This window comes from Thermobia domestica, chromosome 13, assembly GCF_964235325.1.
Source record: "Thermobia domestica chromosome 13, izTheDome1.hap1.1, whole genome shotgun sequence".
Taxonomy (NCBI): Eukaryota; Metazoa; Arthropoda; class Insecta; order Zygentoma; family Lepismatidae; genus Thermobia; species Thermobia domestica.
The window spans coordinates 58,584,242-58,656,330 of NC_137466.1; positions in this window are offsets into that span (position 1 = coordinate 58,584,242).

The window sequence follows — 72,089 nt, forward strand, 5'->3', positions numbered from 1 at the left end:
CTTAGAGAAAATAACTAAGAAAACAACTTGCTATTTGGATATTTAGTGATGGCTTTTTAATGAAAATCTCTCAAGCCGAATGATTAATGTACCTACGTGAAGTCAAAGCCAAGATTGTTGTCTATCATCTATAAGGTAGGCCTACATGTTAGAATATACGAGAGGCAGTCAAATGAAAACCATAAAAGTAGAAATAAAAATCCGCATATGGCGCCAGTGAGCTGTAAGTTGGCATGCCTGTTACGATAGTATGCCGGATGTCTCCTAGGTGGCAGCAGCCGGCAGATGCACAAACACCGGCGCAACAACAGTTCTAAAATGGCAGCCCCACTAGCCACATGCACCAGCGAGGAGCAGCGTTCTGTGATTCGGTTTTTGCGAAGTGAAGGTGTGAAACCGATTGACATTTTTCAGTACGGAGATGCGTGTTTGTCACAGCCACAAATCTATGAATGGTGCCGGAAATTTGCAAATGGTGTTATGTCTGTGGCCGATGCTCCACGCCCCGGCCAGGCTCGGCGCGTAGTGACTCCAGAGACCATTGCAGCCGTTGAAGCCACAGACGTAACACCATTTGCAAATTTCCGGCACCATTCATAGATTTGTGGCTGTGACAAACACGCATCTCCATACTGAAAAATGTCAATCGGTGTCACACCTTCACTTCGGAAAAACCGAATCACAGAACGCTGCTCCTCGCTGGTGCATGTGGCTAGTGGGGCTGCCATTTTGGAACTGTTGTTGCGCCGGTGTTTGTGCATCTGCCGGCTGCTGCCACCTAGGAGACATCCGGCATACTATCGTAAACAGGCATGCCAACTTACAGCTCACTGGCGCCATATGCGGATTTTTATTTCTACTTTTATGGTTTTCATTTGACTCCCCCTCATATTTGATGCTAAACTAACCTGCCTATTGAAGAGGAGGTTATGGTAAATAGGAAGGCACTCGAGCGACAGAATTAGTTAGGCTTGCCATGTTTGTTTTATTTTGTTGCTTGTATGTTTTCTGGAGAAAATTGAATATCGAGTTCCCTAGATTCTATTTTCGTTTTATTGAGAAGAAGCGATCACAGACTATTTTTCCTTTAAAGTCAGATTGCCTTTTATTCTTTTCAACCACCTGATTGTTTCACACATCCTACCATCACACTGATCTACCATGCACTATTGTTGATATTCATTTGATGCGACGCATATTAAATTATAAACTGAAAAAACAACTTTTGATATTTTGCTTAAGTTCGGTTATATTGAGTGCATTGATTATACATACATAATTTTGAGGTTGTTATTTTGGAGTCCTGTTGAGACTAGCTTTCAGCTATTTCTGAGCTACGCTCATGTATTCGTAATTTCGTTCGCCTTCCAGATATTGCCAATTCTCATTATCGCCCAATTCAAGGGCACCCATGTTGTTTCCAAGCGGGGAGGCAAGTATAAGCGACGTTTCAAATATAATTTCAAATTTTGCTGTAACTAATGTAAAAATTCTATTGGGTTTTCGATATTCTGAAGTACAATTTCTTCTAGGGGGGCGAGCGCCCCACCTTGCCCCCTTGATGGGCGCCCTTGGCCGAATTCCAATCTTCTCAAAGATTGTTCTCTTTAACCCGACCTGTTTTATCCTGGCCTAACATTTCCTGGCAACCAAACATTTCGTGTCTGTTATGGGCAATACCGGTAATAGAGATAAGTTCAGGCAAACTTGTAAGAAAGTAAGGGATTATCCATTAAGTACAAAGCGCTATTTTTAACAATTTTTTACCATCTTTGTTGAACAGTTACCTTCAGTGGCGGATTTACGCCAATGGGGAAGGAGCTGAGCTTCTCCAAAATTTTAGGATTTCTACAGAAAACGAATCAAATGTTACTCATGACCTTCAAACCTTTGGCAACTAAATGAGAAACTTACTCAATTATTTTCTAAACATGTAAGAAACCAAACAATGCAGAACATATTCAGATGTAGTGTGAAACTAATACCAGGAGTGTAACTATCAACTGGTATACCATGCTTTAAAGCACGTGAGAGACCAGTGTGAAACAGGTTCAGTTTTAAAAGTATGAAAATAATAGCAGAAGTATAACCATTAACAAATAGCCTAAAATGCTTTAATACAGATAATAACCCAAATAATATGGGACAGGTTAAAGTTTGAAGTGTGAAAATAATACTAGAAATTGACTAGTTACAAGTGAAATAACACTTTATAACAGGACAGAAACCAAACAATGTGAAACAAAATCAAGATTTAAAGTGTAAAAGCTATAACAGAACTGGAACCACTAACAAAAAGGCTTAAATGATATGATTTACCATTGATAAGATTTAAACCATAAAAATAAATTTTTGATTACATTGTTCCTTAAAAAAAAGTAATAAAGTACTGGTAGTAATATTTAGTAATGAATACGTATGTATATACGTGAAATGATTTCATTAGGGAAATGTTCAGTCAAAGTACACGTATTGTTATTTCCTTGTTGAGTAGTTTGTGTCTCGTATTGTGAGTTCTGTATCCTCTCCATCTGTACCAGTCGCGTTTCTTTGTCCTTGTCCTGTCTATACCTAACTTAAGAATATGGATATAAAAATAAATAAATAAATGAAGGAAAATATCCAATTACGATAGCACAGTATGGTTTTAAGTATTGGCCTGCCAGATCTGAGCAAAAATGTAAAAAGTCCGCTCCTGTATTGTTGAGGATGTATTAAATCGGAAATGAAACGCTTAGCAGAAGTCTTACAAATACGTCATTTTGTATGTCATTATTTCAGAAATGTACATTATGCAAAAATGTACTTTAAAATAAAAATCTATGCGTTTGAAATTTGCTACGTGTGTGAAGGGCCCTTTTGTGCCTGGATACCCAGTAACGATTTCTTAAAAAATGCACTGAAACTTAATCCTATTTTTCACTAAAAGTAGTATCTGTAATTCAACAAGGAAATAAGGAATTAATTGAAATTCATCATATAACAAACATTTTACCATTTTATGTCGTAAAGGTCAGATCCACTGGTATTGTAAAAGAGAGGTGCTTGAGCGATGAATAATACAGTGGTGCCCACCCCCCCTTATGTCTATGACGCACCCCCCCAATTGTCTATCCGTAGGTGTTCTTCCATGAAAAAAAAACTTCTTTTCGATTAATTTTACCCCCCTCATCAAACATATTTATATAGATTTTAACCCCCCCCAAGTATTTCAATGACGCAGTTTGCGTCATAGCCCCCCCTTGTGGGCACCCCTGAATAATAGAAATTCAAACTCCGATTAGTGAGAATTTTACAGCCTTGTTTTATTACAAGTGTAAACTCATTAATCAGTGGAGAGGAGGGCATGGATAATGGGTCAGAATTGATGACAGTGGGTTTTGGTAGGTCTGAGTATGACAAGGTAGTCTTGGGTCACGGTAGATGGTGGATCAGTGGATCGTGGGTAAAGTTTTCATTGACCCAAGCCATCTCTGAAACAAACATGCATATTTACTAATTTAGACTCATTTTACTTCAACACCTCCCCGATAAACACCTCCTTTACGAAGACACTTATGTGTCGGGTGGGGAGGACTGCGTGCTACAGTGAAATTTAGAGCTACGTCGGTGATAATTCACTACCAGAAGGGCCACCCCTAACGAATTGGTCTAAATGGAGTAGCCAGACGAAGAGTGTTCTGGGAGAAGGCAGCAGTTCTCCAGTAGCCATGTTGGCGGAAATCATAGTGATAGGTACGGCAACTTGGACATTAAAGTTCCAGGCGTGGTACGAGTGACTTTAACGGCTAGGATACTGCGAGGTGGAAGGCAACGGGAAACCACCACTCTATTTCCCCTAGTTTGCTGGCAGCAAAAAGAGAACATATGTACAATGGTCTTTCGCAAGACAAAATAAGTTCCGGAGGTAAAATATCCCCCCATTCGGATATCCGGGAGGGGGATGGCTTGAGAAGGACTATTGGACGAAAAAGTAATAATGGGGGGAAGAGAGACAGAGAAAGAAAGACAGGGAAGAGCAAAAGGTTTAGGATAGAGACATGGAACGTACATACTACGTTACAGGGAGGAAAATTAGAAAATCTTAAAGAAGAAATGAAACAAAATAACCTAGATTTGGTAGGAGTTTGTGAAGTTAGATGGGAAGGTAATGGGATGTTGAACAGCGAAGGGTATAGAATGTTTTACTCAGCTAATGAAAAGAGCGGTCATAATGGCGTAGGAATAATTCTTGGAAAGCGTTTAAAGGAGAAGGTAGTGCAAGTACAATTTATTGATGATAGAGTTATGATGTTAAGACTTAAAGAAAAAACGAAGGATCTAGTGGTGATCCAGACATATGCACCGACGACTTCGCATGTAACTGAAGAAGTAGACGAAAAATTATGAGAAAATAGAATAAATTATAGATAGGGAGAAAAGGGGAGCATGTGTAATTGTAATGGAAGATTTCAATGCAGTTGTGGGAGAAAAATAGAAAGGTAGTATCGTAGGCAAATATGGTTTAGGCGAAAGAAGTGAAAGGGAAGAGGGACTAGCGAATTTCTGTAGACAGCATTCACTAGTAATTGGGAACACTTGGTCCAATCAGCACAAGAGAAGAAGATATACATGGAAATCACCAATAGACGGCGGAAGATATCAAATAGACTATGCTATGATTCAGGACAGGTACCGGAATAGCTTAAAGAACGCAAAGACCCTTCCCGGGGCTGATATTTTCTCTGATCATAATCTTGTGCTGGCCGAAGTAGATATTCAACTGAAAAATGTAGAAAATGTAAACAGAAGAAAAGTAGGTAACAAAGTGTTGAATACTGAAAACTTGAAAAATGAGGAAATAAGAAAACTTTTCATTGAAAAATTCGAAGGAAAATATTCAAACCAGAAAAGAATAGGCGCAGATAGTAACGCACGGTGGGAATACATTAAACTTTGCTTAGAGCAGGCTGCAGAAGAAGCAATAGGTTATCGCGAACACAAAACGTTTAAGAAACCATGGGTTACAGAGCAGATGTTGCAGAAAATCAGGGAAAAGAAGACGTGGAAAACAGGTTGATACAGAAGAGGGCAGAAAGAAGTACAGAAAGTTGAATAATGAGTTACGGAGAGAAACAGACAGAGTGAGGGAAGAGTTTTACAAAAGAAAATGCGAGGACATAGAAGAATTAGAAAGAGTTGAAAAATATGAGGAAATGTATAAGGAGGTGAAATCTATGGAATTTCGGAGGAAACAAGGGTGTATTACGATGGCAGTAAAAAATAAAAATGGGAAGGTAGTCAGCGAGAGAAATGAGGTCATAGAAAGATGGAAAGAATACGTGGAAGACTTATATGAGAGCAGGGAGAGACCGTGTAGCCTAAAAGTTAAAGTAGAAAAAATGAAGTAGGCGAGGATGATAAAGCATTTAGTATTCTTCAGGATGAGATTGAAATGGCTATATCTGAGATTAGGAATGGAAAGGCAACCGGGATAGATAATATACCAATCGAATTCATTAAAAATATAGGAGACAAGGGAAAGAAAGAATTTTTCCGACTATGCAATGAAATACATGAGACATGGGAGTGGCCAAAAGACTTTCTGAAGACGATCATGATACCGATGGCTAAGAAATCGATCCCAAAGAGATGTAAGGATTATAGAACTATTATTCTCATATCTCATGCAGCTAAAATTTTGCTCCGAATACTGAACAGAAGGTTATATGAAAGAACAAATGAAGAAGTTGAGGAGGAGCAGTTCGGGTTCAGAAGAGGTAAGGGCACAAGATATGCTATTAGATTATTAAGGGCGATTGGTGAAAGATTTATAGAAAAAGGGAAAGAGGTGTATGTTGTATTTATCGATCTAGAAAAGGCTTTCGACCGCGTGAATTGGGAATTGTTGTTGGGAGTTCTAAATAAGATAGGGTTGGAATGGAAAGATCGAAGACTCATAAGAAACTTATACATGAATCAACAAGTAAGTGTTAGGATAGGGGAAGAACTGACGGAAGAGAGTGCAATTGGAAGGGGAGTTCGACAAGGATGCTGCCTCTCGCCAACACTATTTAATGCCATCTAGAAGAGATCGTGAAAAAGAGTTTACATGATGATGACGGCATTTCGTTAGGAAGAAGAATGATTAGATGCATAAGATTTGCAGACGATATGGCTCTTGTTGCAGAATCTGAAAAGGAAATCAATGAAATGTTAGAAAACCTGAGGTAGGGCTTTGAGGAATATGGGATGAAAATAAATGTTAGGAAGACAAAAACCATGGTGATTGGAACACAGAGGCCTGTGTCAAATATAAAAGTGGGAGGGGAGCAAATAGAAAAAGTGAATAGTTTTCGATATCTGGGTAGTATTCTTAGTAATGACATGAAGTGCGAACGTGAAATAAAAGCAAGGATAGGAATGGCGAAAGAAGCCTTTCGGAGGAAGAAAAGTCTGTTCTCTGGGACCTTGAATAAAGAGTTGAGAAAAAGACTAATAAAATGCTTCGTGTGGAGTGTTGTACTGTATCGGGCAGAAACGTGGACATTACGTAAAAGTGATGAAAAACGACTAGAAGCCTTCGAAATGTGGGTGTGGAGAAGAATGGAAATACTTAGTTGGGTCGAGCAAAAAACGAATGAGAGAGTGTTAGAAATGGTGGGTGAGAAAAGAACACTTTTAGATATTATTAGGAAGAGGAAAAGAAACTGGTTGGGACATTGCCTAAGAAGAAATTGTATCATGAGGGACGTCATAGATGGTATGGTGGTGGAAAGAGAGGGAGGGGGCGAGAGGAGACTACAATTAATAACTAACTAACTAACTAACTAACTCTATGGCCTATGGAACCCGGAGGTTCAGTGCCGCGTTCGCAAAAGCTCTCCACTGACTTCTATCCTTAGCTAATTGCATCCAGTTTCTACTTTGTATTCCTATCTCTGCGAGATCCATCTTAATATTCTCCTCCCATCTGCGCCTAGGTCTTCCTAATGGTCGTTTTCCTATGGGTCTACCAGTCAAGACTTTGAAAGCGTTTCTACTTTCTTCCATTCTAGCTACATGACCTGCCCACCTAAGCCTCCTAGACTTGACGACCCTAACAATGTTGGGTAAACCGTATAAACTATGTAGTTCCTCGTTATGAAGCTTCCGCCATTCCCCATTCTCGTTCCTCTTGGGTCCGAATATTCTTCTCAGGATCCTGTTCTCAAATACTTTCAGTCTATGTTCTTCCCTCAGAGTAAGCGACCATGTTTCACAACCATACAGAACAACAGGCATGATTATCGTTTTATATATTTTAAGCTTGACTACAATTAATGGATGATATAAAACAGAAAGATCATACGTGAAGACGAAGAGGTCAGCGGAGGACTGTGGAGCATGGAAGCTTATCAGCTGCTGCAAGTGACCTGCCAGTAAGGGCAGAATACCTATGATGATGATGATGATTACTTCAATAGTTTATTTTTGTGAAAGTGAATAATTTTAATTCACTTATTTTATATATAAACTTATTTTCATTTATTTATTTATGTTTTGATCGCCAGAACCGCCAATCTGTTTTCAATGCTTTTCCAAAGTTGTCCAAGAACAAAATGCAAGCTGTTTTTACATAAAATTTAATCATCTTCTTCATTGGCGGAATGTTGGCACTTCCCTGCATGTCTCTCATAATTACATGTACGCTATCTGATTGAAATGAGCCTTTCATAAGCTAAAAACTCTTTCAGACTTTTATATTATGATAAAAGAAAATAAATACAATGCTCTTAAGAATTTTAATTAATTTGAATGCATGTATCGCACAAGAAGAGGGACAAGTTTAAAGCGGAGATTAGCTTCGCGAAAACAGCGAGAAAGGATTTAGTAAGTGTGTGTGAAGGAAAGAAAGAGAAAGACAGAGAGATAAAGCGGAAGGATTGTTTGTATGTGAGAGAGAAACAAACAAAGGAACGAAGAAAATCAGCAGGATTAGCTACAAAATCACTTATTTAATTCTACTATTAATTTTTAATTTAAAAGTACATTGTTGTATTATTGTGCAAGTTATTTTAAAGCATGAAAGATACGTAGTTCAGTTAATATATATATAAATGGATGTATATGTGTACGTACGTTCCAGAATAAGTCAGGAACGCCTAGAAGAAATTTAACGAAACTTGGTAGACATATAACTTTTAATTTAAAAAAAAAAATGTGAGAGTAAGATATCTTACGGAGTGGGAGTTCGAAGGAGTGACATATAAAAATAATGAAAAATGTGCAATCCATAGTTGTTGGCGTCGCTCAAATAAATAGTGACGCTTCCAATACCATTTAACTCCAAGTTCATCTTCATCGGCAGAGGATGAGGTAAAGGGGGAGATGAAAAATAAAAAGTTAAAATGACTAAGATTCGTGTCGAATTCATAGTTTTCGAGGTTGAGAAAACGTCTGACCCGTTTGAAATGGCCTTTTTAAGAGAGTTAATACACACTTCAAGTTGGGCTTTTAATCATATCAATTTGATTCAAGGTGTATTCTGTAAAAGTAGAGTGTTTCAATATTTATGCGTAAATTAGAGTGTATTCTGTATTTTTACCATTACACTTTAATTGAAATAAATATTCAAAGAAGAAAGGACATTCAAATATTTCCAATAAACCTATTCTCTCCGTGCAAAGAACGGTCATTTCAGCTAGTGTACAAAAAATCACGCTTACATTTTAATATGCACTACGTTACGTACTTAAACATGTGCATTCAAACCCTGCTCCCGCCAAGTGAACTTTGTGGTGGACAAACACCGTGTGCGTGTGTTTTCTCGGGGTTCTCCCGTTTCCTCCCACTTTCTTCATTCCACCATTTCATTCATTACTCATTATCACCGTCTCCTTTAGCCTAACCGGCATAACCGTGGGACGTAAAACTCAAAATTTCATTTCATTTCATTTTAAACATGTGCATATAACATACTTAATGTGTGGTGGTTTACTACCAGCTTTAGGTTAGTAGTTTCGTTATTTTGTTACATCTATATATATAAAAGAGAACGCACAAAATCCTTTGTCCGCTCATCACGCTAATACGGCTGAACCGATTTCTTTCATTTTTGGGGGGTTGTTAGGATTTGGACCCTAGATGGTTTTTATCATATCACTTTAATTTTCAATTACCAGTGTCTTGAGATAATTGACCAATCAGGTGTAAATACGTACAAAAAATCCTTTGTCCGCTCATCACGCTAATACGGCTGAACCGATTTCTTTCATTTTTGGGGGGTTGTTAGGATGTGGACCCTAGATGGTTTTTATCATATCACTTTAATTTTCAATTACCAGTGTCTTGAGATAATTGACCATTCAGGTGTCCATACGTACAAATCCTTTGTTATTAGTTCATCATAGGTATAAAAATAAACGTATTTATATGCAACCCGCATGACCCTGTGACTCGGCGGGTTAACATAACTAACAGGCGCTATAAATCACTTGAAAGCGAAAAAGTAAAAATTATCTAAGTAACAAAGTTTATTGCGTTCCGGGGTGACCGCAGCGAAGCGGGGTGAACGCTGCTAGTATTATTATAGTAATGATATGGTGCCTCTTACTTGGTCGTTTCAGAAAGGCTTGTGGTCCCAGGTTTGATGCAAAATAGTGGTTCACATCGCATTTTAAGCTCTAGATCCCATATCATACTGATTTGGTTCTGAAAAGTAACGGTACGTCTATCAACCAGCCAACTCATTATAATATAATATTACGCAATAATATTGTACGTACCATCGCATGGGAGTATATCAAGCCAAATTTTTCGTATGTAATAGAATTCTAATTAGGGAATTCTATACGTAAGAAAGGTTCACAATTCCAGATCTCTAAGGTTGTGTCTACCAGACTGACAAGGAAACATTCCGATTTAGTGAATTCAACTGCTGAAAATGATTGCTAGCCCTAGATTCAGCACCAAAAGAATCAGAGAAAAAGAGGGTGTTTAGTGGCAGACCGTATACAGGATGGGATATAACTGAGGGAAAACTGCGAAGATAGAACCTAGAAAATGTCTAGGAATGGCATGTTAATTTTGAAATGAGTAGAGGCATTGAGGTCAAATTTTGAATATGAGGAATGCATATAGAGCTCCACTGAATAGGCGTAAGGTAAATCATGGGGAACATCTGAAAAGCCGTCATGTTGGAATTAGCACAATACGAATGTACGGGAAAGGGACTCTTGACGCTGTGACATATGGCCCTTGGCGCACACCGCCTGTTGAAATCAACAATGGCAAACACAGTTTGAGGCCTCTGTTTAATTGCAACTATTACGGGCTTAGAAGAATGATTGTGTGGTTGATACAAAAATAGAGACAAGAGTGGGCACATTTGAAAAACGATAAAGATGGACAATCGCGCTCGCCACAGCTGTCGCTGGAATTGAAATTGAAGCAGTAGTCGATAGATGTCATGAATGTGCCAGGTGCTGTTTTCAAATATCCAGTTTTGTAGAAAGCATAGAATATCTGATCATAGCTTGGAACCTTGGTGCTGTAAACTGGAAATGGGTGAGTGATTGCAGGTTAATGAAATTGTACAGTTGCAATATTTTGAAGTCAGTTGACAGAAAAACGGTGTCTGTTATATATTTTACGAAATTTTTATACGGACGGAAGAACACATTCAATGGTTGTATGAGTGACATGCAACCATCAGGGATAAGGAGTCGGGTAAGTTCAGTATTGTCCGGTTTCTGCACTAATTCTTCAACTTTATTGGTTCTCCATGAATCAACGAGGAGCAGCAGTTTTATCTGCTCTATAGAAGGCCAGAAAACGTCAGTCATAAACTCTTTTAGATTGTCCTTGGTCATATTTGTATTTTTACTAGCATATGAAAGAATATTGGGTGGACCGGGACGTTTGTTGGTTGGAAAGTGGCCTCATTCATATCACCTTTACGACAGTACTGCTACATTGCCACAGCACCTTCTGTTACAGAGCTCCCAAACTGTATCAGCCACTATTGATTTCAAGAGACAGTGTGCGTCAAGAGCTATATGTCACGTGATCCTTTTCCCGTATATTATTCTTGCGCTAATTCCAATATGGCGGCTTTTCAGATGTCCCCAATGATTCACATTACGTCTATTCAGTGAAGCTCTACATGCATTCTTCATATCCAACATTTGACTTCAATCCCTCTACACGTTTCAAAATTAACATGGCGTTTCTAGACATTTTTTAGGTTCTATCTTCACACTTTGCCCTCATTTATCTTCCACCCTGTATACGGTCTGTCACCAAACATCCTCTTTTTCTTTGTTTCTATTGGTGCTGAATCCAGCGCTAGCAATCATCTTCAGCAAAGTGGAATGTGCCCTTGTGAGTATTAGTATTCATCAGATTCTTACTTCTTGAAATTAATGACTGTTAACCCTGAGAAAAGATGAGACGAATTTTCGAGACAAAATACGAGTTGAGACAGATCTCTTTTCCAATTGCAACACACATGCTTTTTGAGACGAGACAGCACTTTTCACGAACATTTTCAAGAAGAGAAAGCCCCAAAGCTTTTCTTATGGGTAACACTACCTACTAGCACAGACCATTGGCTCAACAGTAGGAAACGGTTGGCTAGCCAACTGCTCACGTTGCTACATTGTAATTGGCAGCTTTGTCTAACATTTTCAGACCAATTTAAGTGCTAACGTAGCCCCTTGGGAAAAATAAAATTACGATTGGGAGTTCGAACTCAAAACTGCTGGCAAATTGTTGGTTGTCCAACGGACACTGTACTAAGTTGGAAGAATATTTTAGACTTCCAAACTATGACAGGTATCAGAGCAAAAACAACAAGAAATATCACGGTGCAGTTTCCCCCAATCGATTCGGCGTCCAAAGAATAGGTTCCATCTCCTTCATTAACTCGCTATTCAAACCGGAAATTGTTCAAATTAGTAGTTTCCGGTTTCCATGTTCATCTCTATAAAACAAAAAACGGTAACAAATAACGAGAAGCGGTTGTTTTGCAATCGATTTGGAGTTTCACGGCAACGTACTATGACTATCTCGAACTCTGTACCAAACCGGAAGTGGTTCAAATTTAATATTACTTCCGGTTTCAATACTGATCTCCCATAGAGCAATAACAGTAAGAGATATCGACATGCTGTTTCTTGTAATCGATTAATTGTTCCAAGAATAGGTTTCATCTTTTTCATAAGAATTTATTCAAACAGGAAGTGGTTCAAATTACCCACTTCCGGTTTCAATACTTATCGCCATGGAATAAAAATGGTAATAGATAGCAGAAAGCGGTTTTCTGCAATCAATTCAGTGTCTCAAAAGAGCATATTTTCACAACCCATAACATTATACCAAAACCAGAAGTGGTTGAAATTTATTACTACTTCCGGTTTCAATACTGATTTTCATAGAGCAAAAACGATAAGAGACATCGAGATGCAATTTTTTGCAATCGATCCCGCTTCCCAAGAGTACAGTAGGATCTATCTCCTCCATTAACCATGTAATCAATCCGGAAGTGGTTCAAATTAACGATTTCCGGTTTCAACCTTTATCGCCACAAAACAAAAACAGTAAGATACAGCGAGTATTGGCTTTTTGATATGGATTCAGCGTTTGAGGAACAGGTTATGTCTTTGATCTTATTAGTCTATTGCAACTAGTAGTTATAGATGTATTAATTTAAGTTTGAGTATTGAATTCGCATAGTTTGGAAGTCTACTGTAGTTTCACATTCTGTGAAACAAAACTCACTTGTTTCAATTGAATGTTTGTATTTACCAATTCCCAACCATCACGACCATTAACGTACGTAGAGCCTAAAAAAAAATTGCTGCTGGGGGAAACGGTGTGAGAAGCGATGTAATGGCACAAAATACAAAAGGGGAATATTATACAGTAATCTACCTATATTCCAGGCGTGTGCTGGGGGCGCGCTGGCTCAGTGGTAGAGTGTTCACATCCGGTGCTTGGTGTCCGTGGGTCGATCCCAGCTCGTGCCGTGTGGACTTTGTGATGAACAAACACCGTGCTCGTGGGTTTTCTCGGGGTTCTCCCGTTTCCTCCCACTTTCTTCATTCCATCAATTCACTCATCTCTCATCATCACCGTCTCCTTTAGCCTAACCGGCATAACCGTGGGACGTAAAACTTAAAGATTTCGTTTCATTTTTTCCAGACGTGTGCTTCAAGTGAGCTCCTACAATTTATCCATTCATTGTGAAGGGTATTTTGGTAAAGTTTTGAAATTTACATGATTGAAATTTCATGCTTGTAATCTCTTTAGCCACATTGTGTACTGTCGTCTCGCTTGTGTCACAATGAGAATCTTGATGATTAGAGCATCAACTTTTAAGTTCTAAGAAAAATTAATTTTCTCATATTTCTTGAACAGCACGCATGCAGATACATACTTTGCTCATATCATTTTGTCAGAGGGATTTATTGATCAGTTACGTCTCAAATTTGAAAAAAAAAAATCCGTTATACATAATAGTGATCGTGACGATTCGCCAAACCTGAGCGTTACGCCAATCATAGAACTGCTTTACCCTATGTGTGATGCATTGGAAGAATTCGGTACGGTACGTGGAGCTGCCTTCAAAACACACGCTTGAGAAAACATGCACCAACAATGTTGTGAAACTTACAAGTTAGAACACATGGCGGACGGGCGCGGTAAAAAAAAATCACTTAAAAAACTATAATATGAATAGTAACAATAATTGAAGGGGTAATTTATATAAAGGCGTATCGACCTATTTCCGGTAAAATGAGATACGAGGGTCACTACGAAAGTTTTGAGATGTGAAATAACTTACATACTTAAATCAATTTAACACTTACATTTTCTCAAAGTATTCACCATTACACTGTACACACTTTTGCATCCTCGAAAACCACTTTTGGAAGCAGTCTTGCCAGTCTATTTCTTCAAGTGTTGAAAGTTCATTCTCGTAAGGCACTACAGCTTATTCAAGGATGCAAAATCTCTTCCCGCGCATGCGATCTTTGACCCTGGAGAACAGAAAAAAAAAACACACGGGGCCAGGTCAGGGCTATACGACGGATGAGTCATAAGTTTGACCTCAGTAGATTCTAAAAACTGAATTGTGATGTCGGCCGTGTGTGCGGACGCGTTGTCATGATGAAGCAGGATCCCACGCAATCCAGTTCTTGCCGTTCCCGAAGATTCTGGAAGACTTTTGTTAGGTAAACAGTGGTATACCACTGAGCAGTAACAGTCCTTAGTTCTTCAAGTGGAACAGTTGCAACATGGCAAGATTTGGAGAAGAAAATTGCGACCATCTTCTTCACCACACTTCGCGGTCACTTCACTTTCGTGGGTGGATTTTCGTCTGGAAAGATCCAAACTGTAGACTGGCGTTTATTTTCACGGTCAAATTGATAGATCCAAGTCTCATCATCAGTAAGAATGTCGAGAATTGCCTCCATCAAATCTTGCAAGCATTTCTTCACACCATTCCACACGCATGCGCTTCTGCTGTTCAGTCAAAGTGTGAGGAACCCAACGAGATGAAACCTTCCTGAGCCGAAGATGATCATGAAGAATGTTTGTTACTGCTGGCGATCTAATGTTCACTGTAGATTCAATGTCCTTGAAAGTTGTTCGAGGATTTTCTCGAATCATTTGTTCCACAGCGGCAAAGTTTTCATCTGACACAGCTGTTGCCGGACGTCCAGCTCTCTCTTCATCTTTAAGCGATGTCCGGCCTCTTCTGAATTCACCAAACCACCGAAAAATTGTAGCACGTCAAGGAGCAAGGTCTCCAAATGTCCCCTGCAAACGATCAAGGCTTTGTGTCTCGTTCAAACCACTTTTGAAATCGTAAAGGATCATTGGCCGAAAATGTTCCCTTTCTAGCTCCATTCTAGACAGCCGAATACTGCTCACATCAACAAACAAGTGAAGGCGATACGGCCATGCCGATAAGCGAGGCGAGTTGAAACTTGCTTCGCTTCTTCGCTCTGGATACCACTACCGAACGCAATTGTTGGAATTCAAATACTGTGCCACAACAATGCGTATCTCAAAACTTTCGTAGTGACCCTCGTATACATGTTTTCTGCAAGTTTGAGCATGTCCGTATGTGTCTAGGTGGTGTTAAGGTAATATCTTTGCTCCATAGCGAATGTCTGTCTCCAAAAATAGTGTGTGAATACGTTGGTTAACTGGATAAAGGTGTTTGTTTTTCTGCTCTCCTGAAAAAATGAAGAATTGCTAGTTACGCCCTTATCCAAATTTACTCCTCAATTGAAAAGATAACAATAATAATAACATAAATATAATAACAACAACAACCACCACAACAATAACAACAAAAATAAAACAAAATTTAGCGTCAATCCAACAACACTGTATCCTCAGGAGATTTTTTCCATAGCACGAGAGACGAAAGTAGCAAAATTTCATGAATGGAGGTTGACGATGAGAACAAACATTCGCGTTCTGTTGGATACTGAAATCGTTAGATTTAGATAAAGCTTCACGACTCATTGCGATCACTATAATATTGTTGTGATAGTTTCTGTTTGAAATTGTAATTTCAGAAAGAAGTAGCAATATATAACCTGCTGCAAATTTTATTATCCTATATCATCGTGATCTTACTGTCTAATTTGCAAGTGAGAAGTGTCTGTCATATTGATTTTTGTCTTTGATTGGTAATGCTTTTGTTATTGACAATAGATTGAAGATAACCTTAGACGTGTCCTATTTTCACAGTGAACCCAAGTCTTCACTGCAACAGTATCGATTTTGTTAAAGTAGTGTAAGACTATGTTCATGGTAGCAACTCATCTTATTAAGTTGAATAAATTGGTGATGGTGAGTGTATAAATTCTCATGCTTGAGTTTCGATGGTGATGGTGAGTGTATAAATTCTGATGCTTGAATAAATTGCGTTGAGTTGAATTAATTTCATTGAGTTGAATAATAAATCTCAATTTATTCAAGCATCATCAATTTATACACTCACCATCACCATCGAAATGATAAATCTTATTGAGTTGAATAAATTGGTGATGAGATTGATATGAGAAATGATATCAATCTCATTGAGATTGATATTTATTATTCAACACAATGAGATTGAGATTGAGATTGATATGAGATTGATCATGATATGAGATTGATATGAGATTGAGATTTATTATTCAACTCAATGATATTGATATGAGATATGAGAAATGATAAATCTCATTGAGTTGAATAATAAATCTCAATAATAATCTCATTGAGTTGAATAAATTGGTGCTGGTGAGTGTATAAATTCTCATGCTTGAATTTCGAGAAATACTTTTTCTCGTAAACCTTAAAATTGATGCTGTACAATAAACTCGCCACCCGTTAACATGAAACTAACATTCATCAAGCATTTCAATATGACACTAGCAAGATAACTGTAATAGCTTAATATAATAGCCTAACCCGTTAAACTTTAAATTTTACCTAAAAGATTGTTCAAATTATATAATATATTGAACAATACGTTAAAATACAACAGTAAGAAGTTGGTTGTATTTTATATATGGAGTATTAGACTGTATAGTTCAGAGACTAGGATATTACGAAAGATAGAGAAGAGATATTTAGAGAGCTTCGAAATGTGGTATTGAAGTAAGGTGGAGAAGATAAAATGGACAGAGAGAGAGAGAGAGAGAGAGAGAGAGAGAGAGAAACAAACGAAGGTATTTGAAAACGGATAGGAGAGAAAAGGACACTTTTAGCCAGCATCCTTTGCCGGAAGGGCAAGGGTATGGGTTGGACATACATCTTGCGAAGAAATTGTGTTCTTCATACCATCATAGAAAGAAAGATGGAAGGAAAACGAGGAGTAGGAAGAAGAACACAATTGATCGATAATTTGCAAAATACACTGAGAACAAGATTGTAGGTGGCGTACTTAAAAAGGTAGGTTACATTCGTAATTTCTGTAGGTTTTGGACTTAAGTGTTCCATCTCTACGTACTTTTCGTTTGAAACAATATAGGCGATCAGGATCTCATATACAAATGGATGTATATAACATATAGCTGACCAAGGTAACATACATATATGTATGTAATATATGGAAGACTGTTAGATATCAGACATCCTGCAACGGCATGATGTAACATCTAAGGGCAGTGCCTATGTAGCATACGGATAGCGTATGCTCCGTACTGATTTCTGTACTAAACAAGAGGAATCCGTATATTTGTACAATATACCGCTGTCCGGACAACGGAATTTTCTCAATGTAAATAAATAAATAAATTAATTAATTAATAAATAAATTGAGAGTTAAAAGAGGAAGCTGAAGATCGAGAAACTTAGAAGAAATATTTTCAGGCCCAAACCTAAGAAAGACCTCACTTGTCCAAGTATCTCCCAAAAGGGAGAATACTTAATAATAATAATAATAATAATAATAATAATAATAATAATAATAATAATAATAATAATAATAATAATAATTGTTCAAAATATACAGCATGTTGTATATTGTTCAAATATTGATATATCGAGTGATAAATCACATTGAAATGAACAAAATAAGGGCAAGTTGACCTGGGTAGTTTTTTTTTTTCGGAAAATCGACAAAAAATGAATTTTTATGGCGTTAAAAAGTATGCTGTTTGTAGCTGACGTTAATTGATAGTTTTAAAAAATCTTTTTGGAGTCCATTGTTTATTTATTTATTTATTTATTGCTGTATATGTAAAAGAACACCCTGTTTAATGCCTACAAATATGAAAAAGAGAAAAGTTGTGCAGGTTGAAGCATACGTTTGATTTCAAATTTTTAATGTGTAAGCAGGGTCATCAATTAATCACAATCTTAAATCCACATTTAATTGCAATTAAACATCTAACATTTTAATACATACTAACCCACTCCTTGTATTTATCACCTTTTATTAAATTAAATTTTTAAAAAGTAAAAAGGTACGGTAGCTCAGTTCTTGTACACGTAGAAGAAAACTGGACAGCTGAAGAGTTGGCAACATTCCATGAAAATGACATACATTAATTTTGGAGAGCAACTAAGAATATCTTTTGATTGTTCTGTTAACTAGAGAAGAAGTTTCCTTAGAATAGTGAGGTTTACGACACAAATTATCTCCCTTTGGAATTGTCAGTTTCTAAGTTTCCTTTTTGAGGTAATTAAAACTTAGAGAGAGAGAGAGAGAGAGAGAGAGAAACTTCCAAGAAATAAGCACAAATATTTCTATCTCGTCGTCTCCAACCAACGGAAGTTTCTTTCGTAAACGAAGATCCCCTACTCCAGCCCAAAATCATCAAAGAGAACTGGTGTCTGTTTAATGGTACGGGTCATCAAGTTCATGTGGATTTCCATACCTTTTCATCTTTCGCGCGTGGCGTAGAGAAAGAATGAGGCGGGGGTGGAGTCTACCTCTCCCACCTAGAATATACACGGTCACAGTAGTTCAGTGGTAGTGTGCTCACTTTTAATGTGAAGGGCTCCTGGCTGATCCTAGACTATGTGAGTTCCTGGTTGATCCTAGACAGAGTGTCTATAGGTTTCCTCGAGATTCTTCCATTTCCTCCCACTTACTAGGCATAAATGAATTTTAGGAATAGGGTCATGGAACTAGGTTTCTGATAATTTCTGCAAATTGATATAATTGTATATTGAATTATATAGAAAGCATAAGAGAAAAACAACTCACCTAGAACCGAGGGAGTATAATGAATAATTTTAGTCAAAATCTCTCTATGTTTCCTATCTTTGATACGAGAGTGGAACCAAACGTACCCGACCTAACGAAGAACACAAAAAATTAAAAAAAAAAAAGTTTTATTTCTCAATATACTCGCCGTTTAGCATGATATACTTTCGACAGTGACATTCAACAGTTTTGATACCCTGTTTATCATCTGAACCGTCGAGCTTGTCAAAATAGCCATTAATCGCAGACTTCAACTCTTCGTTATTGGTAAATCTTTTCCATGATCCATTTCTTCAAGTTTGGAAAAAAATAATAATCCAAAGGAGCTAAATCTGAAGGATAAGGTGCGTGAGGAAGCAATTCCAACTTTAATTGAGTTTTGCCATCGCGATAACGGATGTATGAACTGGTGCATTGTCTTCATGAAGTAACACTTTCTTCTTTGCCAAATGCGGTCTTTTTTCCCCTTGAATTCTTTACTCAGACGCTTCAATAAGTTTACACAATACTCACTGTTGATTGTATTTTTTCTTTCAGAAGATAAATGAAAGTGATCCCAAGCGCATCCCAGAAAACTGACGCCATGACCTTGTGAGCAAATGGAATTGTTTTCGACTTCTTTGTAGCCGATTCTCCCCTTTCAGTATATTGTTTTGACTGTTCCTTCGTCTCAGGTGTGAAATAATGGACCATGTTTCATGTGTGGTTATGAATCGACGCAAAAATTCGGCTTTATTGCTGTAAAACATTGGCAAACACTCGATTGAAACATCTTCACGAAGCAGTTTTTGTTCCGTTGTGATAAAATACTAAACAATATAGCGTCTTTAAACTTCAAATTTAAATTTTATAATGTTGCAACTTTCGGTTATTGTAATGTTTTTCAAACAGCAACCGCCATCTATATGTCAGGTTGGGTACTTCTAGTACTACCTACGTAAATATGTGATTTTATTTATATAGATTAAGCATAAGAAACGTTACAAAAGCTTTATACAGTTAACTCTATTTTGCGTATGTCAAGTACTTAAGCAGCGTAGAGAATTTTAAGAACATCTGTCTAAATGCATTTCCTAGACTCATGGAAAGACCAGATATTTCTGTACGTTTCTTTTATGATATGATATATTAATTTTACTTTTATTTTTATACGGAGGTCAAATGAAACTTTTGATTTGCTTGGTACACCGAGGTCAATAACATGATCGAGCACTGCCTACTTCGTTACCGAAATTATAATTTGTTTTCTTCGTGTAACGAGATGACATTTCACTTGCTTCCACTATTTATCAGCAATTTGTTTGTTTACACCATTCATGAAGTTCGTTGGTGTCGTTAGGTAGCATCAAGGTTACGATGGACGTTATTAAAAATAAGATCTGAATTGTTCCTACTCCACGACCTGATACTTCTATTCTTTTTCTTGCTCTCTGACCGCAAGGGAGACTCTAACAGAAGGCATGTGTATGTATATATGTATATAGGGCACATACACTATTTAAAGTTGAACTTTAATTTTACACGTTTCTTCCTGTCAGTTTCCCCCACCATTATACTGAAGACGAACAATAGTTTCATACGGACAGCGTAGGGGGTTGTTCAATAAACTTTGCTGTTCGACACCAAACACACTAGTGCATGGAGTGACATAAATGTGATTAACCAATGTACTCTCTCTGAACTACAATACACTTGTTCCACCTCTGGTGCTTGGGGTCCCGGGTTCGATCCCAGTCCCCCCACCAAGTGAACTTTCTGGTGGACAAACACCGTGTGCGTGGGTTTTCTCGGGGTTCTCCCGTTTCCTCCCACTTTCTTCATTCCACCATTTCATTCATTACTCATCATCACCGTCTCCTTTAGCCTAACCGGCATAAGCGTGGGGCGTAAAACTCAAAGATTTCATTTCATTCATTTACACTTGTTCCAATGCTCTTTCAATTTATGGATGCCCTCCCTGAAGTGAGACTCCGAAAGACTGTCGAAATACGCATCCACGGCTGCTATATCCTCAGCATTCGATGCAAATCATTTCCCCCCGCAGGAATTGTTTTAAATGTAAGAAGTCAGAAATCCGAGGGAGCTAAATTCGGAGAATAGGGTAGATATTGCACCAATTCGTACCTTAATTCATTGATTTTGGCGATGGTTTTTTAAGCTGTCTGACAGGAGGTTAGAGGTCTACACGGGCTCGGGCCTACAGAGCATATATAACTTCGGGCTCGGGCCCTAAATTTTTAAATATACAACTATATTTCTCGGGCAATTTCGGGCCTCATTTTGTAAATATACTGTACAACGATATATATTGCACCGTTCTTTCTGGAGAACTTTTAAAGCACAACTGCAAAATTAAACCTCTAAGTGCTGTTAATAAAAATGCAATTTTGAGTTATTAAGTTTCTGTAATTCGGGCTTATTTCGGGCTCATTTAATTACAACACGAGTTCGGGCCGGGCTCGGGCTAAAAATTCCGGCCTGCGCAAACCTCTAGAGGAGGGATTGTCGTGATGGTAAAGATTTTTTTCTTCTGTAAACCACGTCTTTTCTCACGACGTTTGACATCCAGCTGGTCCAAAAGGTTACAATAATAATTTGCGTTGATTGTTTTACCCGTTTTCCATGGAATCCACGAACAAAATTACTTTTACATCCCAAAACACCGATGCCAACACCTTTTCTGCCAATTTTTGGACCCTCACTCGCTTCGGAGCCGAAGTACCGGGTTCATACCACTCCTTAGCCTTTTCTTTTGATTCAGGGTCATGGTGATAGACCCACATCTCATCCATTGTGATGAAATTACGTACAAAATATTTTTTATCATTTTGGAAACGCTCCAAATGTTGCTGCAAAAGGCGTTTTCGCATGTGTTTTTGTTCCATTGTTAGCGAATGCGGCACCCATTTTGCACACATTCTTTTGAAACTCAAAACGTCAGCCAAACTATGGCTCGCCACGGCCTAATGAAATGTCTAGAGCTTTTACTAAACCTCTCTCACTGACTCGACGATCTTCCAAAACCGTATACTGTATTTTTGCTACGATTTTTGGTGTGATGCACTTTCTAGACGTCCTTCACGTGGATCGTCTTCAAGATTTGTCCGATCACGTTTGAATTCAGCAACCCATCTTTCTCCTGTTCTCTGTGACGGTGAAGAGTCCTTATACATAAGGGTTTCTCAACCTGGGGGTCGCAAGAGAGTTTCATGGGGTCGCGGAGAGATAAATATAATTAGAATTTAATACCGGAAAATATTTTTAAACATTTTATTATCTTGAATTTTGTTCTGATATGCATATTTTTATACATACTGTTAACAAGAACAACAAACAGGTCTACTAAACATTTTCAACAGGTGCAGAGTTACTGAAAAATCAATTTAAGTGAAAGAGGTACGACATGAAACTAATGAGAACTACATATTGAAATACCAGAAAAATACAAATTCAACAAAACCCACATATTGATATACAATTAAAATTGAAAGCTAATAAGATACCTGAACACAGTGTGAGTTCTTTAGTGCGGCAATGTCCGGTTCAATTTTCCTGACCAGAGGTGACCACTTTGACCTAATCTCACTCAACCTCACCTCACAAACTCATTTCAACCTCACGCTTACTCGACCTCACGCTTACTCGACCTCACGCTCACTCGACCTCACGCTTACATCATTAGTCTGACCTCACGCTCACCTCACCAGTCTGACCTTCGCTCACTCAACCTCATGCTCACCCCACCAGTCTGACCTCACGCTCACCTAGCCAATCTGACCTCACGCTCACTCAACCTTACGCTCACAAACTCATTTCGACCTCACGTTCACCTCACCGGTCTGACCTCACGCTCACTCAATCTTACGCTCACAAACTCATTTCGACCTCACGCTCACTCGATCTCACGCTCACTCGATCTCACGCTCACTCGACCTCACGCTTACATCATTAGTCTGACCTCACGCTCACCTCACCTGTCTGACCTCACGATCACTCAACCTCACGCTCACCTCACCAGTCTGACCTCACGCTCATTCAACCTTACGCTCACAAACTCATTTCGACCTCACGCTCACTCGATCTCACGCTCACTCGACTTCACGCTTACATCATTAGTCTGATCTCAAGCTCACATCACCAGTCTGACCTCACGCTTACTCAACCTCACGCTCACATCACCAGTCTGACCTCACGCTCACTTCCTGAGGTTGAGGTCGAGTGAGCGTGAGTTCCGAACTCGTGAGCGCCGACCTCATGAGTTTGGACACCTATGTTCCTGACGCACAGTTTCAAGTCGTTTAAAATACTCAAAAAACAAAATTAGAAATCATTTGATTTTTTTATTATATGACCCAAAATTAAGAGACTTGTTTTAAAATTATCAAATGGCCTCCATTTTGAAACAGTATGACGGATCGGATTCAGTATTTGTAATATGAATGAACTGATCAAATTTAGTTTTAATCCATTCGCTTTTAAGGAAGTTACTGTATCTGCTATATACAAGAAATGGATTCTACTATTATAGAAATAGGTGGATATCGTGAGATCTCCGCAATAGGCATATTAAAAATCCCAGAAAAGCTTATTACAAACCAGAAATTATAAGGGGATCGCTGGTAAGAGGATGTGATAAAATAGGGGTCGTGATGGGAATTAGGTTGAGAACCACTGTTATACACTTTTAACAATCGTTCATGGATTTGTTTTGGAGCTACACTTTCCAAAACTAGGAATTTTATCATTGCACGATGTTAAATTTTGTCCATTGTAAAAAATAATAATAAAAAGAAACTTACACGTCGACCTTGGCTAGCTGCAACGGTACGATTGAGTTGACGGATTGGCATCAAACTTCACTCGTGTTCATCACAAAGTCTGTAGGAACATACAACGACGAACCTACTAGCCTACTAGCGCCATCTCATATCGTACGATAAAACTTACTGAATAGTACGTTCAATAGTATATTTCATTGTAAGTACTATACCGTAAATTTTAGTAGTATGTGGATCACAGCTAGGATTATGCGCGACATTGTAAGAGGAAAACCCACAAAATATACAATGTCTTAGTTATCAGAGTAATTTTTCATATACAGTATATAAGTAATCTACTGAAGCAAAATGAGAACTTCCATCAGTGCCGTGCCGTGGAAAATCAGCAACCCAGGGAGAGAGTATACGGCGGCGCACCCGTACATAATTTTCCCTCTTTTCTTTTCTTTTCCTCATGAATTTTGCGCTCCTTACTTCGGCGCCCGGGGCCGTCGCTTCCCTTCAGGCACGGTACTTACTACTACCACATATACTAGATAACAAGTTTTCTTTCTTTCTTTTTTGCAACAATACTGAAAATACGCAGAAGAAAGTAAATTTTATGCACACAGAGAAAAATCCGTTCTCCGCACAAGCGGTATATTAAACAAATATACGGAATTCTCTTGCTTACTACAGAAACCAGTACGGACCATACGTTATCCATATGCTACATACGCACTGCCCTTAGATGTTACATGCCGTTGCATGATGTTTGACATCTAACAGGTTTCCGTATATTACATACATATACGTATGTTGCCTTAGTCAGCTATATGTTATATGCATCTATTTGTACGGAGATATCCTGCCTGCCGATATTGTTTAACACGGAAAGTACGTATTGTAGAAGGCCGATGTCCTTCTCCATCATCTGCATATCGAAATGCAGATGAGGGGCACATTTGCATATTTATATGTAAATATAATGATTTTTGTGGTATAATTATTTGCGTAACATTAGCATATTCTATGCATATAATTTGATATTATTAGAAATGAAGTGTGAAACACCAGCATAGTACGTAAATATTAATACAATATTGTATTATATTGTATTTATTTCATTTGTGTTTATTTCATTTATAGGTATTATATAGTGTATGAATGGGTTGCATAATTTACTGCGTCGTTGCATAATGTATAGTTTACAGGGGATGATGGAAGGAATGATATTAAAAGCAAAGATGAAGGATTAATTAAATAGGAAACGAGAAGATTCTATAGGAATCATACATGAGTTTTCAGAACGCTTGGAATAGAGCTAGCGCTGAGAGAAGTTTTTTTTTCCCGACTTGCTGTCGCCTAGACTTCTAGATGTGAGGTCTCTCTCAACTCTACATGGAAAGAAATTACCAGAATTAGGAACTAAATAAGTATCTCTATACACAGGAAGTAACCCACGAACTTCCTTGGTGAATCTACACTGAGTTTGATACAGTGTGTTGAAACAGAGCGTTTGTATTGTTTCAAAAGCCATAAACTTTTTCGCTTCTCCATGCGAAATTTTAGTTTTTAATAGGTGTGATTTCCAATGCACCGAGTTCAAGCGTCATTTCCTCCCCCCCTTCTCACCAGAGACCAGTAACCTGGCCAGCGAGTCTTTTAGATATTTCCCGAAATGCAACACCAATTTGAAAATGTATACTCTGATTTGACTTATTTTCTGTGTTTAATATTAATATTTACGTACTAAGCTAAACACGTTCTTGGAAATACCGCACAAAATTCTGATTTATTTTATCAGCGTGTTTCCCTTATCGAACAAGACACTTGGATCTTGTATTTGTGAAATATAAATAATTAACAAAGATGTTTCCTTCAATCTCTCTCCGAGAAAACATGGCTGCATTAGTAGCAGACAGTTTTTGAACGACAGCCACAGAAATTGGGTCACTGCTGCTTCTGAGAGAGATGACAGTTCATGAATTGTATATATATGTATTCTTTGTATGTTTACCTTTAGTTTAATGTATAATATCATATGTTTCTAAACTTTATTTGTTGTAACAAGTGAAGAAAAACCAAAAGTGTGCGAAAAACTTTCATAGTTTCTGCTGCGAGCAAAAAGTTCAGTGTTGGCCGTTCCTCAGAGTGGGGGCAGCATGTGTCAGCCAAGAAAGGGTGAATTTGGCTACGGATAGTAACTGAACAAGTGCATTGTGCAGGTCGGACCACACGCAAATCGCCTCAGGGCAGAGAACCTTTTGTCAAAGGTTGCTGGAGAAAGCGAGTTTCTTCGTTTCCTTGTTTTTGCCAGAAACATATACTCGTTTTCCAGAGAGAACGGGGTAGTTCAAGTCAGATTCGTGAAGCAACAACATATAGTTTTTCGGTTCGAAGGAAGTCACCTGACTTCTCTTACCTAGTGTTCGATACCCGGGACGAGGTGTGAGCAATTTGTTTTCCGGCTCCCCTGGATTTGTCCTGTGAACAACTGAATACGCGAGTGTGTAGATCTCAGTTTGTTTTATATGAAGCTATAATCATATTACAAAAATGTGTAAGACCTACACATATCTGCAGTTTGTCGTCAGTGGTACTTATTACATATAGTGACAATGGAAGAATAAATTTGAAATCATCAGTTTATACTTGGTCCTTCTCTGAGTGCTATGGACACTCAATAGAGACAACATAATTTGAATCTCATTGCACCTCCCAAATTTTAATATGGGAAAACCCAGTTTTTCAAACATGAAAGAAATACATACTTTACGATATCTCAGTTAGAGATATAAAAACCTAGGCCAGTAACGTCTCTAAGCTGTGCCTGTCCTTGGACATTTAGTACAAGGTTTAAGCAATTATAGTTTGCTTGTAAATAGGAGCTATTAAAAGTTTCTTCATTGAACGTGTGAAGTCCAGCTTACCATATCTCCTACCGAACATTTTCATATTTAATGGAATGGGAATCTAGGAGGACACTGTGTCATACAACATAGAACTTGTGAACAGCGTGTGAATATCAGAACAGTGAACCAGTATATTAAATTGTGTTTATTTTTATCTTCAATCTGTGTATTTATATCACAGATATTAAAATATGTTTCAGTGGAATACCTCTCTCCTCTAAAAACTGTTAGAGACAAGAAACTCAAAATTATGAGGAGATAAAAAAGAATGTTGTAAATATCTCTCTCTATATATATATTTTTTTCCTTTTTTTCCTTTTTTTTTTAAAGGTCAGACAGACCTTTCTAAATTCAGGTTCATCCTACCTTCTCCTTTTGTTATTTTTATAATGATGAAATAGAGTGTTAAAATTATCAAGTATATCTATTTTTCTAAAAAGTGTGTGTGTAGTGCACTACGAAATGGTGATAATTATTAGTGTATCGAAGTTTGGATATCAACACATTCATCCTATTTTATGTTCCTGATTCCGTTGTGGAAAATAAAACTGCCAGCTCTTACCAGAACAACTGTCTATTCAATTTGCTGTATGGTGAGTACCTGTGCTAATGATATGTTTGTTTTCAGGAGTGTGATTCAAGGAGGCATTTTCCCCTTGATTGTGTATGTTTGACCACCTCTCTGTATGGGGCTCAGAGAGAATTCTGCCCAAGGAACCAAATAACAGTCATGAAATAGTGAGATTACATACAGGCTGCTACCTGTAAAATTTAATGTCAGATTAAATTTTTTTTTAACCTTATTTGAAATATATAACTAACTCACTATTGTAGCATCTTTGAGCATGGCTGTTATGCAGATTGCCCTGAGATCTGCTGTTCCACAAAACATAAATAATATTGCTCTACCGACTTCATAAGGGAGTGGCGGCCCTTACAGGAGAGAAACTTATCTCCAAGAGGGAATAAATCTTTTCATAATTTGTATTTGCATTCTATGCAAATATTTCAGTTAATTAAAATATTCCCAGCCACTCTCCTTTATTTTTTTTTTTTATTTTATTTTGTGTTGGTGTTCTTAGGTAAACAGTAGTTTCGGCTCTGGCTACCTAGCACCTCACAGTATAGATGGAACACTTATACGGAAAATATTATAAAACATGCATTTTCAATATACGTTTGCTGTACATTAAGTCCAAAAACTATAGGATTTTATACATGTAACATACGCTTTAGCGTACACCACATACGATTTTTTTTCTCAGTGTACTATTGAGGAAAAGGGGCACAAAAATGTTCCACCATTCTTCGTTTTATCTAATACTGATCGAAAATGACCAATATTAGTGTCTAATCCATAGTTGTGAGGATCATTCAGATGAACAGTGACATTTCCGATCCGGTTTAAATAGAAAATCAGCCCCGCCAAATGGGGATATATATATATATATATATATATATGTGTGTGTGTGTGTGTGTGTGTGTGTGTGTGTGTGTGTGTGTGTGATCGAAAATGGCCGCTATCAGTGTAGAATTTATAGTTTTATGGGCCGTTTAGATGAACAGTGATACTTTCGATCCCGTTTAAATCCAAATTCAAACCCGCAACTTGGTGTAGGGGAAGAAAGAGATATTTAAAAATCATCGAAAATGATCGATATTAGTGCTGAATCCACATTTTTGGGGGGTCGCTGAGATGAGCGGTAACACTTTCGATGCCATGGCCCGCAAAATGAGGGATGAGGATATATATATATATATATATATATATATATATATATATATATATATATATATATATATATATATACCCTATGATCAAAATGACCGATACTAATGTTGAATCTATACTTCTTGCGGTCGCAGAGATGAACAGTGACACTAATTGAATTACGGAAAAAGTTAATTCTGCAGTGTGCATTTAAATTACTTATTTCAACCCAGCGAAGCGGGTAATATATGTTAGTAATAAGTTAAATCACAAAAACCCGTTTCACATCAGAATATATATTTTATGAAATGCAAATGCAGTATGTATTTTCACATAATTGTCTATATTCTACCAGAATGTTCGAATTGTAATGAATTGTATCTCGTTGTGTTTCAGCTGGGTCAAAATGTGCATTCAGAAAACTTCAAAATAAATTTGGAAGTTTAAAAGAAATTTATAAAAAAAAAATGTTAATCTTTATTTATATAAAAATGGATGTATGTGCGTACGTTTCAGAATAACTGGAACACCTAGAGTAATTTTATCAAACTTGATACACATATTACTTATAGTTTGGAAAAGAGTAGACTACTGTCGAGTAAGGCCCCCTAGCACATCTAGAGGAAGGGGAAAAGTGATATATATATACAGAGTAGTAGGTAACTTCACCGAAAAAATTTGGGAGGCGGTTCGTTATACGAGATGAAAGAAAAAAGTTCTAATAAACATGAGTCGAAAAACGTCTCCTTTCAGAGTTATGAACTACCGAAAATTCGAAATATCACGTTTCAAAACGCCCTGGCTTAGAAACTATAGAGCCTATCCCAAGCGGTTTAAGGAATTACACAGAAACTGGTATACGCTCCATCTAAATATCCCTATTTCAGAATTCACCGGTACCAGCGAAACGAACGCACCACTAATACTTAAAGGAGTATCCCTATACTTCAACTTTCTTTTTACAGTTCCTTTCACCGATAACGGAGGACGGTAAAACATGGATATTTAGATATTGCACATACCAGTTCCTGTGTAATTCCTTAAACCGCTTGGGATAGGCTCTATAGTTTCTAAGCCAGAGCGTTTTGAAACGTGATATTTCGAATTTTCAATGGATCATAACACTGAAAGGAGACGTTTTTCGTCCAATGTTTATTATATTTTTTCTTTCATTTCATATAAGGAATCGCCTACCAAAGTTTTTCGGTGGAGTTACCTATCACTCTCTCTATATATACGTATATATAACCGTGTCGCTGTTCGGGCGTCATTTATTTATATAATCGCTTTGCGGGGTCCTGCCAATGAGTATTTTCCGGAGACCTGGACTTACCTGAATAAGACGTTGAAGGACATCTAAAAAAAGGAATTACAAAATCGTTCCCAAATTGCCCACCGGTCTCAATAACGAGATGAGCATTAGGCACCGAGAGGTTCGGATGTCTCGTCTCGAAAACCTCACGGACGATCAGACGGTCACTCAGACCACAACGCACACAAACATTATTCATACATACAACAAAAACTCACTGGATTAAACGACACTATGATTATTTATTAAAATACTATTTTTAAAAAAAGACGTAGTTTATTAAAATACTATTTTAAAAAAAAGACGTAGTAGAAAAACAATCACAACACTCAACATTGAATATATATAATTATTTTCACTAATAATTCACTACACTATAGCCCTTTATCACTTTTATATATGTATGGAAGATTATGATTGGGATTTCACTACAGATACTTTTCTCACACCGTTTATGCACATGGGGGATTAGCACTGTGGGAATAATATCGGGATGATTCCACGAAGTAATATGGTTGCTGCTCAAAAAAAAATCCTCGAATGTCGACGCCAGTTTTCAGCATAAGTATATATAGTCACCAAAAATGGAATGAGAATGTTGGAGGGCTCGTTTATAACTAAGATGCACTAGGTATGTGAACCTGGGATTTCACTGATTGGGGCTAGCCATAACTAGGTCCTTGGCTGGCTAATAACGTATGCCCCTTAGCATAACATTATGCTTGATGTCCGATGCAACGTACGTGGTTGCTGCTCACAGTTACGGAGTAAGATTCCTCGAACTCAGGGGTTCGAGATACGAGCTGCACTGACCGCCTGATCAACGTTGGCAGTTCATTCTCAAGAGCACTCAGGTTAAAACACCTATATGTACACGCAAATAGAATATAAAAAGAATTAACGTTAATTTTAGTCCACTGGCTACGATGCACATGACATTGCGATGACTTGGGATCTGGGAACGTTTAGATTACGAACTGGTAAAGCGATGTGGCTGGCGTTGTTCTGTCGCTCTTACAAATGGTGTGCTCTGGGTCGCAGTATTTCCATAAATGATTGGAGAATACACTTAATTTAGTTCCAAATAACCATAGAACATAGCTTTTGCATATTAATATGTAAGTACGAAACACTGAGAAGCTCTGTCATATATATGAGTGAACGATAAGAGACTTCTTTGTTCTGTTGCGTGGGAAAGAAGCAATTCCCACCTAAGAAAGAAATTATTTGCGTCGCTGAATAAAGTATGTCGAAAAATAATTGTCTTTACGAAATATACAGAGCATCCACAAAAATACTTCTATAACCTGGTGACAGTTATATATATATATATATATATATATATATATATATATATATATATATATATAAATGATCAAAAATGACCGATATTACTGTCGAATCCATAGTTTTCGGGATCCCTATGTTGATGGGTGACAGTTTTGGTAGCGTTTAATTTCAAGTTCAGCTCCCAGTTGGGGATAAGACCCCCCTAGCACCCCTCGACCATATCGAAAACGACCGATATTAGTGTAGAATCAATAGCTAAGCGTTACTAAGTTAATTGGAGACGGTGCTGATGCCATTTAAGTCCAAGGTCACCTCCAGCAGAGGGCAAGACCTCCTTAAGCATTAGGAGTGTGGAGGAGGAGACATAAAAATGATAAGAAACGACCCACATTAGTGTCGAATTCAGTTTTCGGGGTCGTTTAGATAAAGAATGACCCTCCAGATGCCATTTAATAAAAAATAAAACTTCAGATGTCATTTAAGTTCAAGCTCAACCCTAATTAGGATCTTTCGGGGAGTGATACTATGGCATTTATAAAAAATTAAAAATGACTGAAATTAGTGTCAAATTCATAGTTTTCGGAGTCGCTGAAATGAATAGTCATTCTCCCAATGTCATTTAAGTCCAAATTCATCCCTATTTGCGACGGGTGTAGTGGGGGAGATGAAAAATAGAATGTCAAAAATGACAAGAGATTTGTGTCGAAGACATATTTTTCCGGGTCAGAGAAACGTCTGACCAGTTTGAAATGGATGTTGAAAAAGAGTTAAATTAGTGCCTACTTCAAGCTGAGTATTTAATCATATCGATTTGATTAGAGATGTATTCTGTCGGGGTAGGGTGTTTTAATATTTATGACAAAAATATCTTCTGTATTTTTATCATCACTTTCATTAAAATAAACGTTCTAACGAGGAAGGGGAATCAAATATTCCCCATTAACTTATTCTCCCCGTGCGAAGAACGGGTATTTCAGCTAGCATTTTAAATAAAAATACCTTCTTTCGGGATTTCGCTTCATACTGCTACAGAAGGAAAAGCACACGCGGATTTTAGATTGCCTTCTAAATATACTCTATTCCTACAGCAACATATGTAGAAAGTTTCACAAGCAGGGAATGAATTAGTCAGAAGAAAATGTAACAAAAATCTTTACGTTTGAAAATTTTAACTAAGGTGGAAACAGTGCTTCTCACTGTCTCTACTTGTAAGAAAGTGACAAGGGAAAGTGTTTCAGAATCACAAACGTCGTCCAAAGAAGATTGTTTCACGGAATTTTGACGAAAAATACCCCTAAACGCATGGACAAAAAAGATTCAGGAAAAAAGTTTTCTTCTTTTTCTTTCTCTTAGACCATAAGATTGTACATATATGCAACGAGGAAACTATGTTTAGCAGAAGAAAAGGTAAGTTCAAACGAACGTTCACTCAAACGTGTACAATATTAAACTTTCAAGTTTAAACGTGGTTCCAGGACATTTGTTCCACCATCGAAAGTCGAGATCAGTACACCTCGTTTAAGTAAACTTCGGTCAATTTGTAAAATCGACTCTGATTGGTTGTTGTATTTTGTTTCTAATCTTCGTTTAATAAAGTAACAAATGAAGAAAGCATACTGCGTGCCGGTCTTTTCTGCTTTCGAGATTGTGTGCATTGAGTTGTGAGTAGTCTAATTTCAGTGATCGTAATTGTGATGAAAAAAATAATGAAACTACGAGCCAAATTTTTTCCGAACACGAGAAATGTATCGTAATTTCATTAGTGAAAAAATGCAAAAAGTATTATTAAATGTAAACAGACTGACTTGGATCAACGAAGTTTAAACGCCCAAATTCGGCCATTCAAGCTAAAAGCAAGTTTATCCACCTTTTGACCAATACTTAACCTTGAACGTTGTTGGTGCAACAGACATTTTTACCGAGCTTGGTTATGACCCTCGTTCAACAGTTGAACTTCGTTGGTGCAAAAGGCCATTAGACTCATATTGACAGGGGCAACGCCTAAAGCGTTGATTTTCGTTACTTATACATTCCACTGATATTGACAGCGTCGAAGTTGAAGGCGTTGCTCTTCCTTTTTACTTAGTTCACTCTTTCCTTTAACTTCAAATTAGTATATTACATAAACCTTATCGTCTCCATGCAAAGAACGGGCATTTCAGCCAGTATAAAGCATAACCGTGGGACGTAAAACTCAAAGATTTCATTTCATTTTTCAGCCAGTATAAAATTATATATCTTTGTGTGTGTGTCTGTCATCAGGTATTCGATACAAAGGAGTCACCAAGAGCAACTACACTTTTATACAGGTTGATCTTCACCAGATCTAAGCGCGTACGAATACGTTTTTTTTTCGATTTTCGGCTGGAGAAGGGAATTTGTAAGGACTGATAATAGTTTAAACGTATGCGAAAGTTATTGTACGTTTCTAGTGATTTCTAAGAACCCTTGCCTGTGTAAAACCCGCATAACACGCTGGTTATGCAGGCCTACATAACAGCACAGGATAAATACCTAGGAAACGAACTTCCTGTCTTCTTATCGAGGTCCCGAATTAAGATTTGGCAGCGATAGATGTGTAGAGCTAGTTTGTAATAACATGAGAAGTTAACAAATATCTATAGTTGGCAAGCAAACAAAATCAACTTTCTTTTGTCGAAGGTTAGGATAGCAAGTATTCAGGGGAAGGACAAGCCAGACTCCCCTGTATCTCCTGGTAGCAATTAAATAAATCTAACAAGTAAGTAACGATGACAAGATTTAAGCTATTGACAGTGCGTGCTGCAGTACTATTGTGCCATTTTCTTAAGTTTACTGCTGACAAAAGAAAATTTGTTTAGTTAGAAATTCCACTCAAATTCAACTGAACCCCTGCTAAATGAAGTTATAATTATCCGTTTGGTATCACCTCTTCTGGTAGTATCACCTTATGTGGACCAGACGCCCGTATCTGAACACAGATTCATCTTTTCTCTCTATCATCTGAGGCTCTGATGAGCTTTGAAATCTGAAACTCTTTCCACAGGTTGAACACATACACAAAAGAATGCCACTTTATATATATATATATATTTAATGAGTTGCTGATGTGAGTCCGTCAGTGGCGCAATTGGGAAATTACCTCCCCTGAGTTTGGGAAAAAAATAAATTTTTAATACAATGTATTGTATACTAATGTACTAATAAAAAAAAAGTAAAACTCTTTCTGTTGATAGAGAATCTAACCGCACCCAGCAAAATCTGAAATAACGCTACTGGAGTGGCGTAGTTCTAATTTTATCGAATAGATGACTGTCTGCTTATATCATGCCATTATATTTTAAATGATTCTCGTACATAAATTATCACAGTCTTCCTTACGTACTTTGTATCCATATGGCAACATAGTATGTGAAATGTGAGTTTACATATATTTTCTACGCCTTTGTTCACATTGTTGCATTAAGCATTCACAGTGGAGAGCTCAACAGCAAATCTGTGTTCGTGGCATTATTTAACTACCCTGGAACAACTGAAGTGTGCATCGGAAAGCGTCAACAATGTAGCCTTGCCAAAATCAATTCACTTTCGATGGCAACGCGACAACTATTTTTTTTTTTAACAGACATAATACACACACTGCCTAAGTAATGTACCTGTTACGTTTCTGTGATGTCCCTGTGCAGTATTCTGCCCTTTTGATTTTGTCTATGTCGAAGTCTGTATGTTCTACATTTACAGTCAGGGCTAAAAGTGAGGGGAAAATCGGGGGTACGCCCTCCACCCACCTCCAGAAAATATGTACTGCGTCCTCCCAGTTCCTTAAAAAAAGTACAATGGGTAAAGATAGACAGGGAGACGGCGTGACGTCATGCCGCTACCTACCGTCCCCCTACCGTTTCAGATCCACTTTTACCCCTGTTTACAGTACTAATTGTATTAGTAATCAAATATTGCATTGAATTTTTTTAAATCCGTAAAACGATTGTATTTACTAAATATAATAAACTGAAGAAAAACTAGAAATTACAAAATTAAGAAGAAAAATCTCAGTGTTTTTGTCAAAAAGAAACTGAAAACAGAGAGCAAAGCAATACGTCAATTATTGTTACTCTCAAGATTCTTGCAAAAGAAGATGAAAACTAGTGAAAGGTTAAAAACCAAATAAAACCAATCCTCCGAACACTCTCAGATACATTCCCACAGTCATGCTTGGGACTGATCGTGGAGACATAATTGTGAGCAACGTTGCTGACAAGGAAAGGACATGAACCTGTCAACGGGACTACCTAATCAAACCTAGTCCATTCGATAAACATAACGAAGATATGTTCATGCACAAAAAATTAGATGCTATGGACAAAGGAGTAGGTCCCTGGGGCTCTGTTAGTATAAAGAAAATCGTAGACTCGCAGTGAAATAGCTATTGCATCAACACTGTTCACTGGAAAGTCATGTTTCATAGTTCATTCTCTTCAGCATGAAACAAGCTTTCCCGAGGTGCTATGTATTGGGGCTGATAACGTATATGAACAGGGAAATTTGAGAGAATGTCGGGAAAATTCCCTCCAGAAATCCCTCCCATCAACTTTGGACCTCCTCTGGAGTGGTCCTGGGTAAGAGTACACAATCCAGATGTATCTCGAAAAATACTATGTGGGATAAGAAATGTGTGTACAAAGTTTTGTATTGATAGACAGAATAGGTATGAGAGGTAAGCGCGTAATGGTATACAAGTCAATATTTAGTATATTCTTCATACAATATCCTTACAATTGTTTAATTTAATATCTGTCTGAAATGAGTATGTTCTTCGAATAGTTATTTAATATAATTAGCATTATTATTTACAATTATTTTACTAAAACTGTATAGAACTCTCCAGATTATGGCTTATGCTGATCACGTCAATCTGACAACATGTGATATGAGGACAATAGAAAGGCATACAGAGATTTTATTAAACGTCTACAACAACACAAATTTGAGAGGAAATGTAGAGAAAACTCAGCACGTGTAAATTTACTGTGACTGTAATGCTGTAAATTGAAGAGTTTGATGTAATAAGGGCGTAAGCGAGTTTACGCCCTTTTTGCATCAAAAGCATTTGTGGCTTTTGCCATGCTTGTTTAACCTCCTGGTAACATTTCAATTCAATATCGGAATAAAATGTTGCATATTACATGGTTTTATGTAAGAAAAAAAAAACACTACTTAAATTTTCAACATCGTTTTTCTCTAACTGTATATCTCAGACTTACGTCCTTATTGCACCAAACTCCTCAATTATGGATGCGTTAAAATGTCAAGTAACACTTTCGACAAAGAAGACATACTTAAAAATTTGCGATCAACATATACACGAAAAAATCATATACGATACGATATACGATTTACGATATACGATACCAAATCATATACACGAAAAAATCAAATGTCGACTGAAAACAAGAAATATATGTAGTCTTTCAATAACGTATTTAATTTAGATTTTTTAAAAGAATTTATTCATTTTTTCATTTAAATTATACTTTTGAGCTTAGAGTATGTACTGTATATGTAATTTATAAAAGATCAAAATAAAGCGTGACAGTTTCAATAACTTAACATTATCTTCATCAGACGTGAACTACAAGAAGTATCTTCATAACATTAAATTAATATCGTTATATAATTCTAATTATTTCATTGTAAAATGTTAATATATTTCAAGAGACACAATTACAACTCTGTACATGGTGAAATTCATGTCTTACGATTTGGAAAAAATCTGGTTATGGCAGCGATGTAAAATAGGACGAAGAAATACTAATCACTCATTTTTTATATACATCATTGTTAGGGTTGACATATTATCCGATTTTAGCTTGTACCACCCGATTTTCAGGTCCTATATTCATTCCCCACTTAATCATCTCTTAATCATGAAAAGCACCCGCTTTTTTGGATTGGAGAAAAATCTAAGACGACTTTGTTGATAAAGCATTATTATATCGAGATTTTTAAAGAAAGTTAAAGGGAGTGAAAAATATATTTTGAAAATGTGGCATAGTTAATACAAATTTTGGTCAAATCCATGAATATTATTAATGTATGATCTCATGTGTGTGTATTTATTTGATGACCAATTCAGCTGAACAAGTCTTTGTTTTTACCTAGTCTGTGTGTTCACCTAGTTTTTATATATTCAGAAATGATTGCAAATTGAATTACGGTATCCTTAGCACTTTGTTTAGATTGGATTCATTATTAATAATATTTTTTCTTTTAAAATGTTTATGCTAGTAGTAGTCCCCCCCGTATGGCTCGCCGAGTCAGCAAAAATTTTAGTGACGTCATAGGTCAAAGGTCAATGACCTTGGCCCGGGGTCAATGACCTAGGGGTACCTAGGACCACCCCCTCTAAATTTTGGCAGGGGTACCTTGGCCCACCCCCTAAATTTTGGCAGGGGTACATAGGACCACCACCCTTAAATTTTGGAAATTGCCAAATCTAAAAATTTGGTATGGTAGCCTAGGACCATAGTATGTACCTCTATCAGTATTGGGTGTCTATGTCGTTCCCTTTCATGGGTAAAAAATTGCCAAAAATTCAAATTTCGGGGGTTTTTGACCTAATTTATCCCCTTTGATGAGGTGCTATTACCCTATATAGTTATATGGGCGTATACAGGGGTCCATTACCTTTCATAACATATGGGTATATTAATGCACCCGTTGAAAAATTTGGGAGGGGTACCTTGGCCCACCCCTTAAATTTTGGAAATTGCCCAATTTCAACATGCGGTATTATAGTACAGGACCCTAATATGTATCATGATAAATTTGGGTGGTCTACCTCGTTTCCTTCTAGGGGTACAAAATTGCCAAAAATATAAACGTAAGCAATACGTTGTACCACGTGTTTGGTTTTTCGACCTAATTTATCTCCTTGGATGAGGTCCTATTACCTTATATGATTATATGGTCATGTATAGGGGTCCATTACCTATCATAAGACATGGGTATATTAATGCACCCCTTGAAAAATTTGGGAGGGGTACCTTGGCCCACCCCTTAAATTTTGGAAATTGACCAATTTCAACATTGGGTATTATAGTATAGGACCCTAATATGCATTATGATAAATTTGGGTGGTCCACCTCATTCCCTTCTAGGGGTACAAAATTGCCAAAATATAAACGTAAGCAATACGTTATACCACGTGTTTGGTTTTCGGCCTAATTTATGTGCTTGGATGAGGTCCTATTACCTTATATAGTTATATGATCATGTATAGGGGTTTATTACCTATCATAAGACATAGGTACATTTGTGCACCCCCGGGAGGGGTACAATGGTCCACCCCTTAAATTTTGGAAATTGACCAATTTAAACATTTGGTATTATAGTACAAGACCCTAATATGTATTATGATAAATTTGGGTGGTCCACCTCGTTCCCTTCTAGGGGTACAAAATTGCCAAAAATATAAACGTAAGCAATACGTTATACCACGTGTTTGGTTTTTGGTCGATTTTATTCCCTTTGATGAGGTGTTATTACCTTATATGTTTACATGAGCGTATACAGGAGTCTATTACCTTTCATAAGACATGGGTATATTGATGCACCCCTTTAAATTTTTGGGAGGGGTACCTTGGCCCAACCCTTTAATTTTGGAAATTGCTTAATTTCAACATGTGGTGTCATAGTACTGGATACTAATATGTATCATGATAAATTTGGGTGGTCCACCTCGTTCCCTTTTAGGGGTACCAAATTGCCAAAATATAAACGTAAGCAATACGTTATACCACGTGTTTGATTTTTGACCTAATTTATCTCCTTGATGAGGTCCTATTACATCATATAGTTATATGGTCATGTATAGGGGTCCATTCCCTATCATAAGACATAGGTACATTGATGCACCCCGGGAGGGGTACAATGGCCCACCCCTTTAATTTGGAAATTGCTCAATTAAACATTTGGTATTACAGTATAAGACCCTAATATGGATCACTATAAATTTGGGTGGTCCACCTCGTTCCCTTTTAGGGGTACAAAATTGACAAAATATAAACGTAAGCATTACGTTGTACCACGTGTTTGGTTTTTGACCTAATTTATTTCTTTGGATGAGGTCCTATTACCTTATATGGTTATATGGTCATGTATATGGGTCCTCGCTATCATAGTACATGACCTCAATATGTATCATGATAAATTTGGGTGGTCCATCTTGTTCCCTTTCATGGGTAAAAATTGCTAAAATATAAACATAAGCAATATGTTGTACCATGTGTTTGGTTTTTGGCCCAATTTCTTCCCTTTGATGAGGTTTTATTACCTTATATGGTTATATGGTCATGTATATAGGTTCATTTCCTATCATAAGATATGGGTACATTGATGCATCCTTTAAAAATTTGGGAGGGGTATCTTGGCTCATCCACTCGGTTTTAGAAATTGTTTAATATAAGCATTTGGTATCATAGTACAGGTCTCCAATATGTACCACTATAAATTTGGATGGTCCACATCGTTCCCTTTTCATAGGTAAAGAACTACCAAAAATCAAATTTCGGAGGTTATTGACCCTATTTAGCACATTATATGGGTATGTACAGAGGTTTATTACCTTTATATGTTTATGTTCCCTTTTAAATTTGGGAATTATCAAATAACAAAATTCGGTAAACGTTTTCTAGGACCCGTTGGTATTCCTCTTATGGCCAAATATTCAAAATTTAAAGGTTATTGACCGGCTTTATTATTGAATAAGTACAGGATTTATTACTTTTTTCATAAGACACAGGTGTATTTGTGTACCAATCTTAAATTTTGGGAGGGGTACATTTCTTATTGTCGTATCAATAATTGGTAATGGTTCTTTGGGTAAATCATTGTGATCACGTAATCAGTTATTGACCTATGATGGAATTAGGAGTCCAGGACATTGGTACATTGAAACTTTGTAGGATAATTTGAGAATTGCGTTATTGGTTTTGATTATTCCCGCCAAATATAAACGTAAGCAAGACGTTGTACCACGTGATTGACCTTGATGAGGTAGTGTACAGGGATTCATTTCCTTTGTTGTGGTACTTCTTAAGTTTGAGTACACACACACACTTCTAGAAAACAGTTGGTTCTACTCAGGTAAACATTTGACGGACATTATTGACCTTATTGATATGATTAACTCTAAGACTTAGGTATATCAAGAGAAGTATTCTTTAAATTTGGGAATGGTGATAAACAGAATTTTAACATAAGGTGCGAAATTTGAAACAATACATTGAACTTTAGTCACAGCTCATAGTCTAAGATCATTGGTGGTGATTGATTTGAAATCTGATAGCTAACCTTATTGAATCTTATGACTCATAGACGAAAGGCAATACATGCTACAACACTGGCAAAGTTATTGTTAATGCAATTTGATTGGTTGATCACTATCTTTCCTGCAATCTGATTGGTTGATCACTATCTTTCGTGCAATCTGATTGGTTGATGGTTTTCAAATCTTTGCTGTATTCAGTTTTAAGTTTTGTTTAACATTTAAAAATCTTGGTTTCGTTCAACATTTTGCACTCACTGATAAATATGATCAAAACCGTTTATTTGTTAATCGAATAGTTAAAAACCGGATAAAGTTTGACGGTTAACCGTGAAACGTAAATTTTTTTTAGTTTGAAATTTTTTTGCTTGAAATTTTTTGTTTGAAAATTTTTCGTTTCCAATTTTTTTTGTTTCAAAATTTTGTTTGAGATTTTTTCGTTTGAAATTTTTGTTTGAAATTTTTTTCGTTTGAAATTTTTTGTTTGAAAATTTTTGTTCGAAAATTTTGTTTAAAATTTTTTGTTTAAAATTTTTCGTTTCCAAATTTTTTGTTTGAAATTTTTTGTTTCAAAATTTTGTTTGAAATTTTTTTCGCTTCAAAATTTTGTTTGAATTTTTTTCGTTTGAAATTTTTTGTTTGAATTTTTTTTTCGTTTCAAAATTTTGTTTCAAAGATTTTTGTTTGAAATTTTTGTTTCAAAGTTTGAGTTGACATTTTTAAAAGTTTGTGCACTTATTAGTAAAGAACTGGAACTGTTTAGAACAAAAACCTTTGACAACATTGTGGTGCAATAGTACACGTCAGAACCTAGGGGTTGTACTTGAAATGAAAAAACACAATTCATTGAAATGGATCATTTTATTACACTCCACATACATCCATACCAGATAGTGGTTCTGGATATTGTCGATACAATGTATTTTGAACTTCTTGCACTAGTTTGTCTTTAGCATATAATTTTAATTCCAGTTGAAGTCTTTTAAGGTCAAATGCAATATCAATTGATGGAAACTCAATGTCCATTTGATCACAAATAAACTGTTTATCAATACAGGTATGCACTAGCCGGAACTGTTTAGAACAAAAACATATGGCAACGTTGTGGTGCAATAGTACACGTCATAACATGATAATGCAACGTCATCAGTTTTGCATCATATATAAGTATCGTTCGAGTTAGTATTCATGATAACGTCATCATGGCTACTTGTCTGCAGTTTCTAAACACACGTGATGTGATGAAATCATTTACCAAGATTACTGATTTACAACAGAATGTACCTTATAGAATCTTAGCTAGCCAAATGATCCCTACAGAGTTTGGATTAAGAATCGTAGTGAAGCTTGAAAATGATAAGAATATAATTTTACCAGCAAGATATTTACCCATGGAAGCATCAAAACAAGAACTGCTGCGTTTCTTAAATACTGGATCTGTATCTTTATGCTATAAAAGACTCTTGGGTCGAAGTCATCAGTTTGAATTTAGTACACAGCCAGATACGTCAGCAATTGTGATGAAATCATGAATTCAAACGTCAGCACATCAGACATAGTTGTATGAATGTGGTTGGTCAGCATGACGTCAGCAACTGTGATGAAACCATGAATTCAAACGTCAGCACATGACGTCAGCCGTAGTTCTATAAATCAACCAATACCGTGAAATCATTTGAGCAAGTGCTTTTCAGGAGGAAAGATGTGTACTTCTAACGATAAAGAATTCATCTTCGCAAGCTATTATCCAATAAACAAAACATGTGATGATTGGTATCAGTGCTAGAACATTTGAACCAGTGATTCGATTGGGCAAAGCAGAACAATTTGGTGTACAACTGACCTGTGAAGAATGGCACGAATCGACCAAATGAACCAAACAGGTCAGGTCAGTTGTACACCAAATTGTTCTGCTTTGCCCAATCGAATCACAGGTTCAAATGTTCTAGCACTGATACCAATCATCACATGTTTTGTTTGAAATATATTTATTGGATAATAGCTTGCGAAGATGAACTCTTTATCGTTAGAAGTACACATCTTTCCTCCTGAAAAGCACTTGCTCAAATGATTTCGTGGGATGACACTGTATTTGCTGGTTTATAGTTATTGCTGACGTCATTGGAAAGGAATGTGCTGACGTTTGAATTCATGATTTCATCACAGTTGCTGACGTCATGCCGACCAACCAAATTCATACAACTACGGCTGACGTCATTGGAAAGAAATGTGCTGATTCATGATTTCATCACAATTGCTGTGTACTAAATTCAAGTTGATGACTTCGATCCAAGAATCCTTTGTAACATAAAGATACAGATCCAGTATTTAAGAAACGCAGTAGTTCTTCTTGTTTTGATGCTTCCATGGGTAAATATCTTGCTGGTAAAATTATATTCTTATCATTTTCAAGCTTCACTACGATTCTTAATCCAAACTTTGTAGGGATCATTTGGCTAGCTAAGATTCTATAAGGTACATTCTGTTGTAAATCAGTAATCTTGGTAAATGATTTCATCACATCACGTGTGTTTAGAAACTGCAGACAAGTAGCCATGATGACGTTATCATGAATACTAACTCGAACGATACTTATATATGATGCAAAACTGATGACGTTGCATTATCATGTTATGACGTGTACTATTGCACCACAACGTTGCCATATGTTTTTGTTCTAAACAGTTCCGGCTAGTGCATACCTGTATTGATAAACAGTTTATTTGTGATCAAATGGACATTGAGTTTCCATCAATTGATATTGCATTTGACCTTAAAAGACTTCAACTGGAATTAAAATTATATGCTAAAGACAAACTAGTGCAAGAAGTTCAAAATACATTGTATCGACAATATCCAGAACCACTATCTGGTATGGATGTATGTGGAGTGTAATAAAATGATCCATTTCAATGAATTGTGTTTTTTCATTTCAAGTACAACCCCTAGGTTCTGACGTGTACTATTGCACCACAATGTTGTCAAAGGTTTTTGTTCTAAACAGTTCCAGTTCTTTACTAATAAGTGCACAAACTTTTAAAAATGTCAACTCAAACTTTGAAACAAAAATTTCAAACAAAAATCTTTGAAACAAAATTTTGAAACGAAAAAAAAATTCAAACAAAAAATTTCAAACGAAAAAAATTCAAACAAAATTTTGAAGCGAAAAAAATTTCAAACAAAATTTTGAAACAAAAAATTTCAAACAAAAAATTTGGAAACGAAAAATTTTAAACAAAAAATTTTAAACAAAATTTTCGAACAAAAATTTTCAAACAAAAAATTTCAAACGAAAAAAATTTCAAACAAAAATTTCAAACGAAAAAATCTCAAACAAAATTTTGAAACAAAAAAATTTGGAAACGAAAAATTTTCAAACAAAAAATTTCAAGCAAAAAAATTTCAAACTAAAAAAAATTTACGTTTCACGGTTAACCGTCAAACTTTATCCGGTTTTTAACTATTCGATTAACAAATAAACGGTTTTGATCATATTTATCAGTGAGTGCAAAATGTTGAACGAAACCAAGATTTTTAAATGTTAAACAAAACTTAAAACTGAATACAGCAAAGATTTGAAAACCATCAACCAATCAGATTGCACGAAAGATAGTGATCAACCAATCAGATTGCAGGAAAGATAGTGATCAACCAATCAAATTGCATTAACAATAACTTTGCCAGTGTTGTAGCATGTATTGCCTTTCGTCTATGAGTCATAAGATTCAATAAGGTTAGCTATCAGATTTCAAATCAATCACCACCAATGATCTTAGACTATGAGCTGTGACTAAAGTTCAATGTATTGTTTCAAATTTCGCACCTTATGTTAAAATTCTGTTTATCACCATTCCCAAATTTAAAGAATACTTCTCTTGATATACCTAAGTCTTAGAGTTAATCATATCAATAAGGTCAATAATGTCCGTCAAATGTTTACCTGAGTAGAACCAACTGTTTTCTAGAAGTGTGTGTGTGTACTCAAACTTAAGAAGTACCACAACAAAGGAAATGAATCCCTGTACACTACCTCATCAAGGTCAATCACGTGGTACAACGTCTTGCTTACGTTTATATTTGGCGGGAATAATCAAAACCAATAACGCAATTCTCAAATTATCCTACAAAGTTTCAATGTACCAATGTCCTGGACTCCTAATTCCATCATAGGTCAATAACTGATTACGTGATCACAATGATTTACCCAAAGAACCATTACCAATTATTGATACGACAATAAGAAATGTACCCCTCCCAAAATTTAAGATTGGTACACAAATACACCTGTGTCTTATGAAAAAAGTAATAAATCCTGTACTTATTCAATAATAAAGCCGGTCAATAACCTTTAAATTTTGAATATTTGGCCATAAGAGGAATACCAACGGGTCCTAGAAAACGTTTACCGAATTTTGTTATTTGATAATTCCCAAATTTAAAAGGGAACATAAACATATAAAGGTAATAAACCTCTGTACATACCCATATAATGTGCTAAATAGGGTCAATAACCTCCGAAATTTGATTTTTGGTAGTTCTTTACCTATGAAAAGGGAACGATGTGGACCATCCAAATTTATAGTGGTACATATTGGAGACCTGTACTATGATACCAAATGCTTATATTAAACAATTTCTAAAACCGAGTGGATGAGCCAAGATACCCCTCCCAAATTTTTAAAGGATGCATCAATGTACCCATATCTTATGATAGGAAATGAACCTATATACATGACCATATAACCATATAAGGTAATAAAACCTCATCAAAGGGAAGAAATTGGGCCAAAAACCAAACACATGGTACAACATATTGCTTATGTTTATATTTTAGCAATTTTTACCCATGAAAGGGAACAAGATGGACCACCCAAATTTATCATGATACATATTGAGGTCATGTACTATGATAGCGAGGACCCATATACATGACCATATAACCATATAAGGTAATAGGACCTCATCCAAAGAAATAAATTAGGTCAAAAACCAAACACGTGGTACAACGTAATGCTTACGTTTATATTTTGTCAATTTTGTACCCCTAAAAGGGAACGAGGTGGACCACCCAAATTTATAGTGATCCATATTAGGGTCTTATACTGTAATACCAAATGTTTAATTGAGCAATTTCCAAATTAAAGGGGTGGGCCATTGTACCCCTCCCGGGGTGCATCAATGTACCTATGTCTTATGATAGGGAATGGACCCCTATACATGACCATATAACTATATGATGTAATAGGACCTCATCAAGGAGATAAATTAGGTCAAAAATCAAACACGTGGTATAACGTATTGCTTACGTTTATATTTTGGCAATTTGGTACCCCTAAAAGGGAACGAGGTGGACCACCCAAATTTATCATGATACATATTAGTATCCAGTACTATGACACCACATGTTGAAATTAAGCAATTTCCAAAATTAAAGGGTTGGGCCAAGGTACCCCTCCCAAAAATTTAAAGGGGTGCATCAATATACCCATGTCTTATGAAAGGTAATAGACTCCTGTATACGCTCATGTAAACATATAAGGTAATAACACCTCATCAAAGGGAATAAAATCGACCAAAAACCAAACACGTGGTATAACGTATTGCTTACGTTTATATTTTTGGCAATTTTGTACCCCTAGAAGGGAACGAGGTGGACCACCCAAATTTATCATAATACATATTAGGGTCTTGTACTATAATACCAAATGTTTAAATTGGTCAATTTCCAAAATTTAAGGGGTGGACCATTGTACCCCTCCCGGGGGTGCACAAATGTACCTATGTCTTATGATAGGTAATAAACCCCTATACATGATCATATAACTATATAAGGTAATAGGACCTCATCCAAGCACATAAATTAGGCCGAAAACCAAACACGTGGTATAACGTATTGCTTACGTTTATATTTTGGCAATTTTGTACCCCTAGAAGGGAATGAGGTGGACCACCCAAATTTATCATAATGCATATTAGGGTCCTATACTATAATACCCAATGTTGAAATTGGTCAATTTCCAAAATTTAAGGGGTGGGCCAAGGTACCCCTCCCAAATTTTTCAAGGGGTGCATTAATATACCCATGTCTTATGATAGGTAATGGACCCCTATACATGACCATATAATCATATAAGGTAATAGGACCTCATCCAAGGAGATAAATTAGGTCGAAAAACCAAACACGTGGTACAACGTATTGCTTACGTTTATATTTTTGGCAATTTTGTACCCCTAGAAGGAAACGAGGTAGACCACCCAAATTTATCATGATACATATTAGGGTCCTGTACTATAATACCGCATGTTGAAATTGGGCAATTTCCAAAATTTAAGGGGTGGGCCAAGGTACCCCTCCCAAATTTTTCAACGGGTGCATTAATATACCCATATGTTATGAAAGGTAATGGACCCCTGTATACGCCCATATAACTATATAGGGTAATAGCACCTCATCAAAGGGGATAAATTAGGTCAAAAACCCCCGAAATTTGAATTTTTGGCAATTTTTTACCCATGAAAGGGAACGACATAGACACCCAATACTGATAGAGGTACATACTATGGTCCTAGGCTACCATACCAAATTTTTAGATTTGGCAATTTCCAAAATTTAAGGGTGGTGGTCCTATGTACCCCTGCCAAAATTTAGGGGGTGGGCCAAGGTACCCCTGCCAAAATTTAGAGGGGGTGGTCCTAGGTACCCCTAGGTCATTGACCCCGGGCCAAGGTCATTGACCTTTGACCTATGACGTCACTAAAATTTTTGCTGACTCGGCGAGCCATACGGGGGGGACTACTACTATGCTTTATTTCATATATTGTGAAACCGTGGTAATTTTGTATGTTAGTACGATTTCAAGTAGCAATCTTTAAATGTGAATAGAAATTTTATAAAAGAGGGACCAAGACACCTGAATATATTTTACATTTCTTATGATAAAAATTTAGAAATTATTTTTGTTTCTTAAAGAGAAAACCGTATGAACAATATCTGCCAATGGTTTGGGTACAAAACCTCGCGGCAACAACCTTGCAGACCGAAACCTCGCGGCCCAAAATCTCGCCGGACCGAAACCTCGCGGGACAAAATCTTGCCAGGCCAAAACCTCGCCTGTCCAAAATCTTGCCTGTCCAAAATCTCGCGTCCCAAAATTTCGCCATACCCAAAATCTCGCCTGCCAAAACCTCGCAGTCCTTATCTCTGGACACAGAATCTTGCCTGGTCTAAACTACGCGGAACGTAATCTTGCCTGGGAAGAAATGTCGTCAGTATAGAACCTCGACACGATTATTTCTTCGATGTAGAATGAATATATTGCTATATGTATATATTTTTTTAATAACACATAACTGCATTAAAATAATGACAAGAAAATATTCTAACGCGTGCTTTGAAAATCTGTATATTTAAAAATGAAAATGACTGTGTTTGTGACATCATGTCTCTTGGTGTCTGCTGATATTGACACTAAACTCTGTTTTCACTAGTGTAATACAACCATGACATCTATCCTGTAACTTGATACCCCAGAAGTAAAAACATAAAAAAATCATATGATTGGATATTGTTTACATTTATCTACGCAATTCATTAAGAAAGAAAGAAGAAAAATAATTTCAACACGACCAAAATAAATTAGTGCAATAAAGGGTTAATAACTCTTGAACCACAAGACCAATCTCGATTGAATTTGCCAGACAGATCAGGTTACCGCCTGGGATGGTTTTTATTATTTCACTTTGACGGAAAGGTGGAGGAGAAGGTGGAAACATGTAGAAATACTTAAAAATTAAAGTGGCTGCGTTTGTGACTTAACTCTTGAATCACCCGACTGGTCTCGGTCAAATATTCAATATAGATGGGGGTTGAGCCTGGGATGGTTTTTATTTCATTTTGACGGTGATCTGAAGAAATTCTAACAAAATCGAATAATATTTATGAAAGTATAAAATAATATCTGAGTTTCTACGTCCCTCGATTATGTCCTGTTGATTGAAGGAGACGTAGATGATCAGGATGAAGGAAATGATGGAATGAAGGAAGTGGGAGAAAACGAGAGTACCCCAAGAAAGCCCACACACATGATGTTTTGTATATTAGATCTATTATTATTATTATTATTATTATTATTATTATTATTATTATTATTATTATTATTATTATTATTATTATTATTATTATTAATAATAATAATAATAATAATAATAATAATAATAATAATAATGATAATAATAATAATAATAATAATAATAATAATAATAATAATAATAATAATAATAATAATATAGAATTACATAGTAAGAAACTCGTTGGGTAATTTTCCGCAAGTTTTTGGCCAAGCGAGACTTTGGTCCGCGAGGTTTTGGACGGCGAGGTTTTGACCAGGCGAGATTTTGGCTCACGGGGTTTTGGGCGGTGAGGTTTTGGTCACGCGAGTTTTGGGCGGCAAGGTTTTGTTCACACGAGGTTTTGGCCCGCGAGGTTTTGGGCGGCGAGGTTTCGGCTGCGAGATTTTGTCCGTATTCCCTGCCATATATCGCTTGCTTTTTCTTTTAAACTTGCCTTATAGATATCTTAATGTAATACTTACTTCACAATTAGAGACTCACATTTGTTGAATTTAATAAAACATTAACGGCAAAACTAAATTTGCTTTACTTTAGTTCCGTTAGGAAAGTACGTTGGAAGTGCCACGTAACAAAGAAATCACACACACACACACACACACACAAAAAAAAAAAAAAAAAAAAGATTCGAAAGGTTCCAGGTCATATTTGTAATACACAAGTTCACATCAGTACTTAAGGTTTAGAATCCCCGCTTTTCTAATTTTAAAATATGGCAACTCTAATCATTGTTAAGGATTGTCACAGGCTATTTATTGTAAGAAATGGCATAATATGACAATGCACTTAATTAGATTTTGTTGAATTTAGATAGTTGAACTAATCGTAACAAATTTTTCTTTAGTTCTTTCGTTCCTTTAGTTCTTTAGTTGAAAATTAACCGGATGGAAGTTGGGAGCTAAGAGAGAGCTTAATTCAAACAACCAAATGTAAATTAATTAATATATTGTTATCATTTGAAAAATAAAAATAAAAATCTACTGATTGTGCATTACATGCTGCTATTACAGTATTTAATTTTAAAAAAATATTGTTAAAAAAACAAAAAAATAATTATTCAAATTATTTGTGATTGTTGTGATCAGTGCACGAGCCTAAGGATATTCTCTGCAAAGTTTTCGGTCGAAAGAGAGGAAATACTCTTGATGGACATGTTTGAGTTATATATATATGTGTGTGTACGACGTCTCGTAGACAAAAATGGTGAAATCCGTTCAAAAATAGGCTTAGTGGTTATCTTCTTATAAAGAAATGAAAGAACTATCGAACGTTATAATTCAGACATATTATTCTAACAATGAAATAAACAATAACGGAAATTCGTTTAAAACGAATATTTTAGAATTTTTCAAATTATTCAAATTAATTAAAATCTTTCAATAATGTATTCAATTTTAAAACGTTCAACAATGTATTTAGTTTGAAATTGTTCGTTTAGAATTTATAACTTTTCAACAATGTACTCAATTTAAAGTTTTTAAAAATTAAGTATAAACTTAGATCTGTTATTAATGTATTCAATTTAAAAAATGATAATCTGTCTTGCTTTATTTTTTCCTTCAATTTACACTCGTTAAAAAGAGGATCAGACTGAAGAAGTCATCATTATGTTGCCATAAAAAGTAATAAATAAATAAAAAGATGTGTAAATAACAAAAAAGTGCAACCTTTAGCTACTGCTATAGTCTTAACTGAGTAGAACCCTAACAGAAGATATTGATGTTCGTATAATGTGAATATCGCCAAACGAAAGTCACCACTGCACTTTGTCACTATATGACCTGTCCATATTCATTAATTAAAGTCCTGTTCTGTTAATTGATTGTTAAAAGCAGGGAGTGAACATGGTACATAAGTTTGACTTAAGCGAAATAGGGGAGCTTAAATTGATGGATAGATTTTATGTATGTGTGTGTACTGTACGCATGTAAGTAGTAGTAGTAGACATGTGTAAGTATCTGGCAACCCTGAATTAGGGCCTGCTACAATTACTCCGTACTGAAAACTAACTTTCTGGGACGCATCAACATCCAACTTCGTAAAAGAGCTTCAGTCAGGGGACAGGGACTCTCTCTCTCTCTCTTTCTCTCTCTCTCTTTCTCTCTCTCTCTCTCCGTTAAGGAAAAAAATACTCTAAGGTAGTTTCTTGTTAGGTAATATGCAAGTTCAGAGGTACCAACTGCTCGAAATTTAAACGCGTAGCGCCTTTGAGAGTATCCTGCAAATTCCGCGAGATCTTTAATAATTAACGAAACATCGATCGGTTGGCAAGTTAGCTGGGATGGTGATAGTGGTCGGTTTTCCATCCACGCGAAACACTCACTGCCCAAGAACATACGTGCTGTAGAACCAACAAAACACACATCTACGTATGGTTTGCGTATATAGTTTTTTATATATATTTTATTTTACAATAGTGGGAAATATAATGTATCTAAACTTTCTAATCAAAAATGAATAAAATATTTACGTTCAATTGCATAAAATAATCTTGGAATGCCGTTAGGAATTACGGCACGACGCCACAGAAGTAACATATATTTTATGTAAGGAACGTACATGAAAATTTGATTGATTTAAGTGGAGACATCAAATAAAATATAATTATTATATTGTACACATATTTTCATTTGTAAAGATTTAATCATTATGTTAGTCGCGACTATAATATACAACTATATTTTAATACGTGATCACTAGGAGCGGATTTTAAGGTGCAGCACCTTTTCTAAAAATGTAATTGTTAACAGGCCCGTATCCACGGGGGGCTAGGGGGCCGGGCCCCCCTAAATTTTCACTAGCTCCCCTAAAATTTTCACGGTAGGCTTGCAAATGAACTATAATATGGTGATGAACTATAATATGGTTGGGTGCCCCCCTAACTTCTACCGCCCCCCTACGTTTCTGGACTGGCTACGGGCCTGGTTGTCAAACAACCAAAATTCAAAATATGTATTTCCGGGCATTAAACGAACTGAAATGAACGCACTTTGTTGCACCTTTTTCGTGAATGTTGCACTTTTTTTGCCAAATTAATAAAAAATCCCCTTTGTTTTACTTCTTTTAGCCTTCAGCATCTTTATTGTACCTTTTTCCTATTTTTTAAAAATTTGAACAGAACAATATGTTTTATTTTCAATCTGATTTATACATAATATTCCATAAATTTAGACGCAATCTTGACGGATTTGCTAGGGACAAATTTGAACTGAATTTGTGAAATAATCCGGACGTAGAAACTTTTGGAACGTCAACTGAACTTCCTGTCCATGTGCTTACAAGATATGCACTACTGGTTTCCATTGATGTCGAGCAATGTTTAAGGATCTCCTGAACTCCAAGCGACAGAAATTAACATTCGAAACCATAGAAATGTTGTGCATAATCAAGTATAACCAGTTTCCGAAAACCCAGTAGTTTGTAGCGCTTTCTCAATCCACAATATTGCTAAATTAATGTATTTTAAACCACAAGTGGTTTTAACCACAATTTTATTACAAAAATGTTGAATGTTTTACAAGTTTGAGATTAAATAAAACAATTTTGCAATTTATGTGAAATGTTTAAGGCCAAGTTTTTAATAATATTTGGTGGTGTAATGAATAAAGAAGTTACGTAACTGTATACTATAGCACGTAATAAAGATATCCTAGTGCCACCTTTTTTGCACCTTTTTGAATGATTTTTCAGCACCTTTTATTCCCTTTTTCCTACCACATTTTTGCACCTTAAAATCCGGTCCCTAGTGATCTCCATTTAAAAGGTGTGAATAAAACTTAATCTAAAAAGAGTTTTAAAACTGAAGTTGTGCATATACAGGGAGGTTCAAAAAAGACTTCACAATTTCGTAAATCCGTATATATTCAGACTATTTACAAAGCTGATTTTGCTGTCATTTTGAAGGAAGCTACGTCACGTTTTGAATCATGTAGTGCATAGCATCGAATAGCACTACCGGAAGCGCTAACAAGAACTGTGACAAATTTGTTGCTTCAGTAACGTCAGTCAAGTTTTGCTGGAAGGGGAAAGGAAATGTTTTTCAAACGACATAGATGTTTCACGTTTTTTATTAGTATATTAATATACCATTTATTAAAAAGCATGTGTTTCTCAAGCTTAGAGGGGCAAGTATCCCTGCTCTTCTCAAATGACGTTTCTGGGTAGCCTTCACTAGTCCGATTGTGCTATGCGTTTTAGATGAAAAAAAAAGTTTGCAACAATTGTGCAACAGAATTTTCGTACCGAGCCTGGCAAATATCTTCCCAGCAGACCTGCTATTTATGAAGGCAGTTGAAACCGGATGTTCAGCCCTTTAGGATGTTACCGAACCCGTTGCTCCGGGTTTGGCAAGAAATCGATTTTAGATGAGGTGACTGCAAAATCATCCATGGAAGTCACATTGAACGTACTTCACTACAAAATAACACCAAAAACTAGGTGCTTAAGTAGTCTGAATTAATTAATATCGATCTGCAACGTCGTAAAGTTATTTGTGAAAAACCGTGTATTGTATCAGGAAAGGTGAGCTCTGTAATCGAGTGTCTGCCTGGTGTTTGTTGTGTTTTGTTTCAATAAATAAATAAATCTAGGGAAAAGAGACGGGAATGAAATAGCTGAGATGAACAAAAAGGTTTTTAAATTATAATAAACAATATACCGGTAATATTGTAATCCCATCAGATTGTCGTATTTTAGTTTATTTTTCTCCTTCAGAAATCGTCATTCGCTACAAGACCATCTATCTTACATAGCTCCTTCCCTTTAATATCAGCTCAGGTTGTTATAAACACCCACACAGTGGAATAGAACCCTACAGATTGATTAAGTTTAACCACTTCATATCTTTAGTACCTCTCCACTTAACTCTTATCAAAACATCTATCCTGGAAAGTATTGTATCACAATGTAGTTTTAAAATTATTAAATAATAAGTAGCCACGTAAGGTCGTATCCCTACATCCCGCACCAGTAGTAACGTTGTTAGACAAAACTGTGCCTTACATATATGAGCATTATGTGTGGTGTTACAATAGTCAGAATACAGATAACAGATCGAAAAGAAATCAATGTGTTTTGTTTTCAAATAATTACAAACACTATTAGATTATATAAATGTTTTACCATGTGTAAATATGCCGTTTTTTTTTTTTTACATGATGTTTTATGTTCTGAAATTTTAGAAGCCATTTGAAAATTAAAGTACGTGCAAAATGTTCCAACTTAACCATAAAACATAATAAACAATGTAATGATTCAAATCGTAAGCGTACCCAGATTAAACATCAGTGCAGTCCATAAGGGCTTAATGTGGTTGTAGTAAAGTCATGCACTTAAAAAACTAGAAATGAATTTATTGTCTAGGAAACATTAAAGAGTTTTAAACATGATTTTTAAATAAACTTCAAAAAATGAAATGAAATGAAATTTTTGAGCTTTACGTTCCACGTTTATGCCGGCTAGGCTAAAGGAGACAGTGAAGAAGAGAAATGAATGAAATAGTGAAATGAAGAAAGTGGGAGGAAACGGGAGAGCCCCGAGGAAACCCACGCACACGGTGTTTGTCCACCACAAAGTTCACTTGGTGGGAGCAGGGTTTGAAACCGGAACCCCATGCACCAGAGGTGAACGCTCTACCACTGAGCCACCGCGGCCCCTAAAAAAATAAGTATCTAAACTTGGGAAGGGGTATAACCCTAAATTATCAACCGTGTACGCCCTTCCTTCTCATGGACCATTTGTGCGACAATAAATAAACAAATAAACTCTATGGTCTATGGAACCCGGAGGTTCAATGCCGCATTCACAAAAGCTCTCCACTGACTTCTACCCTTAACCAACTGGATCCAGTTTCTACTTTGTATTCCTATTTCTGCGAGATCCATCTTAATATTGTCCTCCCATCTACGCCTAGGTCTTCCTAATGGTCGTTTTCCTATTGGTCTTCTAGTCAAGACTTTGAGAGCGTTTCTACTTTCGTCCATCCTGGCTACATGACCTGCCCATAAGCCTCCTACACTTGATGACCCTAACAATGTTTGGTAAACCGTATAAATTATGTAGTTCCTCGCTATGAAGTTTCCGCCATTCCCCATTCCCGTTTCTCTTGGGTCCGAATATTTGTCTCAGGATCTTGTTCTCAAATACTTTCAGTCTACGTTCTTCCCTCAGAGTACGCGACTATGTTTCACAGCCATACAGAACTACAGATATAGTTATTAAAAAATATCACCAAAACCAATCAATTTTACGCTTGAACTACAATAGTGAGATCTTGCCAACGAAAAACTTGTGAAATGTTTCTAAATTCCGATGAATCGGCTATTTCACGTCTAAGAAATCGTGGAAGAAACCTGTCATTCCGGGTGCAACTTCTATTTACTCTGGCTTGGAGCACTCAGTGTACTTCTAGCAGGCTTAGCAATTTCACTTTGTGATTTTTTTGTTATATGAATGCTACCCTTTGAGCTGAGATAATATTAGACATGCTAATGTGTATGTTTTCTAAAACATTCTCTGAACAGTTAAGGATAGCCATTTCTTCATGAACTTCAGTGTATGTACTATTATATAGAAGTAAGTAGTAAAACACATGTGTAACAGCTTTTGCCTTGAACACTGCTGATGATATTCAATAGAAGGGCTCGTATAAATCTGCTGAAAAGTAGAGCCTATTAGAGTGATTTACCTCTGAAATCAACTTCTACAATTGTCTTCTTTCAAGAGAGAGAGAGAGGCCCTTCATGTATAAAGCAATGGACGAACAGCAGGAGCAGGACAGGCGAAAGAGTTACAAGCGAAGAAGAGAGAAATGAAAAAGAAAAAGAAAAGAACAAAAAAAAAAGTGTGGAAGTCCTTTCTGGTTTGAACCTTTTTGGAAGCTGAGTGAGAAGGCACATGCCATCAGGAGTTGTGGATTGATTGCATTTTGCGGAAACCGTATCTGTTTTGCGCCAATTCCGTTAATCCGCTTAAGAGACTAGTCGGTCGCCAGTCTTGTGTTAATGTTCGGGGGAATTAGCGAACAAGCAAGGTAGGGATGAAGAGAGAGCGATAAAAAGAGAGAGAGAGAGAAGAGGGAGGACTTCCAAATGTACGAACGGGAGACGAGAAGAGTGTTTTATTTTATTTTTTTTTTCTGAAATTGTAGAGAGCAGTTTTGTAACAGGGAAGAATGATGTAGGAGGGAAATCATGGTCGTCTATTCTAAAGAATTAGACGTGACAACGTACTTAACAACAACGGAAATTTATAAAATTGATGGTTTTCAAACAAGGTAAAAAAGGGAAAAAGAATTAACAATGACAATTGTCGAATTACGAAATGATAATTGTTCATTCACGGCGTACAAATACAAGCTTTTTACTTTATTTATTAGTATGTGTGTAGATACTAGTGGTGGGCGCAGGAAAAAAAAATCCGTTTCCAATTTTTAGAAAAATCAAAGCTGGTTTTTGAAAATTTTCAAAGAAAAAACTTTTTTTTTTTTTCAAACAACGGTTCGGTTTCGTACAGGTTCCGATTATAAAACCTATTCGATTTTCTATTGAAAGCCAGTTTCGGCTTTAAATTTGGTTCGATTTCCTGTCATAACCTGTTTCGGTGAAAAACCGAACAGATTTTTGAAGAAAACATATATGTTGGTTTTTAGGGATGGGCACGAGCGAGTTTTCCTTCAAACTCGACTCGACTCGGAACAGACATCTTTGAACTCGGCTCGAAAAATTTTCTCCAACTCGACTCGAAACAAGACTCGCATTCGGGTCTTGTTTTTAGTCGAGTCGAGCCAATTCGAGCTAAATCCTGTGTACACTTGCAAGTACTCTCTTCTACATACTATATTTTACTTCACAACAACGAATTTCCAGTTGAATTTCTGAACACACACCTCCTAGAGTATGTCATCATTCCTTAATACTTTGACTCCCTTCTGCTCAAAAACACAAAACGTGCTTTGTTTTTTGGTTATGGTATGCTAAAGGAGTAACTATTCCCAAAATTTCAGATTTTTGTACCCAAGCCCATTGGAGATATTGGACAGTGAAATATGGCAAATTGGCATAATTCCCCAACTTTACGATATTTTTTCAGGCGTTTGGGAGCAGCTATAGGTAAGCAAATTTTTGAGTATGAACTTATGACCCTGGGCTACATGCACACACAAATCCAGACCTCTACGTCAGTTTCTTCATCTTCCCAAACATGTCTTCAATGTCCAAAAATGTTGCTAGTGTAGGCCCTGATTTCACCTCTTTCAAGTATATTTTAGCAAAAGTGTTAAGAGGACAAAGTTTTAGCTCTGGACAAGTTGGACACGCCCAGCAATTTTCAATTTGCTAGGATAAATACATACTGAGATACTCAAAACAACGTAAACGCCTGAAATCGAGAAAACGCAAAATGGCGGCAGAAGCTGCGTTACTACGAGATGTTTTTTAAAAAATAATTAATTCTGGTTTTGAAGTACCCCAAACATATAGCATACACATTCATGAAAAATAAGATTTTTTTGGAGATGGTCGAGCGCCACATGCTTTATCACTTGAAATGGATTGACTCATTTGTCAAGTAGTTGAAATAGTATACTTAACCATGGGCTATAATTCGTTCCTTTAATAATTCGTTACAATCGTGTAGTAGTGCAAATGTCCTTAGGATGTCGGTAATCCCCCAAATGACCATAAAGCTATTGTTGATTGAAATTACAATACTCAGCAAACGAAACTTCTATTGTATTTTACATTGTACTCTATTATACAAAAAAAAAACAAAAAAAAAAAACAATAATTTGTGATTTCATATTATATGTGAAAAAAAGAAAGAAGCAGGTTCTCAAAAGTTGTAGCTTGTAGATAATTAAAAGTTGGCTTAAAACTAGCCTGTCGTCCAACTTGAAATTTTGGTAGCAAGGGCACTTAAAAAGTCGTCCAATCTGCCACTTGTATCTCAATCTGGCAATATTGATCTATTAGCATTTTCACTGTGCAATACAAACATAGGAGAAGTTGAAAGTTGGAGAAAGAAAGATTGAAGCCAAAATTAAGTAGGCCTACAAAGAAAACTGAATATTTCGAGTTAAATGGAGAAGAAAATGCGGAAGTAAGGCTTTAAGAAGAAAGGTTGAATGAATTAATGAATGTTAAATTTTTAGGCTCATGTGTTGCCAAGAATGGTGATCAGTACGTAGAAATAACACACAGAATGGAATGGCAAATTGATAAAAAGATGTGGCGTTTTGTGAGACCGTAGAATCACAGTAAAGAATAAAGAGATGTTTTACAAGTCAGTGGGTAGACCAGCAATGATTTACGGAGCTGAAACGTAACGATAAAGAAAACACACGAGAAAAGTTTGAGTGTTACCGAAATAATAATGCAAAGCTGGTTGTGTGGGATAACAAGAAGACACATTGTGAGGAATGAGAGAATAAGGAGAACAAAACGAACGTTGTAGAGATATCTAAGAAGATCCTAGAAAGAAGACGGCAGTGGTATGACTGTCTAATGAGAAAAGCAAACGTGTATGTGGTCAGAAGAATAATGGCAAAGAAAGTAGATTGGGAAGATAGGTAGAGGGTGGCTAAGAAGAAAAAGCATGGACATGGATACGAATGAATTCAGGGAGAAAAGTCTAACAGGGTAACAATTCCCTAGACAGGGCTTTGTGGAGAAGACTCATCAGAAATGTCGACTCCATATAGGGTGGGAGAAGACGGAAACAAAGAAGAAAATCTCATGCGTAGTTTTCGAGAAAACTATATTTTTGTAAACCTAAAAAATGATGCTGTACAAAAATCACCCCTCCTATTAAGGTGAATCTGAGACTGGACAACAATCTGATCATCTTCATTATGACGCTAGTAACACAACAAATAGTATGGTTACTGATAGTGTTGCCACGAGACGAAACGAGACTTCAGTATGTCTCGCCTCGTGTCTCGTCCCGAAAAAATGTGTTCGTCTCGTCTCGTGTCTCGTCTCGAGAGGTCCTGTCCCGTCTCGTCTCGTTTGTCTCGTCTTGTCTCGTAAAAATATAGCAGCATACCATGGGAACGAAAGTAAAATGTAGCAGGCTGCACCATGCTAATCAAGATACAACTAAGTTACAAGTACTACCCAGAACACGCAAGACAAGAAATGTCACGGTAGCTACACCGTGAAGCCTTCACCTCTAGTGTATGTGGTAGTCGGTTCGATCTCGGTTAGTGCCATGTGAGCTTTGTGATGGACAAACATTGAATGTGTGGGGGGACCGCGATGGCTCAGTGGTAGAGCGTTCACCTCTGGCGCTTGGGGTCTCCGGTTCGATCCCTGCCCCGCCAAGTGAACTTTGTAGTGGACAAACACCGTGTGCGTGGGTTTTCTCGGTGTTCTCCCGTTTCCTCCCACTTTCTTCATTCCACCATTTCATTCATTACTCATCATCACTGTCTCCTTTAGCCTAACCGGCATAATCGTGGGACGTAAAACTCAAAGATTTCATTTCATTTCATTTTTCGAATGTGTGTGTTTTCTCGAAGTTGTCTAGTATCCTACCACTTTCTTCATTCCACTAATTTTCCCATCATCATCCATTCGGCCAAAGTTACACAAAGGTCTTAAAAATAAATTCAAATAAGCTCACAAGGCAAGGACAAATAGTTTACAAGATAATATATCTCTGCTGTTAGTTGTCTGAGGCTTCTCGACCTTTCTTCTTCTTCTTTTTTTCATTCTGAAACTGGTGAAACAACACGAATATACAGCAAATTGCTCATAGGTACGTCGAAGATGAAGACACTAATGTCACTAATGTCAAATAATGTGTACACGATAAGCAAAGTTCGATGTAAAGATGTCACCATCCCCGACACTATCGTATACTATCAGCCCACTTGCTTCATAGTGTCTGTATATATATATATATATATATATATATATATATATATATATATATATATATATATATATATATATAGAGAGAGAGAGAGAGAGAGAGAGAGAGATGGAAAGATATATAGATAAATAGAGAGATAGATATGTGTACACACTTCATATATTTCAGCCTTCATATATTTCATATATTTCATATATTTCAGCCTTTAGGTTTCACAGTGTTAACCCATAACAATCCAAAACTGCTTTCCAATTTAGCATGTTTAGATTTGTTGCAATTTTTTTTTTAAAAAGTTCGGAACCAAATAATTTTATTGAGTAATGGAAAATATTTGATTGAAATTTTATATGTTACTGCACAGTAAGCTCTCCTTAAAGTGCTATAGTAATGGGAGCTGAACGACACATCGGACGAAAGAATGCTTGGGGCCAGTCTTCACCTCCATGGTTCAAATCTGTTCCCATAACCGCTGGGTGTGTGCTACTATGTGGTGGTTGCCCCGTTTGTGTAAAAAACTCAGGACAGTACACCCAGATTAGCTAGTGGCTAAATAAAAAGTTGATTTTTGGTTGGCCATTTTGGATTAAAGTTTCTTATATTGTCGTGATCTATTCGCAATTATACAACGTACATCTTCATACCAAGCCGAGCGGTCTGCGGCGATAGACCATGGCTTGAAGGCCCCGGGTTGAGTCCTGGAAGGGTCATGTGTATGGATTTTAACAGCATTTGTTTTTTCGTATTGTGTCAGGGGTCGAAATCGTACGGGATAAAAGGATTTCAGTCTGAAAAAATTGGAGAGAATATCCTCCCCAGGATACTTTCAAGGGAGTACGGAATTAGTAAAAATATAGGATATACATTTTATAGCAGGTTTAAAAAAATGGTTTGGGTAATTCTATTTCTTTTCTGTTAATTATGTTCTCCAATGTTCGAATTTTGATCATTCTCGTGATATTTTCTGCTTTCAACGGAGTTCCATGAATATTATACCAAATGTTCTTTAAACTTATCAAGTTCGAGAGGTTTTATATGCCTGTAAGAAACAATTTCTGAAGATAATTCAGGTCCTAACGAATATTATTCACTAGGAAAGGGAAGTATTCCCCTCCTCTCAACATGGAAGCAGAGGGCAATTTCGCACTCTGGTCAGATCAAACATTTCCGCGTAACAAAACGAAGATCCCCCTGTAAAACCTCTTCATCTAAAGTGTTATTGTTAGTATCATAAATTTGCTGAAAGCAAACAATTTGAAGGGTTCATCGATAATATCTTTGCTTTCTTTGTTCTTCGCCCGCCTTCCAAACGAAGAGGTGAATTTTACATGACTGGTGTATAATAAGCGAGCGATTGGTAAAATGGTAAAAGTATGTTTTTATGTGTGTGTGTGTGTGTGTGTGAAAGAGAGAGAGAGAAGACAAAATTTTAGTTGCAAGATGACATACTTCAATTGCCGTTTTCGGTTCATATAGCAAAAAGAATGCCGCCACCAGAGAATAAAGGCAAGTGTAGTCTGTTCTGTTCTCTTCCGTCATCTCAGCCAGAACTTTCAACTACAGCCTGTAATGAGTGTAGACCTTACCCAGTTTTCAAATTGAATAGATGTTATTGGTAGTTCGGTTTCTTGACCTTGTAAAAATCTTCCCTGTCTTTGATTTTGTTTGTCATCATTCCAGCCAGAAATAAAAAATTAAAAAAAAAATGAGAATTCCTCAGTTTACAGCAAGGGGAATTGGGGACAAGACATTAAGGATGATATTTCTGGAAGCTCATGTATCACGATTGTTTCATTCAATAGACAGAGGACACTTTTCTATGAAGGCTTTTCAACATGTTTTCTCACAAAGGGGATTTTCCTTTTGCAATCTATATGACCACTGGCAATTTCAATCTTGGCCATTCCCGCCAGGGTTTTCATTTTCGAGACGGGACAAGTAGTTTGTCTCGTCTCGTGTCTCGTCTAAAAGGGTTCTGTCCCGTCTCGTGGCAACACTAGTTGCTGAGATATAGCAATAGAAGTATAGTATAGTACTGAGATGTAGAAAATCAAGTATATGCAAGGACGTTCGCAGAGTGTAGGTCCAATCTCCCCGAAATTCCGACTTTTCTGTAAATTTAGTCTAATTTTAGGGGGGGTGATTTTTACAAATCTGAATATAATTTATTCTCATATAAAATTTGGACCACCCCCTAGAAGTAAATTCGTCCATACGTGTCTGAATATATGTATATTTCATAATATAATGTTTAGTATATTTCGTTTGCTTCTATATAGTGCAGTAATTGCTACAAACAATAACCATGTTTATTTTCTGTAATTTTGATTCTTCTTTTTCCAAATAGTGTCTGCGATAAGTTTATGAAATTTAATAAACCAAAAAGCAATTGTAAGTAATGTTTGTTGGCATTTTATTTGGTGCTACTTTAGTAGGTGCTTTGACTCTCCTATGTCTTCAAATCACTGGTGATAGATGTAGCCTGTAGTAATTTCCCTCTCATCGTACAACATTAATCTTGTAAAATTCCTTAAAATTTCATAGTGTAGGAAATATTTAAAATCCCTCACATTTGCCTTATAGAAGTTTTTTTTTCTTCATATAAGTTCAATCAGTGTCAGATACAAATACCTAGTTTTATTAAATTCTTACACCCAAACCTTCGACCTGCAGTACACTATAGACAAAATCGTGCTTAAGTAGAAACTCAAGCTTGAGGGCCTCTTGACCAATTTTTTGTATAAAGAAGTGAGCCACCTCAAATATGAAACTGAAGTCAAATAGAGGATACTGTTCATTGCACATGGGATCACAGCACCCTACCACTTGGCCGCTATATTGGTGACATCACTGTAAGTCAATGTCCAAATTCTTTTTCCGCTAGGAAGTGCAGGATTACCAAAATAATGTATTACAATATTGGTTAGCTTTCCAAATTATTTCTTCTTTATTTGTAAGAGTATTTGCGCATGCCACTTTATTTAGTGTAATCTAATCCAATACCTTGGGTTACATAAAATAGCCTAGCTAGCTCGGTTTTTAAGATATAGGAATAATGTAGGTACCGTTTGAAAGGTGAGATTCTACTCAATAACGTTTACTTCAGGGTGTTTTTCCATATTTCTGACAGTGTTGTAGTAATAAGTTACGAAACGAATATAATGAAACTGAGAGTTTGTTTTAAAGAATAATAGCCACCATATTTAAAAATATGGGCAATATAAAGAAACGGTATTAACTCAGATCACTTGAAACATGCATTATCTTTGATTTTGCACCAGAATGATGTTTGCATCTCAATTTTATGATAAGATATTAACATATAAGCATAAAAAGATGTATATTTTCGTCGTCATGTTAAAATCCAAGATGGTGAACTTACCGACCACACCATGTAAACTTTATTTATTTATTTATTTATTTATTTTTTTTACAGAAGTGGACCACCTCAAACATGAATCTGAAGTCAAACAGAGGGGAACTTTCAGGGCACATGGGACTGTAGAAGGTACCTACACTAAAATGTCAATGCTCAAATCTAAACATAGTTACCGCGGCCCTTGCCCTATTTTGAAATAATTAAATTGTAACAATATAGTTTTTAAAGTTACAACGAAATCGTCACATCAGTTTCAAATCGGCAAATTTCTTGCACATTACTGATATATATAGATTAGTATCAGGCAGGCAAGCGACAGCGCTGATTTCCCCCGAGAGACATCTATTAGCGGGAATGTTTACTATTATTAATTTCTGTGACGCACTGACACATTTACCGTTTACAAATAGGACTAGTTGTTGCTCCCGAACCCTCGGCCCGCTATATGAATTAAAAACTATCGTTAAATGAAAGCTCTAGTTCCGTAGTCGCCAAACTTATGAAGCTTCTTTGCTATCGTACCGTTTTTAAATCCTACTGTGAGCTACCAACCAAAACAACTACCAACTTTTTTTTTTTTTTTAAAAAAAAAGGATCTTACATTTATTAATTGCCTATAAACTTACATTTCTATAGTAAATATGAAATCAAAATATCCAAGTTAGCAAATGTCTGATATACACAAGAAACGAAAAACATAACGTGCATAACCCCACGCGTATACAATCAACCGTGAGATGAGATTGACAATGGCAGTTACGCGGGAGAAACAAGCACTTGTTGTCGTCAGCGCTCTCTGACGTTAGCGTCAGCTCAGTGGAGGGATCAAGGTTAGCCAACCGCAGCGTTAACGCGATCTACTGAAAATGTCCCCGCGGGCTACTGGTAGCTCGCGATCGACGGTTTGGCGATCACTGCTCTAGTTGTTTAGATTTATTTATTTTTTTTAAGTTTGCTCATCAACCAAAATGCAGCAACACAAATATTAATTAGCTTAAATCTTATATATACTTACGGCCAGTGACGTCATTTGTGACTTCAGAGGGAGGCAATTTCTCCCTTTCCCCGTGAGTTTAAGATATGTAAACATTTTAATCAATAATAATATTATTAATGAAAAATACGAAAATCTACTTAAATGGGAGATCTTTGTCCGCCCCCCCGCCCCCCCGCCAACTACAATGTGAAATGACGCAACTGCTTATGACCCTTGCTCTGTTAGAAAAGCAATTATACTGAAAGAATAAAAGTTTTTGAAGTTGTAAGTTAGCGACATCTATCAGAGAGGCACAGAGACAATTTATATGCTGGAATGATGTTATCCATTCATTATATTCAAATTTAACACTGTCGTTGAAATAGAGGTGTCAGCTCATAATTCCTTACAACATACAATAATATCAAATCATTAGATACCATACGTAGTTTTCTTTAGATTGTTCGTTAGCAATACCGTTAACAGAAATTAGAAGAGAGATCTATAATCAAATATTGTGATATGCTGTGGTACACTATTATAATATTTATTGATTCGTTATTAACAAGAATATAGTGCCATCTATGTCTCAGATAATAAATTCGAAACCAATTTAGAGAACTTCCTCTGTATAAATTCACTAATCAAATGCCATGAGGTCAACTGCATTTCTAATGCCACTATCAGGGACGGATCCGGGGGGGGGGGACGATTGCCCCCCCAGAAGAGGAAACTTTCTTATTTTATATATATAAATAAAACCCATCCTAAAATTTGGAGCCCTTAAAAGTGGCAGTATGACAACCCACCGACCCCCTAGAAGTCGGTCCTGGATCCGCCCCTGGCCACTATAATGCTGATGTACAGTTCCCACCTTTCCAAAGCCAAAAGATGCAACACTTTATACTTCTACTAGGGGAGGAAGACACCAGGGATCATTTTTGTATAATAGTGCAGCAGGGACGGCGCCAGGAACGCTTGATGGGGTGGATGGAAAGATGCGGACCTAGTTGCTGAGTGGGCGGACAATGAAAATGAGAACTGGGCAACGTAGACATTTTTTGACAATAATTAAGTTTCAATTTTTATAGTCTTTAGTTAGCTAAGGATCAGAACGAAATAAGGGAGGAACAAGGATGTGGAAAACATCTGTCTTGGCCTTATATAGAAGGTACAATTCCGGCATTCGCCTGATGGGACTGAAGAAATGCAGAACTTAGGATGGGCTGCGGGAGTTCGTGGCTATATGCTCGATCTACAGAATTCCGCGTGGCAGACATACTACCTCTACTTCCGTTTTTTTTTTTTAAAGTAATAATAACGGTGTGTACTGTGTAGTCGATGAAGTTCAAGACAGCTTTAACTCCTCTCTCTCCAATGCACATGAATGCATAGATATAAAAGAAGGTTCCAACAACACAGACTAACAGATAATACTCTACTTTTCGTTAATAACATAAAATATCCAATAATTAGGTAAAGTAAAACAAGGATAAAATAGGCTACTGCAAACATTTTTATCTTTGAAGGATTTACTACAAGAAAGCAAGAGACAAAAAATATAAATCAGTATCTTCAGAAGCAATGCTGTCGTCTCCGCCCTCTCCAGCATCTAGTTCGTTTTCACTTTCTTCCAAATCGAATACTTCCTGGTTGTCATGTATTTGTATTTTTATCTTTTTCTCTATTGAAGAAGGATTATCACCAGAGGCGGTGTTAGGTTTCGCGAGGCCCTAGGTGAGACCTTAAAGCGAGCACCCCTAAAAAACCGTCCCAAGTTCCAGAAGAAATTGTACTGGTTACGTAAGTTCCACGCGAAGTATAACGTGTGTTTAACAACAGTTGCGCACCCACAAGTTTTGATTTGGGAAGGATCTGCTCGGGTTGTATAAGTTCTAGGCGAAACCCAACATGTTCTTAATAATAACATACAATATTTAAATAAACCCACTAACATATGTTTACACATACCATAGAAACTTACCTTTATTCTATTTTATCATCCATCTTGTTGTCTCTCTTCGTACTGTTCTAGGGAAACGTTTTCAGCCAAGATCTTCCTAGTCCTTTTATACAAATAAGATTTATACAAACCAGTTTTTTCTTAAAAGTCTTTTATTTCTTGTTGTTTTCCAAAATATCCTATTTACTTGTATATCATACTTTTTTTTTTTTTTTTTTTGAAAAAGGAAGATTTTTCTATATTATTTTAATAAGATGGCAAAATCACTTTCGAATATGCACTTTAAGGTTAAGATGTATGGAGTTTTGTTTTTCAACTTATATATTCAAAAGTAAATAATATTACAGACACTAATCCAGAAAAAAAATATATACACAATAATTACCAAGAAATATTTACATCGTAATTTCAACAAAATTAGATCAGTTTCTATTCATTCAAGCATCATTTGGTTGTGTTAGCTTCCCATCATAGAGCTCGTTATCATAATGATTTGATTTTTCTTGTTTGACTTTTCTATTGTGGTAAATTTCTTCGGCAGTTTTTGAGTATATTTTGAATTATAACGACAATATATATATATATATATATATATATATATATATATATAAAAGTTTGGAGAACACCTTTGATTCATAAAGGATATTTAACAATTAGTAAACTTATCTAAATGGGAACTTTACGAAATGTCCTGCTGCTGAACACCTGGATCGCTTCTGTCATATCAATACTATTAGATATGTTGTTTTCGATAGATAATATAGCTAATGAAGAAAATCTGTCCTGACTCATTGTCGGCCGCAAGTATGTTTTAATCAATTTCAAACGCGAAAAATTTCTTTCTCCTGATCCTACCGACACAGGCATAATCAGAATAACCTGCAAAGCCACTTCTAAATTAGGATACACTTCTCCTAACTTATTTTCCGCTATGTATTTCATGCTATTTTTAATATTAACATCACTGAAAACACGACCGAACATTTTCAGTTCTTCAAATAGTTCAATACCATCCACATCTGACATCGTGCGTTGAGAGAGCGATCTGAAAATCTTTACAACTAGCCAGCAGTTCCTCTTCTGTCAGACTTTTTAGAGAAGCAGCAGCATATAAAAATCCAAACATCTCGTGATACTTCCTTGGCGCTTGAAATCGAGGATCACAACTTTGTGCCAAAATATCAATAACAACATAGAAATATTCAATTTTGAATTTGTCTTCACTTGACCGTATTACCTCATCCTGCGCTTCGTATGTGAACATCCTCTTCTTTTTATGTATAACAAATTCTTTGAATTTTGACTCGATTCCAATACCACTCGCTAATTCACTTGCTGTGACCTGAACTGACTGAAAACCTTGATCTCTGTACGTCTGCAGCCATTGTTGAAAACCAATCACATGCTTTAAAGCAACATCTATGTGGGAATCTACTCTCTGCTAAACTTTACTGATAGTCTTATCTGTACCAAAATGTCATACCAAATAATAAGAGAAACAATGAATTCATAGGACCTTAGTTCCTTGATGAGAGACTGACATTCACTTGCCACAAAACAGTCACTTGAATTATCACTTAAACTTACTAAAGCCTCACAAATTTCTTTCAGTTGGCATCTCACGGCTTTCACACTTTCCACTCTACACTCCCACCTAGTTTCACACAAGGGTTTCAGAGTTGATTCGACCTTGGCTTTCAGAACTTCCCATCTGGCGCTTGAACCAGAGAACAAAGTAAAAAGTCTCTGTAAAATACTAAAGAATAATTTGGCTCCAATGCAAGAAGCTGTAGCATCTCCAAGTATTAAATTCCAGCTGTGAGCACCGCAAGGTACAAAGCTATTTCAATATCAGCACGTTCGGCAAGTCAGATTATTTCTGAGAAATCTTAAAGAGAGCTTTAACAAATCTTCCTTTAAGATTAAGAATAAGGGTATTTTTTTATTACAAGCGCCGATGCGGGGCCTCTTAAAGCGCGGGCCCTAGGCGGTTGCCTACTTCGCCTATGCCTAACGCCGCTTCTGATTATCACTAACGTCAACGGATTGAAAATCGCGTTTCTTTGAACACGAGGAAGACACAGCCTGCGAAGAGATCGCTGATAAGTTTTCTCGACATATTAGCTGAACAAGCACCAACCACCGAGACTTCTGAACGCAACAGATATCAACTCAACAATGCTATAATAAGGGTTTTTACAAATCTGTTTTATGCCACACGAGTAAGACATGTGCTAAGTGGTACATTGCTGTAAACAATTGCAAGTTGCAACCCTTTTATAAGAAGCTATCGCGCCGGCATAAAGCACTATTCCCCTCCCTCTCTTTCTGAAATGAGACAATAGACAATACTGGCCAGTCCTGTCCATTATCTAGTCGGCACTTTCTTTTTTTTTTTCAAGGATGCGAACGAGACAAGATTTGAGACTATCTCGTCTCGAAAATGTGCGGTAAAAGTGATGTCTCGACTCGGAAAATAGGGTACAGCGGGGTAATTTGAATAATTTCAGACATTTTCTCATATATCTCGGAAACTGTAATTGGTATTCAAATATAAAATTTTGAACAAAAACTTTGAACCTTACTATTACTTAACATTTTTTCTTAAGATAGTATATGAGATACATCATTGTGAAATTTGGGTATTCAATTTCCCCGCCGAAATTTCGAAAAACGTAAATGTGAGGGGCAATTTGAATAACGAGTGGGGTAATATGAATAACCAACAAAATAAACAAGTCTTATAGAAATAATGTATAAACTATTTAATAGTTAGATTGCAATTTCTACGGTAGTTGAAATATGCTAGTTTTGAATGAAAAGAAGTAGGCTTACATAAATTGTAAATATGCGTCGCCTATAGCTATCTTTTTGAATGTAGGCCTACACTAAAAAAATGTTCAGAACACTGTCTAAGGCAAAGAGCCGTAATTGGTTAACTCATCTTCCATCATTCGTATTTAACGACAACGGCAACAGATAAACTGTTTTTGACCTTCTGCACCGACACAGAGTTCGTAGAACTATGTCTTGCAACGCTAGCAAGAATCCAGTCTCCCTTTCTAGCAGAACGTTCTGAATAGTAATTAAGAAGACAAAAACAGCAATTTCATGTTTGACTTCCATTGCCTGTAGCCATCTTTAGACTTAGGCCTACATTTTCATCACTGGAAGGGGTAGAGGATATCAGTTTCTTTCGAACATTCATCTGTTTTTTTCTTGGCAGGTTCTGTATTAGCACTCTTCTTTCTTGTAGTGTCTTTGGATTTTGTTGCACCCGATGCTTGCGTCTTTCCTCGGAGGTGTTTTATTCTCATTGCCCGAATATTTTCAGAAGTTGAGTGGTATGATTTTCCTGCGACACGACATCTCTTCTGCACACAAACTTTTTCTGGGCTGGGAAGCACTTGTATGGGTCCATACATAGGCTTCGTTGGGACAAAGTTTTGAGAGCCATAACCTCAAGAAGAAGGCGCGTTGTTAAGATCTTCTTCCCGAGAAGACTGCTCCTCAAAATGTATAATAAGGCCATACGTTTCCCAAGGGGCGAATCGAAATTCGTCAATAGCTTGTGGACTAAACGGGTAGATACCAGTACATGAAAACCCATTAACTGCCAGTCCAACAGAAGCTGTCCAGTTCTAGACTTCAGTGAACAAAATGCAGAACTGAGATTTACTAATCACTGACCTCAGGTTTTAGTGAATCCAGATAGTTGCCTCTTGGTGGTAATTGGCTTTAAGGGTCTTAAAAACAGAGCGATAGAGTGGTTATAGTACGTGTGTTGTGTGTGGAGGTAGGTAAAGCATTTCGATGTCATGACTGGTAGAACTCTAAGGACAAAAGTTGTGAGTGAGATTTTGGGTTTTAAAGTCCGGATTCAGGCGTACGCCTTTGAATATTACTACAGGAGGTATAAAATACCTTCTGGCATTGCAGCATGCTATCACCGTTACATTTTCCCCTCGCTCAATAGATGTTAAACATACTACCTCTTCTACCCTTTTCCGCAAAAATTTTAGGAGTCTGTTATTTAGAGGAAGATTACTTTCGTCCATATTATAAATACGGTTACGATGGTTTATGGAGATCATACTCGTTCATTAATTTTCCCAGTAAGTCAAAATAAGAATTCGCAGTTTCCTTGTTAATAGTAGAAGCTTTCGCTTTTGACAAACAAATATAGAATAGTAGGCCTATAGTTCTAATTTCACTGCTATTCAAATTGCCCCATTTTGAATTATCCAAATTGCCCCGCAGTCGACGAATATTCCATTCAGAACGTGGTATGAAAACTGCTGATTAGTTGACGCCAGCGTACAGTATATCAATGCCCCACATGCTACTGATACGATTATAATCCAGAGCGGTTTCATTTTATCCACTTAATAATAAGGAAAGTTTAAGGAAACAACGTTGAAAATTATAACGACCTAAAAATACACACATTCGTACTTGCCTTGCAGCAAACAAAAAATAGTATAAGCCTTCAGAACCGAAAGAATAGTTTGTATTTCTAAGAGCGACTTCTGCAAACCACCAGCTACAAACCCACCACAGGTTCACTAACATGGCGAGCCGCGTTTCCACTGCAGCTGGCAAAATACTTAACATTATTCAAATTCCCCGCCTATTCGAATTACCCCGCTGTACCCTATATATTTTTCTATTGAAAGAGCCGTGTTTCGACTCGAATTTTGTCAGGAAAATTCTGTCTCGACTCGGTTCGAGCGCATCCCTACTTTTTTCAGTGCAGCACATACGAACACTGGCGTTTCAGTAGCACGATTGTGTGTTAACCCCTTCCGGATCCTATGGTACAATTTGTACCATACGCATTTTTCATGGTACATTGCGTTATTTCTCTTCTATTTGAGCTTTTTCGTCCGGGTATTTTTTTGTTTTCCAAGTCCAGAGGCCTTGTAGAAGACATTACGTATGGTTTCAGACCGTCCTGCGTCCAGACATGTCAAAAATTTCTTTTCTCATTTTCTAAGCGTATGTTCAATATTTTTTGGCGGGCTTATTTTTCTACGTAGAAGATTGAAATTTTGCACAAACATTCAGTCCACCGAGTAGTATTTACCAGATTTTTTGTTCCGATGTCAGTGCTAAAACAGGGGGGAGGGGGAACTAGAGGGGTAAAGAGGTGAAAAAGAGATATTTTTACCCCCAAAATCCCATTTTTCGTCATTTTTCCGCCTCACATACATGATGGGGACACTTGAGTCATACCGTCTGAAAGGCAGTTCCATCCTGAAGAGAATGACGGTCGAATCATTGTCCTAGGGTAATTAGGGACGTCTCAGGGATTTTTTGAAAAATATACTTCTATATAGGGAAAAATGGGACATGGTGGGTATATTTTTTTTTGGCGGGCTTACTTTTGCACCTAGAAGATTGAAATTGTGCACAAACATTCAGCCTACCTAGTAGTATTTATCAGATTTTTTTCAGATCTCTGCATTAAAACAGTGGGGGCCAGAAGGGGAAAAACTGAAAAAAGGGATTTCTAGACCAAAAAAATTCCGTTTTTCAGGATTTTCCGCCTCACATACATGATGGAGACACGTGAGTCATACCGTCTGAAAGGCAGTTCCATTCTGAAGAGAATGACGGTCGAATTATTATTCTAGGGTAATTAGGGACGTCTCAGTGAATTTTTTTCAAAATATACTTCTGTATAAGGTAACATGGGGAAATTTCTGAATTTTTTTCTGGCGGGTCTATTTTTGCACCTAGAAGATTGAAATTGTGCACAAACATTCAGTCCACCGAGTGGTATTTAACGGATTTTTTCAGATTTCTGCGTTAAAACAGGGGGGTCCAGAGGGGCTAAAAGTTGAAAAAAGGGGAATTTAGACCAAAAAAATCCCTTTTTTCTGCAATTTCCCGCCTTAGATACATGATGGAGACATGTGAATGGTACCGCCTGAAAGGCAGTTCTAAGCTGAAGAGAATATGGGCGACACATGACCCTAGGGTAATTAGGGATGTCTCAGGAACTTTTTTCCCTGAGATCATAGTGTTTTGTGGTAATTTGGGGCATTGTGGGAAATTTTGATAAAATTTCTCCCTCCCTTACTATTCAAGATAGAAACTTGAAATTTAGCACACACGTTCAGTATACCAAGTACTATTTCTCAGATTTTTTTTAGATGGCTACGTTCACATAGGGGGGGTCCAGGGGGGGCAAAGTTCGAGAAAAAAATTCCCTCGGAAACTTTCACTTTGACATTTTTCCCGCTTCTGGTATATGGTATGAGCATGCAAGTGGTACCATTTGAAAGCCAGCTTTATTCTGAAGAGAATGAGGTATGAACCATGATCCTAGGATAAATAGTGACGATACAGTAGCTGCTTGACTGAAACTCTAAAAAATAGCCCAAAAAGCCAGGATCCGGATTAAACTTCAATTCATTAATCACGACTTTGGGCATCATTATATTCCTACAAGTATCTGTCTTAAAATCATTGCCGAGATAAACTGGGTACTAGAATCTATTACATTTCAATCGAAAGTAATATCTATTGCTTTTGAAGTACAGGATGTCACCTTCAGTGCCGGATTTACGTATAACCTAAACAAGCTATAGCTTAGGGCTCCGCTCTCTTGGGGGCCCCAAAAAATTTAAAGATAAAATGGCTGTAATGTAATTTCCAAATAATAAGAAAAATTAAATAAGATAAAACGCACATACAACAATGGTGTTCTGTACTGTTATGTATTAAGCTCTCATGAAGCAAGTAATAGGGTCCTGTTTTCCAACCCGCCTGCAATGGGATTTCTGTTGACCAACCCCG